Genomic DNA, 71,096 nt, shown 5'->3' with positions numbered 1-71,096 from the left:
TACTTGGCGGAGCTTCCATTTGTTGGGCACTATGGTTGAGTAGGAATGATATGGTTTTTGACAAATCACCATCTATTTTCTATATGCAGGCAATTTTCAGGGCAATTCATTGGCTCCGGTTTTGGGCACAATTACAAAGGTGTGATGAAGATGGAGAGTTTCTGAAAGTTGCATGTCGCAAGTTGGAGACAATGGTTACGCAACTTTATGCCAACTATGGATGGAGATTCACAAATAGGCCGGAATAAATGTGTTCTCCTTATTTTAGCTTTTTCTATTTAAGTGTGTTCTATTTTATTTGAACTATACTATTATCTCGAGTGGTACTTTATAATAATTAGCTGTAACTCTTCTTGAGCAAAGGCCGGGATATTATATTCCATTATATAAAAAAATATATATGGAGTTCAAGTCAAACTAACTTTTAAGAAGGGGAGCAAACTTTGCAGTAACTAAAAAGAAATATTAAAATAAAAAAACATAAGGATGTAGATGTTCACTTTAAAGTGTAATAAGAAAAGAAAATGAACCTGCATTATTGTGTGAATCAACACACAGACCATTATAAACTGCCATAGAGAAGCTCATTTGTGGACAGGCTAGCACAGAAGAATTCAAATTAAGAAATGCTATGTATCTCAAAATCAAATGTGAATGATAAAAAATGACGATACACTATAACAAAGTCACTTTTCTGTTTTCCTGATTAATGTTAGAATTCTATCATCTATATATCCTATATATAATTGAAACAAAAAAAATTGACATGCGTTGAGCCACATCAGTTAGAAGTTAGTAGTATTTGGATCATTCTCATGCTTATATTAATCAATCATATGTCATGTGTAATTTATAACTCACTTTTTCTAGTTATTACTTTGTAGTAGAAATCTAATTGTGCATTGAACCATGTCACCGAGAAAAGAAATAACTGTTGGATCCCCACATGTGTGATACATCACCATTCACTTATCATGTACAATTGTAATCCCACATCAACTACTACTGAATTTAAAATATTTTTCTTTTAGGTATTACGAGTACACAATTTATAAATTGGTTTTTTCTATGATTAATATGAAAAGTTTTACCCCCTAGAATTAAAAGGAGAGCTTCTAGCCTCCAATTAGCATGAAGAAAGATTTTAAAAAGTATGAACCATAGGATGAACAAATATAGATAACACTTACCTTTGCCTTGTAGAGCCGCTGCGTGTAATGCATTCTGTCCTTCTGGGCCAGAGTACGAAGGATTATTCCCTTTACTCATTTCATGCAATAACTTTGCGATGTCGACACGGCCAAGCAAGACAGCTATGTACATCGGTGAAGTTCCTGTTCCATCCATCGGTGAGCTGGCCAATTCTGGATCAAATTCAAGTATCTCGGTGATAATTTCCTTATTTCCACTGCGCACTGCATCCTGCAAGGCCGTCTCATGAAGGTAGTTCTCCTTTCTCAGGAGCTGCTTCAGGCTCGAGCCGCAACCAGAGTTGTCATCCTCGGTTTTAGCCAGACCAATCAGACGAGAAACCATTAACCTTGCCAGCCCTGGCTGGCAGCACAGTGCAAAGGCGTGTCACCCTTGTTGTTCTGTGCTGTCAGGAGACTTGGGGCCTTCCTGTAGATGATGCCTGCATTCCTCAGGTAGCTGGCGCCATCACCACAGGCGGCTACAACATGGAGTTCTGTGTCGCCTTGAATGGTGACCCCCTCCAGGTCCACACTATCGACGGGCTTTGAACAGGGTTGTACAGGATGACACAAGCACGCTCTTCTCCAGCAGCAGCAGCAGCAGAAGAAGAAGAAGAAGAAGCCTGCTGCGTCCCCATGGTTGTATTCAAACCGTTGTTGCTCGCAGGGCCACCCTTGAGGCCATCAGGAGATGGTGATAGAGTGGCAGGTACTGTAGGAGTAGCTACCAAGTTCAGAAAATCATCTAGCTGTAAAATCAAAGATGTTTTTATTATTATTCTGTGATGAACAATTGGCATTGGAGATTATTGGTTTTGATATTTGGAATTTATTTGCGAAGTGGTTTTGGAGATAATTGGACTTTTACAGGTGATCTACAGGTACTGCTGATTTGGGTCTGGTCGATCAGACCGGGCAGTGGTTGCCGGTCAGACCGGCGTATGTTGCGCGGTCAGACCGGCCAGCCCGTGGTCCGACTGGCCGATTCTGTGTCGGTTCGGTTTCGGGTTGTTTAGTTGGATATTCGTGATTGTTTTATGATTATGGCTTCTAGATGATAATATACGTATGTAATACTGTTGTTTGCTACTAATGAATTAGTTTGGTCTCAGAATATGGTTTCTTTGTTTGTTTCATGTGTAGGTGACTTGATGCCTCGGGATAGTATTGCAGGTGATGGATCGGGAGTCGGCTTGGGGATAAGACGATCTCCGTGACGGTCAGATATCATACGGGATACTTAGGCTAGAGTTCAATATACGTGGTTGGTGAAGATTCCATATGGCATACGATGGAGGTATTGTGTGCGTATGGGATACGGAGTCGAATTTGGAAAAGAGTCCAAATTTGGTATGATTGGTTATGTAAAGATTATTTCTTGTATGAGAAGGTTTCCTAGGAGGATTAGGACTTCTAGTATGAGTTTGGCTCGTGGCTTTAGGCTGCCTACCTCATGTACAAATAGAGAGGGAGCGTGAGGCTTCCCGGTATCGCTTTTAAGAGCAATTGAGTTGATAGTTTAGTTAGGGTTTCGAGTTTAGTCGAGATTTTTGTAAGGAGTGATGTTGTTGCATTTTGTAAATACAGAGAGAAGCAATAAAGTTGTCATCTACTTTGAGAGTTCTTCGATTTATGTTTTATCGGGTTCGGCAGTCTAATCGGCAACACACCGGCGGTCAGACCGGCGACGACTACAGGCGCACAGGCGATCTTCAGGCAGTTGGACCGACGGTATCGACCCGGTTAGACCGCCAGGTCAATCTCGGTCAGACCGATCTTCGTCGAATTTGAGGGTAACTTTTTATTCCGCAATAAGTTTGGGTTTTTGGGCATAGCAACCATTGACCCCTCCTCTGGTTGGCTTAGTTCTTGTGTTTTGATCCTACAAGTGGTATCAGAGCCTTGTTTCTTCTTTGGTTTTAAACGATCCAGAGTTTTTGCCATGGTTGCTAAGTTCACAACTAAGCCTCATGTTTTTGATGGAACAGATTTTTCTTATTGGTGTTGTCAGGGTTACAGATAAGGCATACCTCCTATCCTACGACTTATGGAATATACCGATAAGGTATACCTTCGCGTATACGGATTGTTCCCGTAAATGTCGCGTGGAAACCACTCCAAATTATGGAAAATATCTCTACGAGTCAAATTGTCGTAGTTTCCAGACCTTCCATTATATTTGAGGGATGAAGTGAATAATTCAAGTCATCAAACAAACATAATGAAACATCCGATGCTTCGAGAGAAGAATATTGGAGACATTGCTAGGCCTTTAGCCTGCCAGTCAACTTTAGCCTGAGATGTGCCCGTCAAACCACTCGAAGGCGGCGACCAAATGTGTTACATATTCAGGAGACTTGACAAAAATGGCTAAAGATCTACAACATCTCAAATATTCTTAACTCATACTCATGTGAATTTAGTTCCCAGGATGTGCACTAGATTCACACTTTCATCTCAAGCATGATTATACATAGCAAACACAAATAAGATGAAAGCGATTATAAACTACATCTACTTTAGTTACATTGGCCGACCGGCCAAATAAATATATAGAACAGCGGAAGCTTGTCTACCCAATCCACAAGCACACCGACTAGGGGTTTACCCCTATTAAGTTCAAGTCCTAGAAGAAGCAGCCGATTACCCGCATCACTCAAAGACTAAATCTAAAACCTGCAAGCAAAAGATTAATTCAACAGTAAGAGTCAGTACATTATTAGAAATAATGTACTGGCAAGTACCAAGATAAGCCTAACACCCTACTTGCAAGGCATATAATCAAGGAAGGCATAATATGGTTCTTTTTAGCATAAAGCAAGTTTTATTTGCATAAAACATTTCTAAATCAGGTTTACTTTCAAATAAATTTCAGCAAGCTAGTACTTTGACATATTGGGCATCAAGGTAGGCATTAATCATGTATAAATATGCACCTCATTGCCTTCCATGGCAGCAAGGAGATCATTCTCAAATCTCATCCCAATTTGAAGGTAAATTTCAGCATTTAGAAGAATAAACACAAGTCTATACTCAATACATATCCACACGTCGCTCTTGACCGCGAGCACGGCTAATCGATTAGTTTTTACTCTGTAGAGTTTGTACACTTTACCCACATGATGCGAAATAATAATCATGCAAGAGCATGGCATGCGATACATAAGTACCTGATTTATTATCCGCAACAAAGCTTTTCCAAAATTCATGATTTAGCCTTACACCAGCATGATACGTGTTACTCCATCCTAAGCCATACATGTTATATGACCTAGAACCGTTAAGTGGCGGGCTCACGCCTTAAACTTAACCCCGTGGTGGCGGACACAACGGGAACCCACCACGTGGCCCAATACCGTTGTATTGGACACGCTTAGTCACCTAAACTACCACTTCGGGGTAAATAGGAAGCTTCTCTGAATTATACGAACTCATACACACCGGCCTACTAGAATGTAAGGCTAAACCATAAATAATTTACTAAGCTTGGGCTATCCCATACTAGCACATGTGGTTGCACTGTATACGAAATGAACTGACATTGAGTGAAGTCCTTAGGTCGGTTTGGACACACTCTCCCCCTATCGGTACACAACTAATCACTATATGTGCACCATTTTATTTATCAAAATCACAAGTATTAAAGTTCTGTCCAGATTAATTAAAAATCAATTTTCATGTTTGTAATGAGCCCATAATGACAAGGAAGACCATTCTAAGCATGGCTAAGCTTTATAGTAACCTAGTGTCACCAAAACTCATATATAAAGTGGTATAGTCATATTGTTCCTAATGCAAACATTTTCAATAACCTCCAAAACATAGGTTCAAAGTGATCAAAGAGAGGGAGGTGGGACTTGCCTTGAATCAGGAAAATGTCAACACCTAAATCACTTCTTCACCGTTTAAGCAATCATCTATACAAAGTACACGTTATGCAATTAAACACCGAAATATGCGAAAAATCCAAAATGCTCTAAAATGGATGATTTTTGCACAGTGAATAGGTACTGGTATAATATGAATTTAGGTGAAAGAATTTCTATTTTATCTCTTTTTATTTGGGAGCTATGAATTTTAGAAGTTTCCTCAGTATAAGGTAGTATCACCTAGGTAGTGTTATAAAATATTTTTATAAAGTGATGTTTATTAGTTTTGACTTCACAGAGATGTAGAGGAGTGTTTTCTAAGACTAACACATTTGGTTTCACAATTTTTGGACTTAATATGAATTCTTTATGTATTTTACAAGTTACAACGTGTTATAGGTGTATAGTGTTCTATAGGTTCATGGCTTTAGAGGTTTAGGTCCAGAACTTGCCTCATCTAGCTATTGATGTATAAAATGAGTATTTTAGTTAACTAATCTAACCTTAGTTCATCGGCTTATGGTCTTTATTATCATGGTTCATATTTTATAAACTAGGGGAGCTCTAGTCCATGCTAGCAATTTATTATATCAACCTAGAAATTATTATATGAGCTAAGTGCCTTAAGTTTTGGTGGATGGGGATGGAACTATGCATTTACTGGTCTAACAAGTTTTATTTGGGTTTCATTATAGCTAGAGTGTATTTCTATATACATTTATATATATACATATTGCTCAATCGATACTATGTGATTAGCACCTATCCTATAAATTTAAAGTTTAGAGCTATAACCTGTACAGAAGGTTCCATATTTTATTGTACTATGTTGAAGCCCACTGTTTGCTGGTTCTATAGATATTTGGTTCACTTCATTTAGACTAAAGATGAATTTTCTACAAATTTTACAATTTAAGGTTGCTCTATGTTGGTTATTACTTACATAAGTATTTAGAGGCTTTTATCATACAGTAAGTATATAATTTTATTTTAGAACTTAGTATATGTTTTGGTGATTCTACAAAACTTGGGTTTACTCAAAAAGGATCTAAGATGAATTTTATATGAACTTCTAAAATTCAGCTTATCTAAAACTAGTCATTTAAAGGTAATAGTTTTAGAGGCATTTGATGTATAGTATGTATACTATTTCATTTTGTTTTATAGGAGAACATAAGTTGGTGGATCTGTAGAAACTGAGTTTGCTCCAAAATGAGTTGAGATGTACTTTATATGCATTTTATAAGTTTGTGTATGCTTTATGTATGATTTATCTTAGACCCATTTTAGAGACAAGGTCTGTGCTGAGGGTGCCAAGCTTAATGTTACCACATTAAAGTTCACAGTTTTGTGAACCTATAGAAATTTGAATCATGTCAAAATAAGTTATATTTGATTTTATATGGATTTTACAAGTTTAGGTGTTTTGCTGTTAAAAAGTAAAGGCTTTTAGTATTATCTTTTACATTTTCAGATTTTAAACTCATGGGGTCCACCTGTCAGTCTCAGGCCAATATGCAAAAAAGCCCCTAGGGTTTCAGGAAATCAAACCGCAGTCCTATGACTGTTCTGTGTGTCTTGAGCTTTTGCAGAAAAGACCCTACATTAACCTAAATTCTTGTGAGGAGGTCCCTGGTTCGAGCTGAAGCAGATCAAGCCATGGCTGAGCTCGATCTCAAGCTTGCCAGCGGCAAAATGTGGCTCGGTTGAGGGTGCGACCAAAAGACAAAATTAATATCATGCTATTGATTCCATTCCTCTACTTTTCTCGGTCAGTGGACATCGGAGTAACACCAGCGGCGAGTCCGAGCGGCGGCTGTGCTTAGGCTGCTACTGCATGTTGAGTTGGTGCTCGATTCTAAGTGAATGAAATGCATGAATGCAATCCTATGGGCTCAAGGGTGCTCACCGAACCTTGAACGAGGCGCGGGAAAGTCTAGACAGCGGCAGCGGTGAAGAAGATGGTCCGGCGACGGTGTAGAGCTCCGGGAAGACGGCAACGGCTCGATCCACTCATCGAATTGACATGCATGTCTTTTCATGGGGTTAGTGAGGTCCCAGGGATGGTGTATAAGCGAAGAATCGGACAATGGCTCACCGGAGGAGGCGGAATTGTGGATATTATGGGTACCCCATACCCATACGGCATGGTTATCCGACTAGTCATAGGGGATAACTTATATCTATGGAATATGTAATAGATCATGACTCGGGTATTACGTTTCCTTATATATTACGGAACAGCCTAAAGTCCTGGTTTGATAATATTGTAAAGTAGATTTAGGAAACCGATACCGTATTGGTTAAGGTTTCTATCTTGTAATCCTGCCCCCCACCCTATATAAGGTGGGCAGGAGGCCCTCTAGGGGGCATGAGACAACCTGATCGTCAGATCAATACTACACCCGGCGGATTCAAATCCCCAAACAGGAGTAGGGTATTACCTCTCATTGAGAGGGCCTGAACCTGTCTAAATCCTTTGTCTCTGCATCCATCCACTTTAGGTCTCGTACGCTACCCCCTTTTATTATTGCCGAATTCATGTTTCGACAGTTGGCGCGCCAGGTAGGGGTTGCGTCGAGTTTCCTATCAACGAGTGCGATGGAATCAACTTCATGAGTCGCCGACTTCGTTTTCGCTTTGGGAGTTTTCGCTTCCTCGTCGCCGACAACTTCAACAAGTTATCTCTGGCTCAGATTCAAATCAGTCGGGAAGGCTCAAGACGGCTTCGTTCTCATCCGGTCATCGCCATGTTCGTCGACACCATCCTGTGGTCAGATCAATCTTAAAAAAGAAATATCAGTCGAGATGTTGCATGAACACGCCCGAAGGTTTGCGTCGTTGCATGCCCTGCCATCTGAGATCAATCTCTGGGAGTTCGACGATTTAGTTTTCGACATCACCGGTTCAAGATCATCCATTAAATACATGCCCTGCCATCGGAGGAACCTGATCACTATCAAGCCAAGTCCCACGCGACCGTCGCGACGATTATTTCCAAAATCTTCTCCGACTTGGGATCTGATCAACCATGACTAATTAAAGCAACTCAGCCATCAGCACCGACTCGTGACTGGATTTGCATGTCCGACTGCCACTACACATTGCCATTATATTGATGCAAGCAGTCGGCATCTGTTGGATCTTGCCCAGATGGCTGGCGGACTCACGCACGCATAGCACGCAGCATGCAAGCACAAGCCATACTGCACATACAGATGGTTTTCAATTCGGTATAATCCAGCTTGTTCCACATACAGTGCATGTCTGTCACAAGCTGCCGATATGATCCCATGTCCATCCATTAACACATATACGGAGGAGGACATTGAGAACAAAGCTAAGTGTCTTTATTTTCCTTTTTATGTAATATTTTCCATTGAGCAATTTTTTATATCTGCTCATGCTAACTACTCGTCCAGCGCCGGACGCCTAGTTTTATCATTATTTATCATATTGATTTTTAATCTCAGATTAATCTCTTGTTATTTTTTGTTGTTGGTCGCATATAATTACGCGGCACTATTGAGACGATTAATGCTGGTCATGGAGTCGAGGCGTCTCAGCTTTCCGGTCGATCGGCCGCGAGTCCACTTTGCCGGCTTGTCTTCGCCACCGCCATTGCTGATAACAACAACGACTTCACCGCCGGCCTGCCTCCGTCGCCGCCGAGTGGTGCCTCCGCCTACACGGCTGGCCTATTATGCCGCCGCTGTTGGGCGTCAACGACTTCACCGCCGGCCTGCCTCCGTTGCCGCCGAGTGGTGCCTCCGCCTACACGGCTGGCCTATTATGCCGCCGCTGTTGGGCGTCTACGACTTCACCGCCGGCCCGCCTCCGTCGCCGCCGAGTGGTGCCTCCGCCTATACGGCTGGCCTATTATGCCGCCGCTGTTGGGCCTCTACGACTTCACCGCCGGCCCGCCTCCGTCGCCGCCGAGTGGTGCCTCCGCCTACACGGCTGGCCTATTATGCCGCCGCTGTTGGGTGTCTACGACTTCACCGCCGGCCTGCCTCCGTCGCCGCCGACTGGTGCCTCCGCCTACACGGCTGGCCTATTATGCCGCCGCTGTTGGGCGTCTACGACCTCACCGCCGGCCTACCTCCGTCGCCGCCGACTGGTGTCCTTGCCTATACGGTTGGTTGGTCATACCACCGTTCATGGGCGTCCACGTCTTCGCCGACCGGCTGGCCTTCGCCGCCGCCGAGTGGTGCCTCCGCCTACACGGCTGGCTTATTATGCCGCCGCTGTTGGGTGTCTACGACTTCACCGCCGGCCTGCCTCCGTCGCCGCCGACTGGTGCCTCCGCCTACACGGCTGGCCTATTATGCCGCCGCTGTTGGGCGTCTACGACCTCACCGCCGGCCTGCCTCCGTCGCCGCCGACTGGTGTCCTTGCCTATACGGTTGGTTGGTCATACCACCGTTCATGGGCGTCCACGTCTTCGCCGACCGGCTGGCCTTCGCCGCCGCCGACTGGTGTTTCTGCCTACACGGCTAGCCTATTATGCCGCCGATGTTGGGCGTCTACGACTTCACCGCCGGCCTGCCTCCGTCGCCGCCGACTGGTGTCCTCGCCTATACGGTTGGTTGGTCACACCACCGTTCATGGGCGTCCACGTCTTCGCCGACCGGCTGGCCTTCGCCGCCGCCGACTGGTGTTTTTGCCTATACGGTTGGCGGACTCCGCCGCTGTTAATGGGCTTCATCATCTACACCACTGGCTTGGTTCCACTGGCGCTGACTGGTGTTTTTGTCACCATTGATGGACTGCTTTATTCCCACATCGGCTACTTCTGCTGTCATCGAGGGAATACGACAAAGCTAAGTCATCATTTATTTCATTCTTTATATGATATTTTGTCTTTTCCTTTGCCTCACTACATCAACTGGTTCGCCGTTGACTAGTGAGTCGGGGGCTATAGATGTTATATCGTATTTTTTAAACAATTTTCATAATATTTATCTTGATTGCTTGCGACATAATCTGAGTACAAAAGTACCTATCGAGTTATGGAGTTCTATCTTCCTATGCTTTCCGTTTGGTTTGCCAATGGATGGTTGCCTTTGGGCCGATTCCTAGCACCCGGGGGCTCGTTGGATGGACCGAGTAATGCAAGGTGCCAAGTATTATTCGGAATAAATCAAAAGCATAGAGATGAGATAAATTTATTTTCTGCTCTTAATAATTGCAAAAGTACCCGAGTAGTAAACTCCGATCCGTGAAACTTTGTTCCATTAATGACGAACTCATGTCACTCATATGCATGTTTGGGAAATGCCTAGGCCGACTCCCGATGCTTAGGGGCTATGACTAGTCGGACAGAGTGTTTAAACGTACAGAGTCATCTGCTCGGGGAAATCAAAATTGACAAGAGGAGAAATACATATTTATCAATATTTTAAAATACTTGATTTTTTCTCGAGTATTATATTTATATCAGATACTACTCATCCTATATGTTTGTTCTGCAGGATCCATCCAGATATGCATAAAAGGGATTCATGGCTTTAAGCTTATCTCTTACGCTCCAGGAATGGATCAGTCAGAACATCACCAACCGGCCGCCTCGTCTGCCGCCGACTGGTGCTTCCGCCTGCACGGCTGACTTATTATGCCGCCGTTGTTGGGCGTCTACGTCTTCACCGACCGGCTTGCCTTCGCCGCCGCCGACTGGTGTTTCCGCCTGCACGGCTGGCCTTTAATGCCGCTGTTGTTGGGCGTCTACGTCTTCACCGACTGGCTTGCCTTCGCCGCCGCCGACTGGTGTTTCCGCCTGCACGGCTGGCCTATTATGCTGCCGTTGTTGGGCGTCTACGTCTTCACCGACCGGCCGCCTCGTCCGCCGCCGACTGGTGCTTCCGCCTGCACGGCTGGCCTATTATGCTGCCGTTGTTGGGCGTCTACGTCTTCACCGACCGGCCGCCTCGACCGCCGCCGACTGGTGGTTCCGCCTGCACGGCTGGCCTTTATGCCGCCGTTGTTGGGCGTCTACGTCTTCACCGACCGGTCGCCTCGTCCGCCGCCGACTGGTGCTTTCGCCTGCACGGCTGGCCTATTATGCCGCCGTTGTTGGGCGTCTACGTCTTCACCGACCGGTCGCCTCGTCCGCCGCCGACTGGTGCTTCCGCCTGCACGGCTGGCCTATTATGCTGCCGTTGTTGGGCGTCTACGTCTTCACCGACCGGCCGCCTCGTCCGCCGCCGACTGGTGCTTCCGCCTGCACGGCTGGCCTTTATGCCGCCGTTGTTGGGCGTCTACGTCTTCACCGACCGGCCGCCGCATCCGCCTCGTCCGCCGCCGACTGGTGCTTCCGCCTGCACGGCTGGCCTATTATGCCGCCGTTGTTGGGCGTCTACGTCTTCACCGACCGGTCGCCTCGTCCGCCGCCGACTGGTGCTTCCGCCTGCACGGCTGGCCTATTATGCTGCCGTTGTTGGGCGTCTACGTCTTCACCGACCGGCCGCCTCGTCCGCCGCCGACTGGTGCTTCCGCCTGCACGGCTGGCCTTTATGCCGCCGTTGTTGGGCGTCTACGTCTTCACCGACCGGCCGCCTCGACCGCCGCCGACTGGTGTTTCCGCCTGCACGGCTGGCCTATTATGCTGCCGTTGTTGGGCGTCTACGTCTTCACCGACCGGCCGCCGCATCCGCCGCTGACTGGTGTCACCGCCTGCACGGCTGGCCTGTTATAACGCCAACTGATGCTATCTTCTTCACGGCTGGCTACATCGCTGTCACTACTAATAGGCATCAGTATCTTCAACACAAGCTGCCTACGTTTGCCATGGCTGCCGACTGGTTTCTTCACTTCCATGGCTGCATGATTCTGCCAGTGTTGATTGGCCTTACCATCTTCATCACCGGTCGTCTCGTCTGCTGCTGACTAGTGCCCTCGCCTCTACATTTGGTTTATACAGCTACCACTACTGATGGACATCATCGTCTTCCGCCGCCGACTCGTGTTATGCCGCCGCCGACTAGTGCTTTTATCTTCACAACTGCGCATCTTCACTACCGCCGACTCGTGTTCACTTCATCACGGCAACACAACTTTGTCATCATGGTGGAGCGACTTCATCTTTATTATCTTCGGTACCAGCAAACTCTATTGCTGCTACTTCACAAGTTTTGCTACATCACCAACCATGACGTTGTTGTGAATCTCGACATCTCGGCATGCGATGCCGTGTTATTTTACTACAACAAGTGGCTCTCCAACATTCATGATTTCTACTTGGACATCTTCAACACATATCTTCAATCAAGCAATAACTATTCGACGACAAGAGGCTACAGTTCTCGACTCTATGTTCAGTTGTTTCCCAACTAATCAAAGAGTCGGGGGCTACACAAATACAAGGCTCAAAATTTGACAAATTTTATGTCAAGCTGAAGAAATCAATTCATCAACCCACGAGTCAACTCCAGGAGTCATTATCTTCATCTTTGCTTCGGAGCAGACATTCTACTTCAACAACTTCAAATATTTCGGTTTAGACGAGTTGGGCAACAACATCAACTCTCCTCCAAGTGAAGCATCTACAACAGTTATAACATTAATTTGATGGATTATTGTCACTGACATCATCACCAGCACCTCTGCTTCATCGACCCTGACATCTCTGCTGTTGCTAATGGATGATTATGTTTTCGCCGACTTATTATTTCACCTTCACGGTTGACCTACTATGCAAATGCTGATGAGCGTCTTTGTCATTATCATTGGTTGCTACACTGCTATTGGCTGGATCACCGACATCGTCATCTTCATCATGTCGGTTGCGTTTGTCGTCGTCAACTACACAACTTTATCGCTGAGCGCCTTCATATTCATTGCTGGCTGACCTGACTGCCGCCGACTGGTTTCTTCGCCTCCATGGCTATGCGACTTCAGTACTTTTGATTGGTATCACTATCTTCACTACCACCAATATTTTTGCCACCTCTGGTGGGCAATATTCTCTCTATATTGGTTGTCTTGTCTCTATGCCAACTGCGTCAGTTACCATCAATGAACATTTGTGACTACGTGCTCAGGGGCTTACTAGCTCAAATACAAGTATTATATCTTCAATTTGGACTTGCTCCGGATACATGCAACATGAATTCATGATCATGGGTCTATTTTATATGCTCAAAGACTGGACTATTTATTATTCCCCGTAAGGGTTATCAACTGAATACTTGCGCCAGTCGGGATTCAATTGTTACATCTATTTTGGAGTATCTCGTAAGGGATAACCACTCAGATCAGAAGCTATTCATACGAGCTACGCTTGGTCTATATTACCCGGAAGATTTATTACTCGGGAGCATGTTATATGCGTCATCCTTTAAAGGGTGTCGAAGGCATATGTTTTGGCCTAGGCCTAATATGTCTGCAGCCCATATTTTCAGGTGTGGCCTGTCACGTTCTTTTAGGGACTTAGGCACTTTTTGCTTAGGCCAAAGTGCGCGTGATCAAGTGCCCAATACCTTAAAATCCTTTTATACCGCAGTTACTTAACTTTTTAGGAGTTGGTACAATGCATCTTAAAAGGTGTCAAACAGTAAAGCTTTATATAGCTGTCCCGCTGACTTTTTTATATATAAGTCAAGGTGCTGTTTGGGTTTTTAAGCAATTGATTGGATACAATATCATTGCTTTTTGCCACGTAAGTGTGCATTTTTATTGACCAATATTATGGCTTAGGCTGATTATATATTGTGGTCATTTTCTAGGCGGTTGGTAAATCCTTTATGAGTTTATTTACTCGGATTTTACACCACATATGCCATATATTTCCAGGTGTGGTGAAACCATGTGTCTTCTAGGGACTTAAGCACATCTGTTAAAGCAGTGTGCGCATGGCGTATGCCCAATACTTTGGAAATTTCTTTATTCACAATATACAAGCTTCTTTATAGCTATTTTGCTATATCACTCATCATATTTTACAAAGCAGTTGGTATATCACTCGGATCATGTTATTTGGAGGATTCACACCGCATATGCTATATATTGATATCAAGTCACTTGGTTGATTACGATTATCAAAACCACTCGGTTGGTTGGATTATTTATTCCTTGACTATATGCTTGGTTTGTTCAATTAACCACATTGTCGGGGGCTACTCCTATTAGGTGCATCTAGTCGGTGCATCTGACTTTATTTTCCAGCCCTCCACAGTCTTCAGATTTGGTAAAAGTACTCGGGAGACCATGACAAAGATGATTGAAGCACTCGGCTTTGGAGTAATCTGGTTCGAGAGAAGATTATCTTTTCGACTGCGAAGGTCTCAGGGGCTACTGTGGATATTATGGGTACCCCATACCCATACGGCATGGTTATCCGACTAGTCATAGGGGATAACTTATATCTATGGAATATGTAATAGATCATGACTCGGGTATTACGTTTCCTTATATATTACGGAACAGCCTAAAGTCCTGGTTTGATAATATTGTAAAGTAGATTTAGGAAACCGATACCGTATTGGTTAAGGTTTCTATCTTGTAATCCTGCCCCCCACCCTATATAAGGTGGGCAGGAGGCCCTCTAGGGGGCATGAGACAACCTGATCGTCAGATCAATACTACACCCGGCGGATTCAAATCCCCAAACAGGAGTAGGGTATTACCTCTCATTGAGAGGGCCTGAACCTGTCTAAATCCGTTGTCTCTGCATCCATCCACTTTAGGTCTCGTACGCTACCCCCTTTTATTATTGCCGAATTCATGTTTCGATAGGAATCGACAATGGCGACGGCGACCGGAGGTGAAGAAGACGGTAGCCGATCTCCGCACTTGCTGCGCCATTGCCTAGGATTTGGTTTGGTCTACAGTGGTCGGAACGACGACGATGTCGGCTGCGGCGGCGCTTGGAGCGCGCTCCGGAGTGCCGTGGGCACGACGGCGTTCCCGTCGATCCGCTGCACGATAGAGGATGAAATTAAAAGGATAAATCCTCGGCATGGTGAGTAGAGTATGGAACGCGAAAGAGATGGGGATTACCCTGGCTTATTGACGAGTACAATAGTCGTCTTCTTCGCGGCCGGCGGCAAGGATGAGGGCGACGGAGAAGTTGAGGGCCTCCTCCCTCGGTTTCTTCGGCTTAGAGGTGGAGAATGTTGTGTGGAGATGCAGCTGGGAGGAGGAGAAGGCTAGAATAGGAGTTTGATGGCGTCGGCACGTTGTGGCCACGCGTCGTACACAGCCGGCGCCAATCTCTCTCTCGGCTGTCTCTGGTCGGCTGGAAGATTTGCACAGGGTGAGGATGAACCAGAGTGGCTGCCAAGTGGGTCCAGGTCATGGCAAATTAAGCTAGGGTGAGAGGGTTGGGCAGAAACGTGGGTGAACAAAAGGTTTGAATGATTTTCAGGATTATTTCTCTCTACCACTTTAGTAATTCAATTATTTAATTTGTGGGTAGAATAATTTAGTGTGGATTTTTCTGAAGGTAGATGAAGATACCTAGATTCCATTTTCTTTAGTTGCACTCAAAAATTATGGATAGATTACTCAAAGAAATTAGAGGAATATGGGTTCTTTGGAAACTATTTCGAAATTTTAGGAGACCTAAACAGAGAAGATAAATTCTGGAAAAAATATTTTTATTCATGATAAATGACCTAGTATTTGAATAAATTATTTTACTTATACTCTTTTATGCAGTTAAATGCACTTTTAGACAAAGTATGGTTTTAGCCGATTAAGAACTACAGTTAATCTAGTTTTTATTAGTTTGACTGATTTATTTGAGGTACCAAATTTAGTTATTAAATTATACCAAAATTACAGTGAGTTGTATGTGTTGAGTAGAGCCTACATGAATTTTTCCATGATTTTATCTTGCACGAATTATCATTTTAGATAATTCGCAAGACTTATGTCTTATATGTGTTTCCCTTTCCTAAATGCATGTAAATGTTTATAAAAGTTATATTTGGACTCTTATTAACCTGAGGTGATATTGATATGTTAGAATTACAGTTTACCTTACACATGTCATAAGCTCCTTACTTATTTATGCATAATTTTACTTTAGTATTAAATTAAGAGAATGCTTATAGAGATGATTAAGATAGAATATACCCTATATGATATAATTTATTTGTTCGCTTTCATGTTCATGACATGTCTTCAGATGGATGTCCAAATTAGTTTTGTGAGGCTTGACATTAGCCATGTTGATATATTTTAAGGTGTATGGTTTCTATTTTAACTTCCTCTAGCTAGCACTAGGCCCTAATGGTTTAGTTGTTTATCTAGATCTTAGTTAATATTCATGAGACCTATTATGAAATGAAAATCAAAGATTCAAATGCACATGAAGGACTCAAGTCAAAACATGTTTTATGCAAGTATGCATGCTTTTACTCGTGTTTGCATTTATGTCCTAGGTTATAAATGAAAAAGTTTTAATTTGTTCTCAAATTTTACTTAGGTTCAAGTTAGATTGACCACACTTAGGTTAAAAATGGAAATTTTTAGCTCTCAAAAATGGAAAAGTTAGCTTCCAACTATTTTGATAGGAAATTTTTAAGGTCTAGAATTTGGGTATGTTACACAAATGATTTCCAAAGTCCTACTCGGAAGGGATAGAATTTCTGTTATACCGTACTAGGTCCGATATCCTCAAACCTTTCTTGGGGATCAAGATGATCCACGGTATAAAAGGGACCCCCTGGGAGGGATTCAAGGCATCCAATTCAATCACCAACATATCCGCCAAAGTTTACGAAGCCGGAGTAGGCGGAGTCAACTCGCCGGGAGATCTCATCGAATCCCTCGACTACGATCTCGTCGGTACCATCTGTTTCGACTACTCTCTTTGTAATATGTTCTCATCATCATCAATCTCATATAAACTGGACTAGGGCTATTACCTGGTAAGGGGCCTGAATCAGTATAATCCTTATCTTTTGTCTACTTGATGTCATACTACATAGACCCTCGTTCCAACGTACCTGAATACTCTACTCATCCGGTCCACGAGTATCACTTGTCGACAGGTGTAGTAAGATGCAATCTTACATTATGGCTGAGGATTATGATGTTTGTAGAAAAGTTTCTAATCCTTATGTGATTCCTGAACAAATTAATACTTCTGCTTTAAAAACTGAGTTTGAACAAAATTGCAAAGCTCGCAATATTCTTTTGAGTGGGATTTCTCGTTTGGATTATGATCGTGTTTCTCATCTTCAAACCACCAATGAGATTTGGAATGCTTTGAGTAATTTTAGTCGGAATCTTTTGAAAAAGGATTACATAAAATTTGAGATGAAACCTAGAGAAACTTTGGATGGCTATCTTTCTAGGTTTAACAAAATTTTGAGTGATCTTAGATCTGTTGATTCTTCTTATGATGTTAATTACACACAATCTGAGGTTTCTAGTCACTTTTTGAATGGTCTTGACATGTCTATTTGGGAGATGAAAGTTACATCTATTTAGGAGTCTGTTGATATGTCTACTTTGACTTTAGATTCGCTTTACACGAAACTTAAAACACATGAGATGAATGTTCTTTCTTGTAAAGTTGATTTTAAGTCGAGTGCTTTGGTTTCTTCTTCGACTTCTCTGGATGTTGGTGTTTCTAGATCGAAGTCCTCTATTCTTGCTTTGATTAATGCCACATCCGATGATCAACTCGAACAGTTCGAGGAGGAGGATTTGACTTTGGTTGCTAATAGGATTTCTCGAGCTATGAACAATGTCATGTACAGGAAAAGAGGTGGTCCAAATCGTTGTTTTGAATGTAGAATGTAGTGTTGTTGATCATCTTCAATCGCAAACTTGGGAGAGGCAAAAAGGAAGACAATGGTGGAGAGAAGACCAATGATAACAAGCCAAAATGCACATTCAAAGGGAAGAAGATCAAGGAGACTCTCAAGAAGGCTTTTGATTAAATCTATGCCGTTTTTGAGCCACTAAGCGATGTAGATGGTGATAGTGGAGATGAAGATAAGGGAAAGAACATCTTCGGTGTTTGCTTCATGGCACGTGGTGAATCGGATTCAGAGTGTGAAGACAATAAGGTAAGTTCTTTTGAGGAAGCTATTCTTATTTTGAGTGCAAAAAATAAGAAGTGTGAGAAGATGTATAGAAAACAGGAGTTTATTATTGAATCTCTTAATGCTGAAATTGCTAGATTAAAGTCTCTTATTCCCAATGATGATGATTGCAAAAGTTGTGAGGTTTTAGTGAAATTTCTAAAATTAGAGATGTCAATGCTGCACATGATTTGAAAAATAGATCTTCTCTAGCTCTTGAATTTGCTTTGCACGCACGCACTTTGGATGAGTTGTTTTTGACTAAAACTTTGTTGAAAAAATATCAAATTTCTTTTTATGCTAGTTTGATGTTTAACATGATTTGTGCTAAAAAGTTAAAACAACCAAATGGTGTTTTGTATTGCTCAACATGCACTTTAAACAAGATGAAACTAAAAGATGATTTAGGTCATGTTGAGTACATGGAAGATATTGTGAAAACCAACGAAGTGCTTTCTTGCCCCAAATGTCGTAAAAGCAAAGGTGTCATGATAGATTGTGAAAAATGTGCTAATTTGGAAAAGGAGGTTTCTGATTTGAAAAATTCCTTGCAAAGATTTTCTGATGGTAAGAAACAACTTAACATGATTTTGGATCAATCTAAAGTGACTAGCTACAATAGGGGTGTTGGTTTTGATGTTCATGATTATTTCACCAAAAATCAACCTAATGTTTTAAGTGTAACTGAACATGGTGAAATTTTGATGAAACCAAGTGCTAAGAAAACAGTTTTCAAATATGCTGGAATTTTGCCTTCTCTTTCTGCAACAATAAAAGAAACAAAAACAAATCTTTCAAAACCATCTTCTTCTAAAGAAAAGTATACTTATTCTTTTTTGGTAAAGATGGACATCTTGTTGGTTTTTGATTCAGATTAGTTTGTAAATAGAAAAAGGAGAGAGAGATTGCTTTTGCAAAATCAAAGTGGCAAAAATCTGGTTTTCCCTCGAGGAAACCGGTCAGACCACAGTGGGTCCCGCGGTCGGACCGTCAACCGGTCAGACTGACAGTAGTGCCTCGGTCAGACCGGACACCGGTGTGACGCCCTGAAGTTCTCCCTAGCCAAAAATTCAATTAATAAATTGTTGCAAGAAATTATTTGTTTAAAGGCAAGAGAGAAACCCCAAATTAATAAATGCAAAAAAATAATCGGAATCAGCATGTGGAATTTTTCTTGGATTCTACGTGTCAAAATGTGCTACAGAATTTTTAGTGGAATTTTCAGAGCCTTGGAAATAATTTTAACTAATTAAAATAAGCAAAGTGCAATATTTAATCCCTGGGAAAATCTTTTTTTCCCTTTTCTCAGATGAAGAAGAGCATGACATGTTTGTCCCATCTCCATTGGGCGGTGAAATGGTTGATGTGGACCCTGATATGCTGCAAGACATGTTACGTGACGTTGATGACCCAGCTATGAACGAGAGAGATTCCATGAAGTTCAGCAGGTTGGTCAGTGACTCGGAGACTCCTCTATACGCAGGATGCAAGCCAAAGCACACCAAATTATCAGTAACATTAGACCTAATGAAGTTGAAGGCTAGTAGTAGATGGTCACACAAGAGTTTTACAGAACTTTTCGGAATACTGAAGGACATGCTTCCTCAGGAGAACACATTGCCCGAGACGACATATGAAGCAAAACAGGTTCTGTGTCTCCTAGGGTTAGAGGTCTGGAGAATTTACGCATGTCCAAACGATTGCATATTGTTCCACAAGCAATACGTGGACTTAGATGCTTGTCCTGCCAAGCGAAAGAAGAGCGCGGGGGAGGGAAAGAAGTCAAAGCGGGGTGGTCCAGCGAAGGTTGTGTGGTATCTACCAATCATTGATCGTTTCAAGAGAATATTTGCCAACCCCAATGAAGCAAAGTTAGTACGTTGGCATGCCATGGAGAGAAGGAATGACGGTTTGCTAAGACACCCTGCGGATTCGATTCAATGGATGAATATTGATCGAAAGCACAAAGACTTTACTGCCGACCCCAGAAACATGAGGATATGTTTGTGTACGGATGGCATGAATCCTTTCGGAGACATGAGCAGTTCTCACAGCACTTGGCTAGTTCTTATTACGAACTATAACCTCCCGCCATGCTTGTGCTTCAAAAGGAAATATATTATGTTATGCTTGTTAATCCAAGGTCCGAGACAACCCGGCAATGACATCGATGTGTTCTTGGAGCCTGTTATTGATGACCTTGAGATTCTGTGGAAAGAGGGTGTGGAAACTTGGGATGCATATGGTCAGGAGAACTTCACGCTACGAGTTCTATTGTTCTGCACCATTAATGATTATCCCGCGCTGGGTAATCTTTCTGGACAAACCGTGAAAGGAAAGAAGGAATGCTCTGACTGTATGGAACATACACGCAGTAGGTGGCTGAAGAAATCAAGAAAGATGGTTTACATGGGTCATAGGAGATGGCTCCCCCTACGGCACGCCTTTAGAAGAAAGAAGAAAATTTTCAATGGTTTAAATGAACTTGGGTCTGCCCCTACGGATTTGTCCGGAGATCAGGTATACAACATGGTGAAGGACATTACTAATTAGTTTGGGAAGAAAAGAAAATGTAGCAAGGAGGACAAGAAGAGGATGTGGAAGAAAAAATCCATATTTTGGCGGCTATCTTACTGGGAAGATCTTGAGGTCCGTCATTGCATTGATCTGATGTACGTAGAGAAGAATGTGTGTGATAGCTTGCTGGGGCTATTGTTGAATATGCCTAGCAAGACAAAGGATGGGTTGAATGCGCGTCTCAATCTACAGGAGATGAACATTCGCAGTGAACTTCAGCCTGTTACAAATGAGAAGACAGGAAGAGTGTACCTCCCACCAACTTGCCACACATTGTTGAAGGATGAGAAGATCGCAATGCTATCATGTCTGGCAGATATTAAAGTTCCTTCGGGCTATTGCGTGAGAATAAGTAAGTACGTTAAATTGGAGGATCTAAAGCTGGTTGGAATGAAGTCTCACGATTGCCACGTGCTAATCACACAGATCTTGCCAGTTGCTATCAGAGGCATTCTACCACCACAAGTCTGTCACACGATCCAACGGCTTTGTGCCTTCTTCAATGCAATTGGTCAGAGGATTATAGATCCAGAAGACCTAGATGGGTTGCAGGCCGATATTGTCAGTACCCTGTGTCACTTGGAGATGTATTTTCCACTGGCTTTCTTCGATATCATGGTTCATCTCACTGTTCACCTAGTGAAGCAAACAAAAATATGTGGGCCAGCTTTTATGAGAGAAATGTGGCCATTCGAGAGGTACTGAAGACCTACGTTCGGAACAGAGCAAAACCAGAGGGGAGCATCATTGAAGGTTACACGACCGAGGAAGCCATTGAGTTTTGTATCGATTACATGGCCGAGACTGATCCTATCGGAGTTCCTGCATCTCGCCACGAAGGAAGGTTGGCAGGTGTCGGCACAACTGGCAGAAAAAGAATTGTTCCCGATTAAGCTTCCTACGCACAGGCTCATTTCGCAGTGCTGCAACATATGGCTGAAGTAACCCCATACTTTAAGGAGCATTTAGCGAAGGTCCGATAGGACAATATTGGTTGATCAGATATTTGGATCAACAGAGAACATGGTGCTCGCTTCAACGAATGGTTCAAGGATCGTGTAGCACGGTCGACCGATGGCCCAAGTGAGATATTACAAAGGTTGGCAAGGGGTCCATCTTGGGATGTTGACACATGGCAAGGGTATGATATCAATGGATACATATTTTACACCATCACACAAGATGAGAAAAGGACAGTACAAAACAGTAGAGTCCGTATAGATGCGGTATCCAAAGATGGTTGTTGTATCTATGGGAATAAGGGTTCCGTAACGAAATGATCTTGGACACAATCTAGGAGTTTGCTGATGATAACGTTAGGGATCTTGGATAGGAAGGGTTTTGGTTGCTTGTGTGTTCTATCTGCGTCCGCCTCGTCAGCTGATATGTAGCATCCATGTTCCTTAGGGCCGGAGCAGACGGGATCTCTACCTCGACATCCATATCCCACTAGATTTTGCTACCGTTGCCACTATCTTATGGTAGTGACATTGATAGCAAGTTCGAGTGGGATACTGATGTTGAGGTCGAGTTCCCGACTGCTTCGGCCCTATTGAGCATGGATGCTATGGTTCCGTCGACGAGGCAAACGCAGGTAGGAGATAGAGGTATATAAAACCATCAGAGAATGTGTGTAGATGCAATTTTGTGTTTAAAAAGTACTTTCTCCCCGTACAACAGTGACATAGGACATGTCGCAGCAAGGCGAACCAATGTCGACGACCACTACTGGGACTACTTCGAGCCAGAATCCTAGGACCCAGGATAAGATTCCTTAGGAAGTCTACACCATAACAGAGGTGGACGATGTTGAATATCCGACGGCTCCGATGAAAGCTATCAAAAAGTTCCCTATGATATGCAAAGTCCTAGGGAGGCGGAACTTCACTATTCTGAAGGACCACATCGATCTGGTCCCTCGAGAAGAAAAAGAAGAGGCCTAGAGGCAGTTCAAGGAAAGCTTCCGATACCCTACAGAGGCCGAGGCAGGACTCAAGCGGCAGGCTATCCGCAAGATGAGAAATTGTTGGAAAAATTTCAAGACAACGCTGGTTACTGACTACGTCCTCAACCCCGCGCAGCCAGAACCATTTGGGAAATACCCATTCATCACCCGACCCGTGTGGGATGAGTTCCATGCCGCCAAATCAACGAAAGAGTCTCGGGCAAGGAACCTTCACCCGCACCGGCTTGGCACCGGAGGCTACGCGGGGAAACAGACAGAATGGGACAAGGAGGATGAAGTTGCAGCGGAATCTAACACCCCGCACGTGCTTGTTGATATCCCGATCCAGCGGGCAAGGAACTGGGCAAGGGCAAGGGTGAAGAAGAATAATGACGAAACTCTTTCGTTCCTAGATCCCGAAGATCAAGTAGTGTACCAGAAAATCGTAAGTTGAACACATAGAATAAGTTTCATTATGTTGTATCGTATTCTTCGTCTAACGCGTCCTAACTGTACCTCAGGTCGAACTGAATGCTGAGAGACAGGCCTCCCAAGAGGTCTGCTCACAAAAACGCGAGGATGACATCCTCACGAAAGCGTTGGGAAACGAAGAACACCGTGGACGAACAAGGGGCATTGGATCCAATGTTCCATGGAAGTTTGGGTTTCCCCAATACGCGTGGTAGTACAAGAAGCACAAGCTTTGCAAGGCGCAGAAAGCTGCACGCATTAAGGCCCAACTTCGGGAGGAGCTTAAAGAAGAGCTTAGAGAAGAGCTCACTGCCGAGCTGTTAGGTATGGAGGCTCGGATGGAGGCACGCATTAGGGATAGGTCGACCGATGCCACTCTCGGTCCCATAGTACAAGTGAGCCCCACGCAGAGGTGTAGCAGCTGCGCATCAACTGAGGCTTCGGCAGAACAGCCTGAAGGCTCCACCGCGGTGGACCACATAACAGTAAAAACAACTTAATAACACATATATTGTATTAGCACCACAATACATTGCAACATATACTAAGGACACTAATGAATCTATCGCAGGAACCCACATCGTGTACCCTAGTCATTAGGGTGACACCGGGATTTGCAATTCCTGCCGCAGAGGGTCAAGCATTCAAGCCTACCCCGGAGACCCGAGTGCAGCCGGCAATGCCAAAGTCCAGGTGGACTTAGTGAAGCCCGATTGGGTTGGCTACACTATCCCACACCCACCTAATGACGAGATTCTGATCCTTGGGGCTGCACGTGGGACCTTTATTCAATGGCCCAAGCACAGCATTGAGATCAATATAACTCCAAGGCCAGCGCCAAGTTCTCGTCCGCCGCCAACGTGTCCCCATCAAACTGTTGTATCTCTCCCTCCTGCTGTTGAACAAAGAGATGAAGATCTCCAATTACAGTATGATACTGATTTTGCCGACGACGGTATGGAGGTCGACAGTAGGCCGCACCTCCCCCCTCCTGCCAAAAGGAGCAAGAGGGCGAAATCTTCTCCATCCAAGCTTGACAAACACAGAAAAGTTGCTGGAACGGGGAGAGGAAATGTAAAGGTGCCATTAGCCCCAAAGAAGCTTGATCTTGGCAAGGCGCCAGTAGCTCCTCCAAAGCCTCCAGCCAAATTCACATTGGGCATGCCATTGGTCAGAGACGATGCCTTGTTCAAGATGGGCCCTGCATGCAAGGAGTTGCACGGGTACTACATGGAGAAGTCCAACGCGAGGAAGAAGAATAGAGAGACCTCCATGTTGGGCCAGCACGATGGTTAGCCGTTCCTCGGGCCTACTGCCTTCATCGCCGTAGACTTCAAAGATCAATGGGACCTCTACAGGGTGCGAGCGATCGACACCAACCTCCTTAAGTGCTACTCCTTGTAAGTATTTCTTGGTACGTGATATGGTAGTGACTGTCCACAAATTACGCTTACCCTGACTCTTGTCTTGCTCGTAGGTTAACCTGGAAGCATGTCCATCATAACGCACCCCATGGTGCCTTACTCGATCCAGCTGTCGTCAATGAGACAACGCTGAAAAACGATCGAGCAAACATGGTGGGCTATATCAAGGATTGCTTATTTGCCTGTCAAGACAAGGACTTCATTATGTGTGCCTACAATCAACAATATGCGTGTACCGTACTTATACTCAAATACTCGACGCGTATAACTGTAGTATGTAACTGGCAATTTAATAATTTCACAGGCGACATTGGATTCTTCTGGTAATAACGCCGAAGTGGAGTCGGGTACACTATCTTAACTCCAATATCAAGCCAGCAATATACGATTGGTCGGCCATCGAATCTGCCTTGAACGAGGCATGGGACCAATACGTGGCAAGAGGAAGGAGGCATAAGGATGGGCATCCCAAACTCGGTCACAAGAAAGACTTCCCAATACGTCAACAAGTTGGCGACCAGTGTGGGTTCCATGTCTGCCATAACATGAGGAGCTTCGTAGAAAAGGTGACATTGCTCGACCCTGAGGTGTGCAATTCAATTGTTTATACACACATAGGACGACAAATTTACAAGTATGTAGACTAACTTGGCGCCGAACATGCCGGAATTTTTTTCAAGGATTCCGTAAATCAACTTCGAAATCATTAGAGAGGAGATAGCACAGTTCATACTAGATGATATCTTGTCACCAAATGGGATGTTTAGAGTGAAGTCCTAGGTATCTCGTCTCGGAATGGCAGAACATTTGCAATGCATATGCGACAAACATTTAATTTTTGTAAATATTCTTTGTAATACAATTATATTCTTTAGAGTAAAGTCCTAGGTAGCTCGTCTCTGTATATACTTGCATTTCTAGTTACATATAAAATTGTTCCATTTATAACTTAGTTTTGCAGGTTTTGATGCATGTCGGCAGTTTTGGAGAGAAGAAAGGATGTGAATGACATATACTTCCTCCTTTTCACAATGTAAGACTTTCTAGCATTGACACATTCATTTAGATGTTAATGAATCTAGACATATGTATGTGTCTAGATTCATTAACATCTATATGTATGTGGCCAATGCTAGAAAGGCTTAGATTGTGAAACGGAGGGAGTATATGTGATGTGAATGCATGTGTTGTGATAGAAACAAATGTGAATGAGTTGTGAATTGGCTGTGAATGCATGTTTTGTGATGGAATGTAAATGCTGTGATGCTGGGAATATAAATATTGTGAATTGGCTGTGAATGCTGTGATGCTGGGAATGGGACTATATATATGTGCTTCTGTCAATTTTTGCAGCGGGCATAGCTAGCAAAGGCCTGAGGCTAGCCAAATTATAAAATTTTATTTTTTTTTGTTCCAAACTCATCCCTGACGGGCATATTAATAATGCCTGAAAGAGATAAGTCATCCATGATGGGCTTTTAGAATAAGCCCGATAGAGCTAAGTCATCCGTGACGGGCTTTTAGAGTAAGCCCGATAGAGATAAGTCATCTGAGCTGGGACTCGTTTGACTCAACACGTGGGGTCAAACCAATCGGTGACGGGCTCTATCTAAATACCCGATTGAGATGACTAGTCATCCGTGACGGGCTTAGTGGTGTGCCCGATTGAGATTATTCATCCGTGACGGGCTCCTAACTATGCTGGTTTGACTGGTCATACTCATTTGTGAAGGGGCTTTGTTTTCGGCCCGATTGAGATAACATCCAGCGCCATCGGCATCTCCTTCCCCTCCAGCGCCATCGGCATCTCCTTCCTCTCCAGCGTCGTCGCCTCCCCCGGCCTCGCCACCTTCTCCACCTCCTCCGTCGCCATCCGTCTTCCCCGCCCGCGTCGCCTTCTCCACCCCCTCCGTCGCTGTCCGCCTCCCCCGCCCTCGCCTCCTCCGTCGCCGTCCGTCTCCCCTGGCCGCGTCACCTTCTCCGCGCCCCTCCGTCGCTGTCGTTTCCCCTGCCCTCGCCGCCTTCTCCGCTCCCTCCATCGCTGTCCGTCTTCTGGCTTATTTATGCTCAAGTGTATGGAGCACTGGAATGGGGATCGGCTGGAAAAAGGTTTTACACAGGAACGAATTGATGGGTTTAGAAGGAAGCGATAGTGGCAGTCCGATAGTTCACTCTTGTCAATGATATAAGATGACAGATGAGTAGTTAGACATTTAGATGATTTTAATCAAACTCTGGTATGGGATATTTTTAATGAGTAGTTAGACTTACTTTTTTTTTATTGTTCTTATTTATAACAATTGCAATCAACATACTGTTGCACATAAAGCTCTGATGCCCATCCAACCTGATCTGGTCCTGTGATATGTGTAGGCAGAAAAGATGTTCTTGAGATATGTCAGAATATTTGTCCAAGGCAATCAGGCCAAACAGAACTGAGGGCAGCAATAATCTTCTGTCATTTGTCAAACAGCAGAGTTCTGGAGATAGGACGGAATCAGAAATCATCATGGATATATTTTCCTGGTCCATAAAGCAAAGCTACAGAATGGGGATTTCAGACCTTCAATGATCATCATGTCAGTGTCATCTGACTCAGGAATTGGCAAATAGCCATTCATGGATGGAGCAACACAGGAGTAGCTATGGTGTCACACTCGCGACAGGAACAGATCGATCACACGAGTTAATTTAAAAGGAGAGGTTACATCGTTTTAAAATTATTCGCAACAATTCGTTGACAAAAAGAATTTTGTAGAACCAAGGCTAATCACTAGCAGGCTATTACTTTGTAGGACCCCCAAGCCATGTACAAAAAGAATCTGGAAAAGAATAGTTCATTAGCTAGGTCTTTTGTTGTCTTGTCGGCAATTGAATCTGTACATGCTGTTGTATAGGTTATTGACTTGAGAGATTCAAGTGCCCCATATGTTGAATATGTAGGAAGATCTAGACTTGGCAAAACATCCCGAAAAAATATTTGATGTATTGCAGCTGTATCTTGATCATTCTCGTGTGTAGAACAACACATAAGCAGCAGGTGTCGTTATACTGTCTTCAGTTATAGGTCTCACGCACTCATCATCAAACTTGTACCATCCCTTCCCTTCATGCTGCAGAAACCAACCAGCCTTGCTCGTTATCAAGACATTGAAAAAGATAGTCTCAAGCTTATTTCTTGTGAATTGGGTGTACGAGAACCTTTTGAGATGAATGACCAGAACTTCCGGTAGCCTCCACAGATCTAATTTCTTCATCGCTTGTTGATGCTTTTTGCAGCATGGGCAGTACCTGAATGCAAAGCAGAGAAAAAAGTGGTTATTAGTTATGCAACAACAGTACAACAGTAACTTCCAATTCAGAATCCAAAGCAAGCCACTTATTGAGGTAATATTTCCACATCATACATACGCACATCAACCTAATTTGGTTAACAAAAGAAATGAAGATTGCAAAGAAGGCTATTCAATAAGCAGTGAAGCCATAATATCCAAAGGAACATTACATACTTCAGGCTTATTGAGAAGAATTTAACCATGCATACACACAGCACCATAGCACAAGGTTAAGGCTAAATCAGAGAATACAACAACCAGATGCGATGATGCGGTGCCTGCGAGTCGGGAGCTTTTGCATCGGACCTGATGCTGGCAGCGCCGCCGCCTGCGCCGACGGCAATTTTCGCCGCGCCGCCGCCTGCAATGACTAATGCGGTGCTTGTGTTGGGGGCTTTGGGGGTGGGGGCGGGGGGTTCGGGTTGGCAAGCCGCCGGTGGAGTAGATGGGCGGGCGGAGCGGCGGCAGAGGTCCGCCGGTGATCCGGATCCAGAGCCGACGGCGATTTTCGCCGCGCTGCCGCCTGCTATGACTGAAGCGGTGCCTGCGTCGGGGTCGCGGGCAATATGCCTTTTGTCGGACCTAAGGCGAAAAGATGAGAAAAAGAAATTATCCCATGCCAAAATTACCTCTGAGCTGTATTAAGAGATTATTAATCTATCCTTTAAAATAAAGGGTCGAAATTAATTCTACTATTCTACTGCAAGTAGAATGCACCGGAGTGTTACATTACTAAATAATAAGGGGCAGAGTCCATTAGATATTTCACAGAGTAAGATTCCTGCAGGGTTTTTCTATGGATGGGAATACACTTCTGGCTCCTTTCTTATTAAGGCTTGTTTTCGGTAGAAGTCAAGAAAAATTAACAGCACTGACTTATCGATCCGTATGTTTGCTTTTGCAGAACCCTGAAAAATTGATATTGCGTGCACTAAAACTTTGCAATGCAAGCAGGGGTGGTCAGGTAGGTCACTTTCACGACCGATATATTCCTCAACAAAAACAAGCAGGTGAAGAGAAGGAATCAGAGAAAATGACAAATTCAACACAAACCTGGGGATTGGATCAGTGCTGGTTGCAACTGTCACATTTGGCGTAATTTTAGCCATACCTGGAGGATATAAAGCCGACGACCACTACAATGGCGGTACACCAACACTTGCTGGAAGGTATATATTCGATGCGTTCATCATGGCTAACACAACAGCATTCATTTGCTCGAGCTTAATTAGCTACCATCATGCAACCTCATGTACTCTGGAATTCCTATGGTTAGTCTACCACTTCGCCGTCGGCACTTCAACATATCTCTATTCCTGGCCTTCAGTTCAGTGACAAGCTTGGGTACTGCCTTTGCGCTAGGTATGTATTTGGTGCTGGCCCCGGTGGTGCGGTGGACTGCAATTGCAATCTGTGCAATGATGATGATTGCGTCTCTGTTCTTATATACGGAGCCTTTAAATGGCGTTCATGTTATAATAGCGCTATATGATAGGAGGGGGAATCGGGTATTGCCATGTATAGCACGGGTTCTCCTTATTCGAACACTGCTTATATATTGGCCATGTGTGATAATCTTTGGCTGGGCAGCGATTTCAACAAAATATGGGCACACAAGGCATGGATGAGTCATCAGATGCAAGTTTGAAATTATTGCCCATATATATGTAGCCGGGTGAGATGTCTGACCTGCATTTGATAGGTGTGGGGACACCCAATTTAGGCTTAGTGCCCAAAAATCCACTCGTGATCGTCCAGGATTTCGATCACGCACAAATTGATATACAGAACAGCTTTCGATTATTTACACATATTTGTTCATACTTCCTCCGTTTCACAATGTAAGACTTTCTGGCATTGTCCACATAAATATAGATGTTAATGGATCTAAACACATACATATATCTAGATTCATTACCATCTAAATGAATGTGGGCAATGCTAGGAAGTCTTACATTGTGAAACAGAGGAAGTACAAAATAATTATACAACTGTTAAAGGGTGAAAAGATCCAAACGAAAATATCCTTATTTGAAAATACAAGAAAAATCCAAACCTCTAAATTATTAAACTACAACCAATAAACTCCGAAGAACTCCACAGGCAAAAGCTCGAGTGTAGACTAGCCTAGACAAACTTGTTGTTGCCGTAGATCTTGCTTCCTTCCAGTCTTCGTGTTAGCTTTACTATATGTCAAATTATGCAAGGGTGAGTACTTATGTACTCAGCAAAACATATTATAAATAATTAAGTGTAAATAGATATGAATAGATAAAACAATGATAAAGTAAAGAAGTAATAAAAAATCATAAGTCATCTTTATCTTCAACATTTAATTTTTAAAACTACTTATACTTCAGGAGTAGGAATCACCCTGATGACACAACTCCAGAACCGGGAGTACGGCACATTCGAATGATTTAATTCACCTCTGCAGAGACTGTTCAGCTTTACCCACACGATGCCCACAGCTAGCTAGCCTGAGAACAACAGAGCTGTTCGAAGGTCCCACTTACTACTAGTTACTGCACGAGTGGGATATTGATCCGTCCTAGCAGTCGGACACTTGCCAGGCCTAGGCAAGGCTACATGGTCGCTGCTTTCATGGGTTCTACCGTTGTGAACCATGCCCCCAACCTCCTTACACATGCATTCACGCCAATCCTGCTTCTAGTGAGCCAACCAACAGTCTTTCATATAGTGGGACAATGTACTAGGCTAAGTCCAATTCCTTGATCGTGTGGATGGACGCAAATTATGTCATTTCCATGGTATAAGGGGGTAATTATATCCAGTTAAACCACCTAAAACTTTCCAACCTCCCCACACAAACAAACTTCATCATATATCAACATTCATAATCCTCAATATTCACAATCTCTACTCATAAATTCCCATTTTAACCAGATTCCTTAGATTATAAAATTGTTTGTAATAGTAAATCACATAAAATGATAACCAATGCTTCTTTCTATAGTCTCATGCAATAATGCTTGAAAGCATTAATAATTACCATAATGTTATTCTGAAGTATAACATCTACCCATGATATGTTAAAAGAGTAAATATCATGCATCAAATTTAAATATGAAGATTATATCAAGGTTTCTATATGATCAAAATTTTAGTTATGTCTTGCCTTGCGCCTTAAGATTTCCTGCAGCTTCAGCGTAGCCATCTGGGTCCACATCAGCTCCATGGATGCTGATAAAACTTGCTGTACAGTCTAACGTACGAATTAGATCGATTTAGGTCAAATTTTTTCTGGAATTGGATCTATGGTTAAAGAGATATGGGCTCCTGAAGATTGAAATTGAGAATAAAGGAAAAATGTTTACTTTATGAAAGGTGGGGCCCACTGTCAGTGTCTCCATTTACCTCCTCTTCTACCTCCCCTTCTTGCTTCGACTGGCACAGAGGAGAGGGAGGGAGAGCGCGGCAAGGGAGGCACGGCAAGGGTGGCCGGAGCTCGACGGCGATGACGGCCGGAGACGGCACTAGGAGTAGAACTGCGGTCGGCGGTGGAGGGCAAAGGCGACGGTGGCCGGGAGGATTGGAGAGAGGGGGAGAAAGAGAGAGAGAGGGAGCTCATTGAGCTTAGATGGGGAGAGGAGGGTGCTCGTCGGCTTTTATAGGCGACGAGGTCGGTTGCAAAAGGGAAGACGACGACGGCATGAGGCGGCGTCGGGGATGGGATGGAGAGAGGCGGCGCCGGGCGTCGGCTTCTGATTTGCGGCAAAGGGGCGGCTCGGTAATCGGCGTCGGCTTACGGCAGCGCGTGGCTGGTGACACGGCACGGCGTCGTGCGGCGGCGGCGAATCGGCGGGCGACGGCGGCAAAGCGGCAGGCGATGGCGGCTGAGCAGCGGCGGCCGCGGAATGGCGCTGGCGGCGGTGGCTGTGGAGGCGACACGAGGGCCCCCGGTTTCGGCAGTGGCGGCGACGTGTAGCAGCGTTGTGGTGGCGTGGCGGCAATCGACGGCGTGGGCAGCGCGGCAAGGTGGCGGCGTCGGACTGGCTGGGCGGCGGCGGCGGCGGCAGCATGCCCACAGGAAGGAGGAGGGAGAAAATATAGACTTATGCTGACTGGGCCAGATGAAGGAACCTCGGCCCAAAATGAGTAGGAAGCTTTGATAATTTGTGTGGAGGGTTTTGAATAGAATTCAAAGGAGATGAAATTTAGAGAATGAATGTTTGTGGACTTTTTGAACTTGGACAAGGAATTTAAATGGGATTCAAGGAAATGTAAACTAAGGGAAATTGGATGGAAATATTTGGAGGAATTTATTTGTGGAGTTAAGGGAGATGAAATCTATTGGAAGTTCTTTGTGGGCCTTTTGTATTTCGATAAAGAATTTGAATATAGAATTTTTAAAGTAAAATAGGTTTGAAATATTTTTAAAATAAAACTAAATAAGCTTATTTTGAAATATAAATTTGAAAAAAAATAAAAATATAAATGCTCCAATCTTATAGAATTCAATAAGAACCAAATATAAAACTTGTCAAAAAGATTTTCTCTAATATTTTTAAAATTAAAATAGTCAAATGAGAAGGAAAGAGAATACAAATAATTTGTACTAACTTTGGATAAATTTTGGGATGGTGGCAAAAATGGATGGAGGTAAATAAATTGGACTTTAGCCTGAGATTATGCCACACCCTGATTTTCGTTTCAGGATTTATAAATTATTTAATAAATTATTATTAGAATTTATATTAAATGTTCATTAATTTACAAGTAAAGTTAAATGTGGGAAATAAAATTTCCTAAATATAAAGCATGGATGTATTTAATTTTTATTAAATTCTCCATTGTTAATTATACTCTCTGGAATATTCTCGGATTTTTCGGAGCTCAATTCTCAATTTTAATCATACAAAGAACATTTCAGTAATTATCCACATATTAAATTAATCATTAAATAGTCTTATTATAATTTTGTTAAGTACTTTGAGTGTCCAAGTATTTTCAGGATTTTTCTTGAAATTATTTGAGCATTGGAAGTATTTTTAACAATTCAAAGATCATTTCAGTGATTATTTTAATTGGAAAAAGTTTTTAAATCTTCTCCTAAGCCGTTGGGCTGATTTCAGCCCAACATCTCTCTCCCTCGCGCGCGTGCTGTGCAGCCCAAGCCGGCCCAAGTCGACTTGCTCTGTTCTGTTCTCAGCCAGCCGGAAAAGTCTAATTTGCCTATCTCGACACTGTTCATCTTGTACCTCTAGCAGCCGAACTGAGGCCGAGTGGGCTCGGTTTTTCTCCTCCAAATCCGACCTTTTCCCTTGTGTTTTCCTAAAATTAGTTGAGGGGAAATATTTCCTTTATCTTCCTCTTTTGTTTTCCCCAAGAATCGGAACTTAATTCCTTGTATTTTATCCGAATCAAATTCGTTTTGAGTTTATCTCTCCAAACTAACCCGAAGATTTTCCGGCTTCGATTCCTCTCGGTTGGAGTCCGATCTCTTCAATACAAGCCTATAAATAGCATCCCCTAGTCGTCCTCTTTCGTTTGCCTCAACTCCTGAGCTCCCTCGTCGCCCGTAGAGCCGCCGCCGCCTTGTTCTAGCCGCCGCCGTCGCCGGCGATCCTCCGGTCGCGTCGCGCCGCCGCTAGCATCGTCGCCGCTGCCGTCCGTCGCCACCGTCAGGTGCGCACGGAGGAGAGGAACCCCGTCCACCCCTTAGCAGCCGCCGAAAACCATCGGAGCGCCGTCGCCGTCGGGGACCCGAGCCATTGGTGTCCTCGGTTAGCCCAACCGAGCCCTCTTTTGCCGGTGGTCGCGTGGAGCCGTGCCATGGCCGGGGATGACGTCAGCGATGATGTCATATTTCCTTTTTTCTCGGTTTTCTTTTTGGATGCAAATCGATTAAACTTCGGAAATTCATAACAAAATCATCGTAACTCGGATTTGAGTGGTTCAAGTTGCTAAATTTTTCTAAAATCAAAATCTACATATTAAAAATATCCACATGTATTGTTTATGCTTGTTTTTGTACTGTTTTGTTGATTTTTTTCTTTTGCTTTAGTTTCCGACGTTCCGGAGGAGAGCGTTTTCGTTGAGGGAGGTTCGGAAGCGTATGCGGAAGCTCAAGGCAAGTCACAAAGATCCCAAATAACCCTTTGAGCATGTTGAACCCGTTTAAAGCTAATGTTTTATTTCAACTTATGCATTATTTTAGAATGTCATCAGGTGGTGAGTCTTTCCCAATTAATTAATGGCCGAAGATGACTTTATTTTCCTATGGGTTATAATTTGATTAGCTTGGACCTTATATATTGGTTTGGTTCAGCTAAATGCTACATATATATAATTGCTTAGCCATGCTTAGAAACATTAGCTCATTAATGGGATAAAGTATATTACATTATTAATTATGATTATATTTAATGGTAGCTCACGATGGTCAATGTGTAATGTTAATTAATTGATAATTAAAACCTGATTAAAGGTGGGTTGTGAGCATATGGTTTTGATGGTTGTGCTCATGACAATTAAGGACCGGTTCGCGAGCTACTGTTGTGAAACATTAACCGTGCCAACCACAAGCCAGCGTGGGCAACGGCTTTACCTTTTGTATAGCATGATTCATTATGGTGTGCCAGACTGTGAAGCGGCGAGAAGTCCGTGGGGGTCGCTGGGGTGTCCATTGCCTCTAGTTTTGAGGGGGAGATTATGATCCAGGAACGGTGCACTGTGGTGAGTTGTGTTGTGCAGGGGGTATTGTCACAGTCTCTATTCGGGTACTTTCCAGTATCGCGACGCATGGTAGACATGATGTTGAGGCTGTGTCTTGTGGATACAGTGGTACACCTCTGGCCAGAGTAAAACTATTCGAATAGCCGTGCCCGTAGTTATGGGCGAGTTGAGCAATGTTTTTCGTGATTAGTCCCACACTACTCATTAATGATAATAATGTGATAATTAATTTGACTCCTGGTTTGGATTGGATAATTCCTGGTATGGAGGTTTGATTTGTACAACCGGGGTTGGTTGTTCAGATGAGGTTGGGCCTATGCAACACAGGTGTGTTGTGTAGTGTTTATTTAATACTGCTTAATTATTCAACTGTTTTACAATTCTCTTAAATATTTATTAAATGCTGTTTATGCAAATGAACTTTATTATGCCGTCCTTTGTTATCCTGTGCACTCGCATATTTGCTGTGTGGCTTGCGGAATATGTCATATGCTCACCTTGCAATAATCATCAAACCTCCTTTGAAGAAAAAGGATACAGAAGGAGAAGACGTTTGGCTTATACCCCAGTTGAGCTGCCTGTGGGAGTGGAGCTTGTCGGTGACATGGGGCCGGGGGTATCGTGACTAGAGGCTTGGGTAGCCGCGGTCACCCACGTGGCCTGACCCCCTCCGGGGGGGGGGGGGGGGTCGGGCCCGAGGGTGACGTGGCCACCCCTCCCTCTGTCTCCCCGAGGGGTCGGGCCGCTCCCGTTTCGGCCCCGAGGGCTGGGGCGCCCCCGTTTCGGCCCCGAGGGCTGGGGCGCCCCGACCCCCTGTGGTTTTGGCGCCACATGTGTGGGTTAGGTGAGCACAGCGGGGCTCACCTAACCGCATTTATAGCGGGTTGGACGAGCGCGCCACGCCGCATTTAATGCGGCGCAGCGCACGCTTATCCGGTCCGTGACCAGTCGCGGTGTGTGACCGGTCACAGACCGGTCAGATCGCGGGTTAGGTGGCAACAGGCGGCCTGTCACACGCCTCGCCCCATCCCGTCGGAATGATGAGAGCTTCCTGGCTCTCGTCCCTAGCCGGAGCCGGCGTGCTGACTCCTGGAGTTGGTATGTCAGTCCCGGTCAGATTCATTCCAGGCTTCAGCGCAAGTATGGCAAGGAAGTCGCTGGCCATTAAATAAAGGTTGAAATGGGCGTCCACGGGAAAAGCGGGCGAGCGGGGCAGGAGGCGTGTGCTCTGCTTGTCAGAAGTCATTTCCGGCTGTAGACTAGCCCTCATTGTAAAAAGCATGTTTCCTTTCTTAGGCAGCGAGAGGCCCATGTGGTGACCCCTGACCAGATAAAAAGGAGGCCCAGGCCTAGAGGGAGGAAAAAAGAAGAGGAGGGAAAAAGGAGCAGGAAGGGGGGTTGTGGGACTCTGGCGAACGGGTTCTAGAGCCTGAACTCTCTCTCGCTCTCCGGCTCTCTGTATTCCTTCAGACACAGATCCACCAGAACACAGGAGTAGGGTGTTACGCTTCTCAGCGGCCCGAACCTGTCTACGTCGCCCGTGTCTTGTGCGCTTCCTCTCTCGCTGACGTTCCTCAGATCGAGGGCGAAGAACCTCACTTAGCGCCCCCGGCCGAACCGGCAAAGGGGGGCCTGCGCGGTCTCCCGGTGAGGAGCCCCACGCTCCGTCAGAGCTGAAGCCATTGCTAGACCATTATTCCGCTGCTGTTTTTTTTTCTTTTGTAAGTATGTAACGTTATTATTATGATGGATTTGTATATTAAATTGTTAGTTTGTGTACCTCGGCTGATTCCTGGACGAGGATTTTATGCACAAATAAGTTCGGAAATTACTAGTGAATTTCCGGGCGTGACAGATTATGTGGTACAGATTTCTGGGGATTCGGTTATGGCTAAAGGGAATTTGGATTTTTGAATAGAAGGGATTGAAATGGTTTCTTAGCACAAGAGAAATTATTCTGGAAATATTATTCTTGTGCCAGAAAGAATCAAACCTTGGGTATCAAACTGGCGGTTTGATTTATAGATAGAAGAATTTGGATAATGGAATATCTAGAGGAATTTGTGGAAGGTGTTGTATGAAAGAGAACAAGGATTTCTAAAGATAGGTCTAGATCAAGGGTTTGATCCAGAATAAATTTCAGCAAAAAGGAAATTATACTGGTTTAGCCCCAAGGATAAAATGGTTAATGGAATATAACAAAGAGTCGGGTCAATCAGGGAATTATTGGCCCAAGCTAAATAGTAGACTTTGAAATCTTGAGTGGATAATTTAGATGAACGAGATTTTAAAGGGAAATATTTGTGGGAGTATAGAACTGGATTCAGAAGTATATATGGATGGGAATTTCTACAGATGGAATTGGTGGTAGATTGATAAACTCTAAGGGATGGGTATGTTAACTTAAAGGGGGATTGAAGAGTATATTTTATGGACTCTGGGAATATTGAGATGAAAAGGAAAGGTATTAACTCTGAGGAAATTGGAAATTGTCTATGTACTCTAGGGAGGTTAGAGAATGACATTTCATATACTCTGGAGATAGTTGAGTGAAGATCAAAAGGAAAGTATTGGTTCTGGAGAAAATAAGAATTGATATTTCGTGTGTTTGGGTAGAGATCAAAGGGGAAGTATTTTGTGGAAGATAAAACTGGATTTGGTGGTAGTGGTAATCTCTAAATGAAAAGGTATTAACTCTAGAGAGATTGATATCTCATATGCTCTAGAGATGGTTGAACGGCAATTGAAAGGGTATTTGTTGGAGGTGTTCGGGAATGGATTCAAAGGAAATATAATTTTGAGTCAAAGTTAAAGATTAAAGAAAATAAATAAATAGGTTTTTATAAAATTAAAAAGGGATTTAAAAGAGAGCTTTTAATTTAGTAAATAAAATCTAGATCCAAGTTAAAGAAAAGGTTAAAAGCAAGATTATTCCAATGGAAGAATCGAGAAGAGCATAACTTAAAATATTTCGCAAAAATTTTTCCATGAAAATTTGAGTCCGTTACAATAGGCCCGCATAGAAACTTGCATATCAATTTGCACTCGATTTAAATACGCGATATCCGTCTTGGAGTTGAGCTAATTATATGATGCATGGCTACATATCACCAATAATTTAGCTCAGGTTGCCAAGACGGATATCGCGTATTTAAATCGAGTGCAAATTGATATGCAAGTTTCTATGCGGGCCTATCAAATGCAGGGTTAGCCATCTCATCCGGCTACTTATGGGCAATAATGTGGCTTAATTTGTCGAGACAAATAATGTGTATTTAATCAGTGTGCAAATTGATATGTAAGTTTTTCTATAAATGTAGGGTCAGGCGTCTCATCTGTACTCGGTAGTTTGATTTTGGAGTGTATTTTTTACATTTTGGACTTTTTCAAATTTATTTTACAAATATACCCTTAAAAATGTCATATTTCGAAAATGGATCATTTTCGCAACGCCAACATCATTGACGCCGTTTCTCTTGACTTATCTTCGCTGGAGAGACTAGAGGGACAACACTAATGTTTAGTACCGTCATGTTAGACCATGGTATCAATGACATTGACGACATGAAAATGATTTATTTTTAGAATAAGCTTTTTGAAAAATTTATTTGTAAAATAAGTTTTCACAGTAGACCAAAAAGTGAAAAATCGAGATATTTTGGAGTGGTCATCATCACTCCCTCGTCGCTGTCGTTGTTGTCATCGTTCTTTAATTTCCTGTCCTTTCACGACCATGTCAGAGAAGATAAGAATACAATACATGCATATCCAGTTACTGATATGTACTTGGTTCGATTTTGGAGTGGTCATCATCACTCCATTGCCGCTGTATTTGTTGTCATCGTTTTCTTCGTGTCCTTTCATGATCATGTAAAAAAGATAAGACTTCCTTTGTTAAGGGCTTGTTTAGTCTAAAAACTTTTCCCAAAAACATCCCATCAAATCTTTAGACACATATATAAAACCTTAAATATAGATTAAAAGAAAAAAATAATTACACAATAATTATATGTAAATTGCGAGACGAATCTTTTGAGCCTAATTAGGCCATCCATGATTACCCATAAAGTGCTGCAGTAATCCACATGTGCTAATGACGGATTAATTAGGCTCAAAAGATTCGTTTCGCGGTTTGCAGACGAGTTATAAAATTAGTTTTTTTCATTCGTGTCTGAAAACCCCTTCTGATATCCGGTCAAACATCTGATGTGACATCCAAAAATTTTTATTTCACCGAGTCCTAAAATGTACCCCTTCATAGTATCCTACTAGGTACTTCCTCTGTCAAAAAATCAGTGTCAACTTCATCATCGGCCCAGTTTCTCGAGGGATATATAGCCATTATAGGACATATTGTATAGTCAAAACTGCATTATTGGTGATATGTGACGCATGACGCATGGCTACATATCACTAATAATTTAGCTCAGTTTGACAAGACGGATATCGCGTATTTAAATCGAGTGTAACTTGATATGCAATTCTAGCTATGCAGGCCTCTCAAATGTTTGCCAAGAAGTAGTAAAGATTAATTTACTATCAGAATACTCTTACAATATTAGAGTACACGGCCATAGAAAACGGCCACATCAACCAATGTACCCATGCCATCGCTGCCGCTATCAGCTCTACATATAGGATTCTCCCCCCTCTTTCTGGTGGAGAAATGATCTTTGCTAGGTCGATCCAAAACCATAATAGTCTCGATTCCAAAAAAAACCAGGATTAAAAATGATCTTTAGTCCCGGTTAAAGATCCTACTAAAAATGTCAGATGTATGTCGGGGGCCGAGGATCTTTAGTCCTGGTTGGTGTCACGCCAACTGGGACTAAAGATCACCACTTTAGTCTTGGTTGGTAATACCAACCGGGACTAAAGATCATCTAGACTCTCGGTTGGTATTACCAACCAGAACTAAAATTAAACGCGTAATATATAATCCCTATCACTTATCCTCTCCTCTACAATCGCAACTCACACAGATCAAATCTCTCCCCCTCTTCCCTTTCCTCCTCCTCTCCTCTCCTACAGTCTATCCTCTCTTCCTCATCCCCTCTCCTCCACCTCCTGCCCTTCCTCCTCTCCTCCCCCTCCTCCCCTTCCCATCCGGCGGGCCGGCGGCCGTGGCGAGCAGTGGCAGCGGCTTTGTTTGTCTTTTTTTATATAATCTGTGATTCACTAAGATGTTTAAATTTGTGATTCAATGCATGGATCTGAGATGTATAATCTGTAATGTATTTGATTTGTGCGTAATGCCGGGGGCTACTGTCGGTGACATGGGGCCGGGGGTATCGTGACTAGAGGCTTGGGTAGCCGCGGTCACCCACGTGGCCTGACCCCCTAGGGGGTGGGGGGGGGGTCGGGCCCGAGGGTGACGTGGCCACCCCTCCCTCTGTCTCCCCGAGGGGTCGGGCCGCTCCCGTTTCGGCCCCGAGGGCTGGGGCGCCCCCGTTTCGGCCCCGAGGGCTGGGGCGCCCCGATCCCCTGTGGTTTTGGCGCCATATGTGTGGGTTAGGTGAGCCCAGCGGGCTGAGCTAACCGTATTTATAGCGGGTTGGACGAGCGCGCCACGCCGCATTTAATGCGGCGCAGCGCACGCTTATCCGGTCCGTGACCAGTCACGGTGTGTGACCGGTCACAGACCGGTCAGATCGCGGGTTAGGTGGCAACAGGCGGCCTGTCACACGCCTCGCCCCGTCCCGTCGGAATGATGAGAGCTTCCTGGCTCTCGTCCCTAGCCGGAGCCGGCGTGCTGACTCCTGGAGTTGGTATGTCAGTCCCGGTCAGATTCATTCCAGGCTTCAGCGCAAGTATGGCAAGGAAGTCACTGGCCATTAAATGAAGGTTGAAATGGACGTCCACGGGAAAAGCGGGCGAGCGGGGCAGGAGGCGTGTGCTCTGCTTGTCAGAAGTCATTTCCGGCTGTAGACTAGCCCTCATTGTAAAAAGCATGTTTCCTTTCTTAGGCAGCGAGAGGCCCATGTGGTGACCCCTGACCAGATAAAAAGGAGGCCCAGGCCTAGAGGGAGGAAAAAAGAAGAGAAGGGAAAAAGGAGCAGGAAGGGGGGTTGTGGGACTCTGGCGAACGGGTTCTAGAGCCTGAACTCTCTCTCGCTCTCCGGCTCTCTGTATTCCTTCAGACACAGATCCACCAGAACACAGGAGTAGGGTGTTACGCTTCTCAGCGGCCCGAACCTGTCTACGTCGCTCGTGTCTTGTGCGCTTCCTCTCTCGCTGACGTTCCTCAGATCGAGGGCGAAGAACCTCACTTAGCGCCCCCGGCCGAACCGGCAAAGGGGGGCCTGCGCGGTCTCCCGGTGAGGAGCCCCACGCTCCGTCATCTGGCGCGCCAGGTAGGGGGCGCGCGTGTCTTTCTAAGCCCTCGTCCTCTTTCGTGTGCGCCAAGCTTCTCCCGCTCAGCCCAATGGCCGAACGGGCAGTGGCGCACAGCCTCTCTCCGAACGCTAGCGGTGACGACGGGGAGCAGAACCCGCGCCGTCGGGCTCGCACCCCACCGTCCCCCTCTCGCCGAAATCTTGGGCGGGGGGAGGCGCTCGGGGAGGTCGGAGGATCTGCGACATCGCCGCCCGCGGGCGACGGGGGAGGACGGCGAGACGGGGCGCGTCGCCGCCTCGTCTACGGCGATGGCGGCACGCCCCAGGGCGCGCTCCAGGCTGCGGGCGCGCTCGTGCGTCACCCGCCCGTCGTCCCCGATCCAGAGACTCTAGCCCGACGTTGCCTGGATGACGTGGCCGACTTGGTCATGACGGCGCAGCAGCGCCTAGGCGCCGGCGGGCGGTCCTCCGCCACCGAGACCTCTGGCGCTGCCGCCGCCGGCTCCATGTCGTCGAGGCGGAGGGCGCGGCGAGCAGCGGCCGTTACCCGCCGTTCGTCCGCCATTCCATCGTCAACGCCTCCGACCCAAGAAGATGTGCGTGGGGGGCTGGATGCCCGCCTCGATATCGAGCGCCGGCGCGACGCTCGTCGCGCCGCCCACGCAACGGAGGGCGCTTCCTCGTCCGGAGCGCCACTTCGGTCCGGGCACGGGGGCCGGCCCCCCGTGTCCCCGATTGGCGGTGCCGGCTGTCGAGCCTTTGTGGCGAGCCTTCGGAACGTCCGTTGGCCCCCAAGGTTCCGGCTCACCATCACCGAAAAATACGACGGAAGCGTCAATCCCGCCGAGTTTCTCCAGATCTACACGACCGGGATCGAGGCCACCGGGGGTGACGACAAGATCATGGCGAATTTCTTCCCCATGGCCCTGAAGGGTCAGGCGCGGGGTTGGCTAATGAACTTGCCACCCACGTCGGTCCACTCTTGGGAGGATTTGTGCCAGCAGTTCACCACGAACTTCCAGGGCACATATCCGCGCCCAGGCGAAGAAGCGGACTTGCATGCGGTACAGTGAAGGGACGATGAGTCTCTTCCCTCGTACATTCAGCGGTTCTGTTAAGTCCGCAACACCATACCGTGCATCCCCGCACACGCGGTGATCTACTGTCACGCCCAGAAATTCCCGAATAGAATTCCAAGCAGAATGTGCATTAAAATCCCCGTCCAGGACCAGCCGGGGTACACAAACGACAATGTTGACATTCAGATCCACGTCTTACAAACATCATAAAAGTCTTACAGAAATGCAGCGGAAAACAAAAGAAACTGGAGCTAAGCCTCGACTAAACTGCAGCGGGAACACCACTCCACAGGCATCCTCGACGGCACGGACGAAGCCTACTCCTCGGGGAAACCTTCATCTGACACATACCCGTCCTCTGGGGTTGGGAAAATGTAACGCCCCGATTTTCGTTCGGGATTAAAAATCATTAAATAATGCATTTTCTAGAAATTAAATAAAAAGTTAAGCAATTTAATCAAGTGAATTATTGGGAGAATTAAAATTTTCCCTTAAAAATCATTGGCCGGGAATATTTTGCAATATTCTTTGTGCCCTAAAATACTCTCCGGAATTTTCCGTGAATTTTCGGAGCTCGAGAAATAGTTTTAAAGTCACAAAGTTCATTTAACCAATTAAAATAAAAAGAAAAGAAAATAATTTTCCCCTTCCTTGCTTTCGGGCTCGGCCCAAATTCCTCCCCCTCTCGGGCCCTCTCTCTCCCTCGGCCCAGCTCGCCGCTCGGCCCTCTCCTCCCCGAAGTCTACTTTGCCTCCCCAGCCGGCCTCCCTCTCCTCTTTGGCCGACAGGTGGGACCCGCGGCCCCACCTGTCGGGGTCATCCCCAACCTCAGGCCGGCAGCTGCCGTTGCCGCCATGGCCGCCGAAAACCGCCCACGTCGCCGCCGTTTCCGCCCACCTCCTCCACCCCCCGCGCGCGCGTTTGTCCGTGGGACCTCGCCGCCCACGACCCCGCTCTCCTCCCCCACTTTCCCCCTCCAAAACCGGCGCCGAACCACCCCACTCGCCCACGTCGCCGGCGCCTCTTCCCCCTTCAAATCCGCCTCTCCCGGCCACGTTCTCCCCCTCCGGGACCTATATAAACGACTCACGTGCCTCCCTTCATCCGTTTTCCCCTCTCCCCGAGCACCCTGCGCTCCCTAGACACCTCCCCACCGTGCTCCCGTGCACCACCGCTTTCCGGCGAGCTCCGGCCGGCCGATTCCGCCGCTCCACCCACCGCCGCGCCAATCCGCCACCACTGTCGGCTTCGTGGCGCCGTGCCGCAGCCCGGCCTCTACTCCATTTCCCCTCTCCGCCTCTGGAACACCGCCGCCTCGTGCACCACCTCTTCCCCGCCGCCGCCGTCTTCAGCCGGCCGCTGCTGCCGCGTTAGTCGTCGCCGCACCTCGTCGTTTGCGTCGTCGGCAACGCTGTGCCAAGCTCTACCTCGGCCTCTGCTCTGTTTCCCCATTTCATCGCCGCAACCACCTTTCCGCCGTCGACCCGAGCTCCGCTACCGCCGTTGTCGTCTCAAACCACCGCTCCTCACCGCTCCGGTCGCCTATTTCTCTCCCTAACCGCTCCAATATTTTCCCTAGGTCTTGCCGGCCCTCGGCCGCGGCTCCACCGTGGTCGGGCGTCGTCGGAACGCCGTTCCCGTCGCCTCCCGTGCCGGTCGCCGCCATCTTTTCCGCCGCCGGCCACCTCCCCGTGGTCGTCTCGCCGTCGCCGTCCTCGGTGAGAATCCCCACCGCCCCCTCTCCTTTTTCCCCATCCGCCGCTCCCCATGCCCGCCACCGCGACGCGCTGCCGTCGCCGGTGGTCGTCTGGCCGCGTGCGCGTAGCCGCCGTGCCATGGCCGGCCGGGTCGGTCTCGGCCGCGCCCGTGCCCCAGCCGCGCCGCCTCGTGGCCGTCCGATCGGCTTTGGGCCGATCCGGGCCGTCGGTTCCCGTGGACCGACGGTGGACCGCCTCGGTGGTCTCGGTCCACGGTGGACCGGCGCCCTTGAGCCGCTGCCGGTGGGGCCCGCCTGCCAGCCGCCCCCTCTCCCTTTCTTAGTGCCGCTGACGTGTGGGGCCCGCGTGTCGGCGCCGGCTGCCCCTTGCTGACGTCAGCGAGATCCTTTTCCTTTGTAAAAATAATTAATAATTGCGCAATAATTCGATAATAATTATAGAAATTCATTTAAATGGCTCAAAACTTCTAAAATTCATATCTAATTCATTCGAACTCCGAATTGAGCCATTCAACTTGCAAAATTCATCTAAAATTGAGCTCTACATGTTTGTTTAGTTTTTATGTACTGTTTCCTTGGTTTTTATTAGAGTTTTTTCTCGTTTTGCGTGCCAGCGTGTAGTTTCCGTCGTTTCGGAAGTCCGCGGTCGCGAGGAAAAGAGTTCGGAAGATCAAAGTGAAGAAGCAAGGCAAGTCACACATTCCCCTTGAGCATTTTGATCCTAATTTACAAATGTTTTACTGTTTGCAAATAAATATGCATGTTTTGCTAATTACACGGGATCAGGGTTTACCTATCTGCTCGCTTGTGCCATGTTTACTTGATATCTATCCTTTGTCAACATTGGGTAATAAATCGACTAGCTCATGTTACTTATGTGACCTAGCTAGAACTATATGCTTAGCCATGCTTAATTACTACTAGCTCAGTTGATGGGATAATTACAATATTAGACCTTTTTAGTATCAGAGTGAGCTGCGTGCTCGAGACACCTGGCCATGCTTCATGGTCGTAATTATCCAACTAAAATGCAACTGAATGGTGGGCTGTGGGTGCATGGTTTTGCTAGTCGCACCCATGGCAGTTAAGGACCGGTTCGCGGGATGCCCTGGAAGAACTTATCGTACTTACCACAAGCCAGCGTGGGCAACGGCTGGACTTGTAGTGTATCTTTCCTCTAGTCGACGCATCCAGGCAAGGGTGGGCGTGATGGAGCGGGGCGGGCCCTGCGACGGCCTCTGTCGCTTCCGGATTCACCTAGGCACGAGAGGGGACTGCCCGTTGCCCGCTGGGAACGGGGGTGAAACCTGAGGTGTGGTGTGCTTGGCTAGAGGGGGTTATGCGAAGGGTCCTGTCACGGCCTCTTTCCGGTATGTCGTGGTGGCATGTCGGCGCACGGAAACGTGTCGTGGGGCTGTGTCTTGTGGGTACAGTTGTACACCTCTGATCAGAGTAAAACTATTCGAATAGCCGCGCCCGCGGTTATGGGCGGTCAACCAGATTCACCGTGATTAGTCCCATCTTAATAAATCGACCCAATGCACTGTAGTTCAGGTGGGTTGGTTCGGCCTGTTCAACGTGGTGTAGCGTTGATCAGTGGAGATTTAATGTTACTTTAATTACTCAATAGTTTTACTGTTTTGCTCAATAAAATGTTTTACAACCGCCTTTATGCAAATAGCCACAAACCGTCCTTGTGTTCCCCTTGCACGTCTGCATCGTTGGTGTGGCTTGCTGAGTACGGTGGTTGTACTCAGTCTTGCTATTATTCCCCCTTTTCAGAAGTGTAGTGCTTCTGAGCTGAAGACGAAGTTAGAGGACCAAGGCTCAGACCCCAGTTGAGTTTTGCCTGTGGAGTGGAGCTGAAGCCCCGCTAGGATCGCCTTTTTCCGCTGCTGCTGTTTTTGTTTCGGTGTGAGGACTAAGTGCCTTTTCTGTAAGTATTTTACGCTTTATTTACGTTTGGAACTGTATATTACTTGTCGTTTTGTGTACCCTGGCTGGTCCTGGACAGGGATTTAATACACAAAATAGTCTGGAAATTTGGGCTAAATTTCTGGGCGTGACAAAGTGGTATCAGAGCCAACTTGACTGTAGGTTGAGCCAAATGGTCAAACCCTAAGGACAAGTTTTCTGAAAACCCTATTTGCAAATTGTCTCCTCTCGCCCTTCGGCATTTCTTTGTCAAACGGTTTTTCAAAATTCTCCTCCCAGTCTCTCCAATTCTTGTAGTTGTCACACCTAGAGGACCAGCTGTCAGCTTCATGTCTGTTCGGAAGTCAAGTCAATTCGAGCCTCAAGCTTCGTGCAAGGAGCGAGAAGATCAGTTCAGAGTCGTCGTTCTGCGAAGATCAAGTGAAGTTTTCTCGGAGATGACCTAAACCCAATCTTTCCCAGAAGAGTAGTTCCGTTAGCTTTCTAGATCGTGTGTTGTTTGCTTGTGTGTAGGGGTATGGTTTGCATCATTGGTGGGGATGCGACCATACTAGGTTGTTTGCTTAAGCAACTTAAACCATAAAAATCTACTCACAACAGATCAGTAGACAAGTGGTTTAGTACCTTATCTTTAGCAACCCCTCTCTTCCACCTCTCTTCCGTTCTGGCAGCAGATGGTCAGTGTTAGAGAGAAGAGCAACGACGGTGTACTAAAGCCACGGATCAATGGTTTAGTTGAAAGCTGCAAGGTGCCCCAATGCCAGATGAACCCTGCTCATGATCAACTTTTGGTGTCCAAGATCAGGAGATGGGTGTATTCGATGTGGGAGAAGCAGGTTCGATACCTAGTCAAATGTAGCGGAAATAACTCCAGCAGTAGTGTGTTGCAGTCAGAGTCAGTGGATCAGTTCAAGACAACAAGCTACCAGCTAAGACAGAGCACCTCGCTCTGGTTAACCAAGATTGGAAGATGGATGTGCCAGATATTGATATAGCAACCGCAGAGTCCAAAGCGGCAGATGCAACGACAATGTCTCCAACAACAAGTACAAACTCAGATGCAAGCCGGAATCAGGATCGGAGCCAAAGCCAGTTTGTTTTCAAAGAGGAAGCACCTGCAACCTCAGACAGTACGCCACCAAGTCTTCAGCAGACCAGCACAGCTAAGTCACCACCAATCCCAGAGGCAACAAATGCTACCTACAGTGGTTATGGTTTTCAAGAGCAGTTTTTGCAAAGTGTCCAACTATCCATGGAAGATGTACGACAGGGCACCTCTCAGAGGGTTGTTCCACAGTAAGGCGTCAGCGTCATCACATCAAGAGCTTTGTTAGCGACACCCCAACTCCTCGAGTTGTGTCAGTTCCAATGCAGAGTCGGTTAGTTCAGTTTTTGCAACTCGACACCGAAGTCAAGATAGAAGCAGGACAGTCATGCCAGTAGTTAGAACTTATGGGAAAGTTAGTCAAGAGTCAGTGTGTTCATGAGCTAAATGAGAGTCACTTTTATGTGGAATCTCCCATCAGCAACTGAGGATTAAGTTCCAAATCTTGCTGGGATGAAAGTGCGCCGTCATTACTCTATTTTGATGAATCGGTGAAGTTTCAGTTTTCAAAGTGAGGGCCTTTGTAAGCAAGAGAAGTGTTGGTTATTTTTCAAGGACAATAGTCCAATTGTTCCTAGTCAGGAGAAAGTAAGACTACTCCCTGTAAGGGGGGTAGGTCTCGGAGATGAGTTTTGGCTCACTTCGTCGCTGTTTTAGTTGAAGGTTCAACCCAGTGCAACAATCCGGGTAGTACTTGAAGAAGCCAGTTGCAAGGTGTCAGCAGAGTTACACCAATCTCAAGTTATCTGATTGAATTCTGAGGTACACCGGTGAGGCCAGGTCAATAGCTCAGCTTTGAGAAGCAGCATCAGGGACGGTTGCAGTTCAGACAAAAGACAGGTCAAGCAGGTTTCCTGGAATTACGTGTCATTCGAGCCAGGACCCGTTCAAGCGGACGTAGGATTAATGAGTTACAAATGCCAGATGCAAGTCTTAGGAACAACTTCACCCTTCTCTAGCCAGCTTGGTGAATCGTCAGGTTATCAAACTGCCAGTATCAACAGTTCAGATCAAGATAAGTAAGTTTCGTGAGCAGCCACAGTTCTGGTCTGGGTCAGTTCAAGCAGAACTAGCCGGCCTAGTTTTGGCAAAGCAAAGGAATAGAAAGGTCGAATCCAGCCATTTCAATGGTGCAGGTTGGATCAATCAGTCAATCAGTCAGTTCAAGATAGAAAGGGGCAGTGCAGTGTGCAGACCCGTCAGATCAGTCAAACCGACAGCCTACACCAGCTTTCTTTCTAGCCATCCCAGAATCTCGGGACGAGATTCCTGTAAGGGGGGTAGATTTGTAACGCCCCGATTTTCGTTCGGGATTAAAAATCATTAAATAATGCATTTTCTAGAAATTAAATAAAAAGTTAAGCAATTTAATCAAGTGAATTATTGGGAGAATTAAAATTTTCCCTTAAAAATCATTGGCCGGGAATATTTTGCAATATTCTTTGTGCCCTAAAATACTCTCCGGAATTTTCCGTGAATTTTCGGAGCTCGAGAAATAGTTTTAAAGTCACAAAGTTCATTTAACCAATTAAAATAAAAAGAAAAGAAAATATTTTTCCCCTTCCTTGCTTTCGGGCTCGGCCCAAATTCCTCCCCCTCTCGGGCCCTCTCTCTCCCTCGGCCCAGCTCGCCGCTCGGCCCTCTCCTCCCCGAAGTCTACTTTGCCTCCCCAGCCGGCCTCCCTCTCCTCTTTGGCCGACAGGTGGGACCCGCGGCCCCACCTGTCGGGGTCATCCCCAACCTCAGGCCGGCAGCTGCCGTTGCCGCCATGGCCGCCGAAAACCGCCCACGTCGCCGCCGTTTCCGCCCACCTCCTCCACCCCGCGCGCGCGCGTTTGTCCGTGGGACCTCGCCGCCCACGACCCCGCTCTCCTCCCCCACTTTCCCCCTCCAAAACCGGCGCCGAACCACCCCACTCGCCCACATCGCCGGCGCCTCTTCCCCCTTCAAATCCGCCTCTCCCGGCCACGTTCTCCCCCTCCGGGACCTATATAAACGACTCACGTGCCTCCCTTCATCCGTTTTCCCCTCTCCCCGAGCACCCCGCGCTCCCTAGACACCTCCCCACCGTGCTCCCGTGCACCACCGCTTTCCGGCGAGCTCCGGCCGGCCGATTCCGCCGCTCCACCCACCGCCGCGCCAATCCGCCACCACTGTCGGCTTCGCGGCGCCGTGCCGCAGCCCGGCCTCTACTCCATTTCCCCTCTCCGCCTCTGGAACACCGCCGCCTCGTGCACCACCTCTCTTCCCCGCCGCCGCCGTCTTCAGCCGGCCGCTGCTGCCGCGTTAGTCGTCGCCGCACCTCGTCGTTTGCGTCGTCGGCAACGCTGTGCCAAGCTCTACCTCGGCCTCTGCTCTGTTTCCCCATTTCATCGCCGCAACCACCTTTCCGCCGTCGACCCGAGCTCCGCTACCGCCGTTGTCGTCTCAAACCACCGCTCCTCACCGCTCCGGTCGCCTATTTCTCTCCCTAACCGCTCCAATATTTTCCCTAGGTCTTGCCGGCCCTCGGCCGCGGCTCCACCGTGGTCGGGCGTCGTCGGAACGCCGTTCCCGTCGCCTCCCGTGCCGGTCGCCGCCATCTTTTCCGCCGCCGGCCACCTCCCCGTGGTCGTCTCGCCGTCGCCGTCCTCGGTGAGAATCCCCACCGCCCCCTCTCCTTTTTCCCCATCCGCCGCTCCCCATGCCCGCCACCGCGACGCGCTGCCGTCGCCGGTGGTCGTCTGGCCGCGTGCGCGTAGCCGCCGTGCCATGGCCGGCCGGGTCGGTCTCGGCCGCGCCGCCTCGTGGCCGTCCGATCGGCTTTGGGCCGATCCGGGCCGTCGGTTCCCGTGGACCGACGGTGGACCGCCTCGGTGGTCTCGGTCCACGGTGGACCGGCGCCCTTGAGCCGCTGCCGGTGGGGCCCGCCTGCCAGCCGCCCCCTCTCCCTTTCTTAGTGCCGCTGACGTGTGGGGCCCGCGTGTCGGCGCCGGCTGCCCCTTGCTGACGTCAGCGAGATCCTTTTCCTTTGTAAAAATAATTAATAATTGCGCAATAATTCGATAATAATTATAGAAATTCATTTAAATGGCTCAAAACTTCTAAAATTCATATCTAATTCATTCGAACTCCGAATTGAGCCATTCAACTTGCAAAATTCATCTAAAATTGAGCTCTACATGTTTGTTTAGTTTTTATGTACTGTTTCCTTGGTTTTTATTAGAGTTTTTTCTCGTTTTGCGTGCCAGCGTGTAGTTTCCGTCGTTTCGGAAGTCCGCGGTCGCGAGGAAAAGAGTTCGGAAGATCAAAGTGAAGAAGCAAGGCAAGTCACACATTCCCCTTGAGCATTTTGATCCTAATTTATAAATGTTTTACTGTTTGCAAATAAATATGCATGTTTTGCTAATTACACGGGATCAGGGTTTACCTATCTGCTCGCTTGTGCCATGTTTACTTGATATCTATCCTTTGTCAACATTGGGTAATAAATCGACTAGCTCATGTTACTTATGTGACCTAGCTAGAACTATATGCTTAGCCATGCTTAATTACTACTAGCTCAGTTGATGGGATAATTACAATATTAGACCTTTTTAGTATCAGAGTGAGCTGCGTGCTCGAGACACCTGGCCATGCTTCATGGTCGTAATTATCCAACTAAAATGCAACTGAATGGTGGGCTGTGGGTGCATGGTTTTGCTAGTCGCACCCATGGCAGTTAAGGACCGGTTCGCGGGATGCCCTGGAAGAACTTATCGTACTTACCACAAGCCAGCGTGGGCAACGGCTGGACTTGTAGTGTATCTTTCCTCTAGTCGACGCATCCAGGCAAGGGTGGGCGTGATGGAGCGGGGCGGGCCCTGCGACGGCCTCTGTCGCTTCCGGATTCACCTAGGCACGAGAGGGGACTGCCCGTTGCCCGCTGGGAACGGGGGTGAAACCTGAGGTGTGGTGTGCTTGGCTAGAGGGGGTTATGCGAAGGGTCCTGTCACGGCCTCTTTCCGGTATGTCGTGGTGGCATGTCGGCGCACGGAAACGTGTCGTGGGGCTGTGTCTTGTGGGTACAGTTGTACACCTCTGATCAGAGTAAAACTATTCGAATAGCCGCGCCCGCGGTTATGGGCGGTCAACCAGATTCACCGTGATTAGTCCCATCTTAATAAATCGACCCAATGCACTGTAGTTCAGGTGGGTTGGTTGGGCCTGTTCAACGTGGTGTAGCGTTGATCAGTGGAGATTTAATGTTACTTTAATTACTCAACAGTTTTACTGTTTTGCTCAATAAAATGTTTTACAACCGCCTTTATGCAAATAGCCACAAACCGTCCTTGTGTTCCCCTTGCACGTCTGCATCGTTGGTGTGGCTTGCTGAGTACGGTGGTTGTACTCAGTCTTGCTATTATTCCCCCTTTTCAGAAGTGTAGTGCTTCTGAGCTGAAGACGAAGTTAGAGGACCAAGGCTCAGACCCCAGTTGAGTTTTGCCTGTGGAGTGGAGCAGAAGCCCCGCTAGGATCGCCTTTTTCCGCTGCTGCTGTTTTTGTTTCGGTGTGAGGACTAAGTGCCTTTTCTGTAAGTATTTTACGCTTTATTTACGTTTGGAACTGTATATTACTTGTCGTTTTGTGTACCCTGGCTGGTCCTGGACAGGGATTTAATACACAAAATAGTCTGGAAATTTGGGCTAAATTTCTGGGCGTGACAGAAAAGTAGAGCAAGACTGAGTACTACCCACTGTACTCAGCAAGTCATACCGGAATAGGGGTATGATGCAGGGAATTAACAAAGAAGAGCTAAAGTGGTTCATTTGCATAAATATTGGCATTTAAAAACAGGAATTGAATGCGAAAACGGTTGTAATAATTAAGCAGTATTAAACATCCGCCGTCCAACGCTAACCCACGTTGCGACAGGCCCAACCATCCACCTAAACTATCCACATTCAAAAGATTACACTAGGGTGAGACTAATCACGGTGAATCTGGTTGACCGCCCATAACCGCGGGCACGGCTATTCGAATAGTTTTACTCTGATCAGAGGTGTACAACTGTACCCACAAGACACAGCCCCACGACACGTTTCCGTGCGCCGACATGCCACCACGACATACCGGAAAGAGGCCGTGACAGGACCCTTCGCATAACCCCCTCTAACCAAGCACACCACACCTCAGGTTTCACCCCCACTCCTCGCAAGGCAGCGGGCAGTCCCCTCTCGTGCCTAGGTGAATCCGGAAGCCGCATAGGCCGTCGCAGGGCCCATCCAAACTCCATCACGCCCACCCTTGCCTGGATGCGTCGGCTAGAGGAAAGCTACACTACAAGCCCAGCCGTTGCCCACGCTGGCTTGTGGTAAGTACGATAAGTTCTTCCAGGGCATCCTGCGAACCGGTCCTTAACTGCCATGGGTGCGACCAGCAAAACCATGCACCCACAGCCCACCATGTGATTCATTTTAATTAACCAACACCAGAGCGGTGGTACTAATCCAACATTATCATTAGAACCAACAGTCTAAACATTAATATGATTTTCCCCATTGTGAACTAGTTGAACTAAGCATGGCTAAGCAATTCCTAGTCCAAACTCTAATCATGTTATAACCCCAAGCTAACAAAGGAGCATGATATCCAAAAACATGGCTGTAACAATAGGTAACCATCCCATAGTAATATTATAAAACAATGCAACATTTGAAAGAAAACAATAGAGCATTTGCAATATAGGATCAATATGATCAAGTGACAAGCATGACTTGCCTTGCTCTGCTGCTGGAGGAACCTCGGCGACTATCTCGAAGTACACCGGAGCGTCGAAAGAACCGGAATCTAGCGACATACAAAGCAAACATTGCAAACAGGCTATAAGACTACTGAAACAGAGAACAAAACCATTTTTAATGGATTCTACACATTTTTCTTGATTTACTGAGACTTGAATGGGATTAAACGGAGCTCGGATGAATTAGTTATGATTTTTAGAAGATTCACTGTGTTTATTACTATAAAAGAAAAACCTTAAATCATTTATTGCGCAATATTAACCAGGGCTGACGTCAGCACAGGGGAGTGCGGCGCCGACATGCGGGACCCACCGGTCAGCGGCACGGGGAGGAGAGAGGAGGCGTCGGCCCGCGGGCCCACTGTCAGCGGCACGGGAGATGGAAGGGGCGGCGGCGCCACGTGGCGGCCGAACCGACGGCCCCGATCTACCCAAGGGTAGATCGGACGGCGGTGGGAGCTCGCGGCCGGGCGCGCGGGCACGGCGCAAGCCGAACCGGCGACCATGGCGCCGGCGGCGCAGCGCTCACGCGGCGGCGGTGCGCATGCGGCAGCGGCGCAAGGCGACGGCCGACGGCGACCGACCGGCGGCGGAGAGCGGCGGCTAGAGGAGGAGCGGCGGCTACGCAGCTAGGCGGCGACGCGGCGGCTAAACGGTGCGGGAGAGAGAGAAAACGAGGAGGAGGGCCTCACCGACAACGGTCGACGACGGCGGCGACGGAGGACGATGGCGACGGCGGGACGAGCTCCGGAACCTCCTAATGAACAAAAGGAGAGGGATTAGAGGGAGAGGGAAGAGCGCGAGAGAGCGAGAGCGCCGGCCGAAGGCGGCGGCCATGGCGTCACTCACTGGCGCACGACGGGGATGGGTCTCCGGCGGCGAACCTCAACGGGGAAGGGGCGGCCGAGGTAGATCTCGACCCCGCGAATCTAACGGCGGCGACGGCGCAAGACGGCGGCGAGCCTAGCGGCGGCTAGCGGCGGCCGAAGTAGCAAAAACGGCGGCGGCGGGTGGTTGCACGGCGCGAGGACGATTGGGAGCTCGGGAGGGGTCGGCGAAATGGGGAAAAAGCGAGAGGGGGTGCCGGCGATGCTTAAATAGGGGGAGAGAGGACCGGACGTGGCCGGAAGAGGCGGGATTCGCCGGCCGACGTGGGGGAGTGGGGAGGAGAGAGAGGCGGGATTCGGTTTTCGAATCCCGGCCATCTCGGGCGCGGGCGCGAGCGGGAGAGAGAGGGGAACGGGCGCGGGGGATGCGGCGCACGCGCGGGCGTGGTCGACGTGGCCCGGGGAAGGCGGAGACGTGGGCGCGGCGGCGGTTGCGGGCGCGGCGGCGCGCCGGGATCGGCGGGAGGTGGGAGACGGGCCCGACAGGTGGGCCCCACCTGTCGGCGACCCCGAGAGAGGAGGGAGGCGGGCGGCCGGCTGCCGGGCTGGGCCTCGGCCTGCGGCCGGCCCAACAAAGAGGAGGGGGAGGAAAAGGGAAATGGGCCGACGGCCCATTTGACAAGAAGGAGGAAAAAGAGAGGAAAAAGAAAAAGAAAAAGAAAAAGGATTTTCCCTGGAATTAACAATATTGCTTGCTCAATTTTAATTGGTTAAAATTATTTCTAGAGCTCTGAAAATTCCACTAAAAATCCTGTTAATGAATTTTGACATGTAGAACTCAAGAAAAATTCCACATGTCCAATCCGATTATTATTTGCATTACTTTATTAGGGTTTTTTTCCTGATTTCACCTGCATTTTCTTGGGGTCATTTGTAAATTCAATTTTTGGCTTGGGAGGAAAACTTCGGGGTGTGACAAACCTACCCCCCTTAAACGGAATCTCGGCCCCGAGATTCGGAGGAGCTGGTGAAGAGGTGCGGATGGGCGGCCTTCAACTCATCTTCCCTTTCCCAGGTTGCTTCCTCTTCTGAATGATGACTCCACTGAACACGGCAAAACCTGGTGACCTTATTTCTGGTTCTCCTTTCGCTAGTATCAAGTATACGAACCGGCTTCTCCACATATGTTAGGTCCTCTTGGATATCAATGTGCTCCGAATCAGCCTGTTCTTCAGGTACCCTTAAGCACTTCTTTAATTGGGACACATGGAACACGTCATGGATGCCGATCATGTTGGATGGAAGTTCTAGCTGATAAGCAACTTCTCCTCTTCGTTCCAAAATTTTGTATGGTCCCACGAAGCGTGGTGCCAACTTGCCTTTCGTCTGAAAACGGTGTACTCCCCGGAGCGGAGTGACACGAAGATACACGTAATCTCCGGCCTCAAAAGTGAGCTCCCTTCGGCGGTTATCCGCGTAGCTCTTCTGTCGAGACTGAGCAATCCTCAACCTTTCCCTGATGGTTCTGACTTTCTCTTCTGCTTCCGCTAATACTTCTGTTCCGAACAGTTGACGTTCGCCTGTCTGATCCCAGAAGAGAGGTGTGCGGCACTTCCGGCCGTATAAAGCTTCAAACGGTGCCATCTGTAGACTGGCCTGGTAGCTGTTGTTGTACGAGAATTCCGCATATGGCAAGCTTTTGTCCCAAGCTCCACCAAAATCAAGAGCGCAAGCTCTCAACATATCTTCCAAGATTTGATTGACTCGCTCGGTCTGACCATCAGTTTGCGGGTGATAGGCCGTGCTGAAATTTAAACGGGTCCCCAATTCTTCCTGCAGTTTCTGCCAAAACTTTGAGGTGAACTGACTACCTCGGTCGGATACTATCTTCTTGGGTACCCCATGCAAACACATGATCCTTGCGAGATACAATTCTGCCAATCTCTTTCCCGTATAGGTGGTATGTACTGGTATAAAGTGAGCCACCTTGGTGAGTCGATCCACGACTACCCAGATTGAATCATGTCCCGATGATGTCCGGGGCAGTCCCGTTATAAAGTCCATTCCAATCTCCTCCCATTTCCATTCCGGGATTTGAAGAGGTTGGAGTAAACCTGCGGGTCTTTGGTGCTCTGCCTTCACTCGTTGGCAAACATCGCAGAGTGCGACGAATTCAGCTATTTCTCTCCTCATGCTGACCCACCAAAACTTTTCTTTGAGGTCTTGATACATTTTGGTGCTGCCTGGATGAATGGAGTACTGGGTCTGATGAGCCTCGGTGAGTATCAGATCCTTCAATTCCTTGTCGTCAGGTACACACAATCTTTCTCCCATCCAGATTGTGCCATGCTCATCCTCAAAGAAGTCCCGAGCCTTTCCGACTCTCATGTTCTTTTTCAGCTCTGCTATTTCCGGATCATTTACTTGAGCGGCTCTAACTTGATCCACGAGCGTAGGCCGTGCCTCCAGAGCGGCTACGAACCCGTGTTCAACAATTCCCACGTTGAGATGCTCAAACTCCTGCCGCAATTCCTCACACATGCCCTCGATGCATAGGGCAGTGCAGTAACTTTTCCGGCTTAATGCGTCTGCCACCACATTGGCTTTACCCGGGTGGTAGTGAATACTCATGTCATAGTCTTTGATTAGTTCCAACCATCTTCGTTGCCGAAGGTTTAGATCCGGTTGGGTGAAGATGTATTTCAGACTCTTATGGTCCGTATATACTTCGCAGCGGTTTCCAATCAGATAGTGCCTCCAGATCTTCAAAGCATGAACCACTGCTGCCAATTCCAAGTCATGAGTGGGATAATTTCCTTCGTGTGGACGCAACTGCCGCGAGGCATACGCAACCACTCTGCCTTCCTGCATTAGGACACATCCAAGTCCGTGACGGGATGCATCACAATAGACTTGGAAGTCCTTAGTCGGGTCGGGCAGAATCAAAACTGGTGCGGATACTAATTTCTTCTTGAGCTCCTCAAAGCTCTTATCGCACTCAGCTGTCCATTTAAACTTCTCATCCTTCTTAAGCAACTGAGTCATGGGTCGGGCGATTCTGGAGAAATTTTCGATGAATCGGCGGTAATAACCCGCCAGTCCTAGAAAACTTCGAATCTGCGACACGGTCTTAGGTGGGGTCCATTTGGTAACTGACTCCACGTTCGACGGATCAACTGCCACACCCTGAGCTGTAATGACATGACCCAGAAATTTGACTTCCGTCAACCAGAAGTCACACTTGCTGAACTTGGCGTATAGCTGGTGCTCCTTCAACTTTTCGAGTACCAGACGGAGATGTTGTTCATGTTCTTCTCCGGACTTTGAATAGATAAGAATGTCGTCGATAAACACCACAACAAACTTGTCCAGAAATTCCATGAACACTTTGTTCATCAGATTCATGAAGAATGCGGGTGCGTTGGTAAGTCTGAAAGACATAACCGTGCACTCATATAGCCCGTACCGAGTGGTGAAGGCCGTCTTCGGAATATCCTCTTCCCGAATTCTCAACTGGTGGTAGCCTGATCGCAGGTCTATCTTAGAGAACACTTTAGCTCCTTTCAGTTGATCAAATAAATCGTCGATTCGCGGTAAAGGATATTTATTCTTGATTGTGACCTCGTTAAGTGCGCGATAATCGACGCACATCCTCTTCGTCTTATCCTTTTTCTCCACAAATATGACCGGAGCGCCCCAAGGCGAAGTGCTCGGTCGTACGTACCCTTTCTGCAGCTGCTCATCAACTTGCTTCTTGACCTCTGCTAATTCGTTGGCCGCCATCCTGTATGGTCTCTTGTAAATTGGAGCGGTTCCCGGTGCCAAGTCAATCCGGAATTCAATCTCTCTCTTGGGTGGCATGGTAGTGAGGTCTTCGGGGAACACTTCCGGATACTCGCAGACTATGGGTATATCTTCCAATTTTCTCAAGTTCTTCTCCACGGTGTCCACTGGGATTTCCGTTTCAATTTGATTCAAGGAGACTCCTTGCTTTGGTGAGTCTGGTGATTTGTACACTACGGTTTCTCCCTTCTCGTTGGTCAAGGTGACTGTGCGATTCGCACAATCAATGACCCCCTTAAACTTGGTCAGCCAATCCATCCCAAGAATGACATCTAGGTCTTTGGATTCGAGAAGAATGAGGTTGGCTAGAAATGGTGATCTTTGGATTTCTATTAGCACTGAAGGGCTAAAACTGACTGAGGTTGAACTATTTCCCGGGGTATGAACCCTCATTGGTGTGCTAAGCTCTTCTTTCCTTAACCCATACTTCCCCACAAATTTCTTTGAAATGAAAGAATGCGTTGCACCAGAATCAAAAAGTACTGTTGCAGGGATTGAGTTAACAGGGAACGTACCCAGTACGACCTCTGGTGCTGCTTGTGCCTCCTCCGCAGACGCGTGGTTGACACGAGCCTGGATAAACCTTGGCCCGGCACGCCTGGGCTTCGGGCATTTGTCAGCGAAGTGGCCAAGCTCGCCACAGTTGAAGCAGGACCCTGGTTTTGCTCCCGTCTCCTTCTTGGCTTGCGCGGGCTGGCCTGACTGTGCCGGTGCCATTGGTGGGCGTGGAGCTGCACCGCGGTTGGGCTGGCCTCCCTGGTGGTTCTGACTGCCACTAGTGCCCTGGTGGAAGTTGCTGGAGTTGAACGGGCGGTGCTGACGGACGATCATGGTGGTAGGTCCACCCTGCTGTCCGGGAGTGAAGCGCGGTCGGTGCTGACTACCTTGGTTGGACCGGAACTGCGCCGCCTTTCTTTTCCTGTCCATTTTGTTGCGCTGATCCTCCTGACGGATTGCCTTGTCAACCAGCCTTTCAAAGTCAGCGTAGTCCCCGGATATCAGTTGGTTGGTCAACTCGTCATCCAAACCCGCCATGAACTTCTCCTGCTTCTCGGCGTCGGTGCGGACATCCTCTGGTGCATATCGCGCGAGGCGATTGAACTCGTGGAGGTACTCTGTCACAGTCCGGTTGCCCTGATGGAGTGCACGAAATTCCCTCTTCTTTTGTGCCACGACCCCATCTGGCACCTGTGCCTTCCTGAAGCTACGGCAGAACTCTGCCCATGTGACTTCAGTACCCGGTGGGCGGGTGGCCATGTGGTTGTCCCACCAAGCTGACGCGGGACCCTGAAGCTGGTGTGTGGCGAAAGCGACCTTCTCCTGATCATTGCACTGCAGGAGATTCAGCTTCTTCTCTATTGCATGGAGCCAGTCGTTCGCCTCCATAGGGTTGGTGGTGCTGGAGAAGGTGGGTGGCCTGACGCGTAGAAATTCTGGCAACTTGGACTGAGGGGGAGGGGGACCAAACTGTTGATGCTGCTGTTCGGCGTGCTGCATCATCCTTTGGTGCATTTGCTGGTGCTGCTGCTGCATCTGCTGCATCATGGCTGCCATCATCTGAGTCTGATGTGCCATAACTTGGGCAAGCGTCGGATTCTCGGGAAGTGGTGGCGGACCATTGCCAGAATCACTGTTGGGGTGCACACCATCGGCGCGTTCTTCGCCGTTGCTGCCCTCGCCTGTCGTGCGGTTGCCAGTCCTGGTGTAGACCATCTGGAGGGAAAAGCAGACGGGGGAAAAGGAGAAAAACAGATGCTCAAGAACTAAGCTTTATTACAAAGGAATTAAAACTGCAATTGTTCTGATCTGAATTAAAACACTCAAAAGAGCAAGCAAAAATCCTTATTAAGACAGCCATATCATAGGCACATGATATCGACCGTCGACTGACCCCAAACAAGCAACCTAAACACACAAACTAACAAACAGAAGCTAGACAATCGATAAACTAATGGGAAAACGAGCCTAATGCTCGGAACGGCTCCTGCGGTCGGTGGAGTCGAAGGCGTCCTCCTGCTCGTCACCCGGTCCCTCTGAGCGACTCCTGGAGCCTGACAGATCAGTCTCGCCGCTGCCACTGGGAGTAGCAGACAACCAACCTCCGGTACCACTGGCTGGACCTCTGGCGGCTGATGCTGGAGCGAAGGAGAGAGTGAACGCGGGAGCTGGAGCTGGAGCTGCAGGAACTGCGGGCGGAACTGGAGGTGCTGCGGGAGCTGCTGCTGGAGGTGGGTTCCTGGGCGCAAGCTGGATGCGCACAGGTGCAGTCGTCCTCTTACGGGGCGTAGTGCGGATCCGGACTCCTCCTGGCGCTGGAAGACCCTTCAACTGAGCATTCTCCTTCTTCAGGCGCGCTATCTCGTCCTTCAGAGCGACGATCCTCATGAGCTTCCCATCGTTCAAGGCCTTGGTCGCCTTGTGCAGGTCCGAGTGCATCCTATCCAATCCCCTCATCACAGCACACATGTGACCAAAGGTGGTGTCGTTCTCGCCAGCTGTCGGACGGAAGGAGCTGACGCCATCACCATGGGCTCGACGAGGGTGGTAGCGGTACGCCGTGTCGTGGAAGATGTAGTCGTGGCGCTCCCATAACCTGGCCATCATCAAGTAGGCCGCCTCCTGACAGGCGTGATCTACTGTGCCTCCAGATGCCTCGACCGCCATGTTAGCGAGGCAAGTCCCCACGTAGCCATGGACCTCCAAGCGGACACGGTGAGGAAGCTCGCCACTGAGCGGTGGGATGGTCGTGTACTCTGGCGCGTTGGGATAGCCCACCACCAGTGTCATGCGTGCCAGCTCTGCCACGAAGTCGATCATGCCTTCTCCGCGGTGGTTGGGTGGGTGACCGGCCATCTAGAGAAGACAAAGGAGTAGGATCAATGCATGCTCAAATCCAAATTTAAATAAAGCAATAAAAGACTCAAATAAGGGAAACGAATAAAAGCGAAATTTTCGTGCATAGATCATTTTGCATGAGAGCGAATAAATAAGACAGACTCACATAACGATAAAATAATGAGAAATTAGATACATATTAATAATAACAAACGAAGCATAAACACCTTGCAACCCATGTTATAGAGCTAGGACCTAATGCATTTCACCCATCAAACCCCAACTGACTGACGAATAAATCCCAATAATTTTACTAAAACCCTAGACTGACTTGTTTTGAAAAACCCCGCTTAAACGAGCGACCAAGATTTTTCCCTCGAACCACAAGAACAGATCCCCATTTTCCGGAACAAATCCAATTGCAAAGAACATATGCAATGAAAAGGATTCAGAGGGCTCTTAGGTTTTTCCATTTGGCTTGTCCTACGGTCAAGGTCGGCTCTGATACCAACTTGTCACGCCCAGAAATTCCCGAATAGAATTCCAAGCAGAATGTGCATTAAAATCCCCGTCCAGGACCAGCCGGGGTACACAAACGACAATGTTGACATTCAGATCCACGTCTTACAAACATCATAAAAGTCTTACAGAAATGCAGCGGAAAACAAAAGAAACTGGAGCTAAGCCTTGACTAAACTGCAGCGGGAACACCACTCCACAGGCATCCTCGACGGCACGGACGAAGCCTACTCCTCGGGGAAACCTTCATCTGACACATACCCGTCCTCTGGGGTTGGGAAAAGTAGAGCAAGACTGAGTACTACCCACTGTACTCAGCAAGTCATACCGGAATAGGGGTATGATGCAGGGAATTAACAAAGAAGAGCTAAAGTGGTTCATTTGCATAAATATTGGCATTTAAAAACAGGAATTGAATGCGAAAACGGTTGTAATAATTAAGCAGTATTAAACATCCGCCGTCCAACGCTAACCCACGTTGCGACAGGCCCAACCATCCACCTAAACTATCCACATTCAAAAGATTACACTAGGGTGAGACTAATCACGGTGAATCTGGTTGACCGCCCATAACCGCGGGCACGGCTATTCGAATAGTTTTACTCTGATCAGAGGTGTACAACTGTACCCACAAGACACAGCCCCACGACACGTTTCCGTGCGCCGACATGCCACCACGACATACCGGAAAGAGGCCGTGACAGGACCCTTCGCATAACCCCCTCTAACCAAGCACACCACACCTCAGGTTTCACCCCCACTCCTCGCAAGGCAGCGGGCAGTCCCCTCTCGTGCCTAGGTGAATCCGGAAGCCGCATAGGCCGTCGCAGGGCCCATCCAAACTCCATCACGCCCACCCTTGCCTGGATGCGTCGGCTAGAGGAAAGCTACACTACAAGCCCAGCCGTTGCCCACGCTGGCTTGTGGTAAGTACGATAAGTTCTTCCAGGGCATCCCGCGAACCGGTCCTTAACTGCCATGGGTGCGACCAGCAAAACCATGCACCCACAGCCCACCATGTGATTCATTTTAATTAACCAACACCAGAGCGGTGGTACTAATCCAACATTATCATTAGAACCAACAGTCTAAACATTAATATGATTTTCCCCATTGTGAACTAGTTGAACTAAGCATGGCTAAGCAATTCCTAGTCCAAACTCTAATCATGTTATAACCCCAAGCTAACAAAGGAGCATGATATCCAAAAACATGGCTGTAACAATAGGTAACCATCCCATAGTAATATTATAAAACAATGCAACATTTGAAAGAAAACAATAGAGCATTTGCAATATAGGATCAATATGATCAAGTGACAAGCATGACTTGCCTTGCTCTGCTGCTGGAGGAACCTCGGCGACTATCTCGAAGTACACCGGAGCGTCGAAAGAACCGGAATCTAGCGACATACAAAGCAAACATTGCAAACAGGCTATAAGACTACTGAAACAGAGAACAAAACCATTTTTAATGGATTCTACACATTTTTCTTGATTTACTGAGACTTGAATGGGATTAAACGGAGCTCGGATGAATTAGTTATGATTTTTAGAAGATTCACTGTGTTTATTACTATAAAAGAAAAACCTTAAATCATTTATTGCGCAATATTAACCAGGGCTGACGTCAGCACGGGGGAGTGCGGCGCCGACATGCGGGACCCACCGGTCAGCGGCACGGGGAGGAGAGAGGAGGCGTCGGCCCGCGGGCCCACTGTCAGCGGCACGGGAGATGGAAGGGGCGGCGGCGCCACGTGGCGGCCGAACCGACGGCCCCGATCTACCCAAGGGTAGATCGGACGGCGGTGGGAGCTCGCGGCCGGGCGCGCGGGCACGGCGCAAGCCGAACCGGCGACCATGGCGCCGGCGGCGCAGCGCTCACGCGGCGGCGGTGCGCATGCGGCAGCGGCGCAAGGCGACGGCCGACGGCGACCGACCGGCGGCGGAGAGCGGCGGCTAGAGGAGGAGCGGCGGCTACGCAGCTAGGCGGCGACGCGGCGGCTAAACGGTGCGGGAGAGAGAGAAAACGAGGAGGAGGGCCTCACCAACAACGGTCGACGACGGCGGCGACGGAGGACGATGGCGACGGCGGGACGAGCTCCGGAACCTCCTAATGAACAAAAGGAGAGGGATTAGAGGGAGAGGGAAGAGCGCGAGAGAGCGAGAGCGCCGGCCGAAGGCGGCGGCCATGGCGTCACTCACTGGCGCACGACGGGGATTGGTCTCCGGCGGCGAACCTCAACGGGGAAGGGGCGGCCGAGGTAGATCTCGACCCCGCGAATCTAACGGCGGCGACGGCGCAAGACGGCGGCGAGCCTAGCGGCGGCTAGCGGCGGCCGAAGTAGCAAAAACGGCGGCGGCGGGTGGTTGCACGGCGCGAGGACGATTGGGAGCTCGGGAGGGGTCGGCGAAATGGGGAAAAAGCGAGAGGGGGTGCCGGCGATGCTTAAATAGGGGGAGAGAGGACCGGACGTGGCCGGAAGAGGCGGGATTCGCCGGCCGACGTGGGGGAGTGGGGAGGAGAGAGAGGCGGGATTCGGTTTTCGAATCCCGGCCATCTCGGGCGCGGGCGCGAGCGGGAGAGAGAGGGGAACGGGCGCGGGGGATGCGGCGCACGCGCGGGCGTGGTCGACGTGGCCCGGGGAAGGCGGAGACGTGGGCGCGGCGGCGGTTGCGGGCGCGGCGGCGCGCCGGGATCGGCGGGAGGTGGGAGACGGGCCCGACAGGTGGGCCCCACCTGTCGGCGACCCCGAGAGAGGAGGGAGGCGGGCGGCCGGCTGCCGGGCTGGGCCTCGGCCTGCGGCCGGCCCAACAAAGAGGAGGGGGAGGAAAAGGGAAATGGGCCGACGGCCCATTTGACAAGAAGGAGGAAAAAGAGAGGAAAAAGAAAAAGAAAAAGAAAAAGGATTTTCCCTGGAATTAACAATATTGCTTGCTCAATTTTAATTGGTTAAAATTATTTCTAGAGCTCTGAAAATTCCACTAAAAATCCTGTTAATGAATTTTGACATGTAGAACTCAAGAAAAATTCCACATGTCCAATCCGATTATTATTTGCATTACTTTATTAGGGTTTTTTTCCTGATTTCACCTGCATTTTCTTGGGGTCATTTGTAAATTCAATTTTTGGCTTGGGAGGAAAACTTCGGGGTGTGACATCTACGTGTTCAGGGGGGGCGTGCGGCACAACCGCATGCTCGAGAAGATCGCCTCCAAGGAGCCCCAGACCACCGCGCAGCTTTTTGAGCTCGCGGACCGTGTGGCTCGCAAGGAGGAGGCCTGGACCTGGAACTCCTTCGGTTCTGGTGTGGCAGCTCCGGCCGCCCCCGGGTCCGCCGCTCGGTCAGGGCGGCGGGACAGGAGGAGGAAGAAGGGGTCGGCCCGTTCCGACGACGAGGGTCATGTCCTCGCCGTCGAGGGCGCTTCGCGGGCCCCCCGAAAGGGAGGCCTGCGAGCGACAAAAAGAAGGAGGCCGGCGCTCCTAGCAGGGAGCGCCCGACCGGCAAGTGGTGTACCGTGCACAACACCTCCCTCCACGACCTCGCGGACTGCCGCGCGGTCAAAAGTTTGGCTGAACGGACGAGGAAGTGGGAGGAGGAGAAGAGGCAGGAGCGCCGTGAGGGCAAGGCCCCGGCGGCTCCCGCCGGCAACCGGCGAGGTGAGGCCAAGCAGAAGGCCACCGCCGAGGACATCGACGATGGCGACGAGGACCTGGGGTTCCAGGAGCCTGAGGCCACCGTCGCCACCGTCGATGGGGGAGCGTGCGCTCACGCTTCTCGCCGGAGCCTCAAGGCCATGAAGCGCGAGCTTCTGGCCGCGGCCCCTACCCATGAGGCGATGCGGCGGGCGCGGTGGTCGGAGGTTGCCCTCACCTTCGACCAGACTGTCACGTCCTGATAAATTCATCCCGAATTAAAAATCATTCGCTAAAAGGAATAATAGAATTAATTAAAATTCGAAAAGAAATTGGCAAACACTAAAATACGTACAAGAAAAATTCGAATGTGGCCCGGAGAATTTTTGTTAAATTCTCCTTGGTCTAAAAGGAGCCCTCAAATTTTACTTGAATTTTCAGAGTACCGGAAATAATTATTAAGCAACAAAAACAATTATTAGAGTTTATTAAAAAGAAAAACCTAAAAATAAATCCTCTTCCTCCTTTGGGCCAAGCCCAGCCCAAAGTCTCCCTCTCCTCCCTCTCTTTCTCTCCCTCTCCTTCTCTCCCTCCTCCTCTTGGGCCTCCTCCCCTCCCCTCTCTCTCCCGGGCTGCCCCTCCCTCCTCTCTTTCCCGGCCCACCTTCTCCCGCCTCCTCCCGCCTGGGCCGCCGCCCGGCCCAAGCCGCCCCACCCAGCCTCCCGAGCCGCTCCCCCTCCCGCGTGCGCACGCGCGCCGCACGCGCGCTGACGCCGCGCGCCCGACCGGTGGGTCCCACTCACCCGGTCGTCTCCTTCCTTCCGCCCGGCTTCTCTCTCTCCCGTGCGAACCCTAGCTCGCTCTCTCCTCCAAATCCGCTTGATTCAATTGGCCAATTCCAAAATTGGTTAGGGGGTTTTAATCCCCATTGATTCCTCTTCAATCCCGCCCAATTTCCCCCTTGAATGGCGCCCCCAATCGTCGGGAATGGACGCGTCTTTCCCGGCCGCCTTCCATGGCCGCCGGCCGTGTTTCCCGTCGCCGTTCCGCCCTCTCCCGTGCCCGGCTCCCTCCCCCATCTTATAAAATGGAACCACCTCGGTACGTTCTCCAGTTTTAGCCCCCTCCCGCGCTCTCTCGTGGCCGCCCCGCCTCTCCCCGCCGTCGTCCTCTCTCTCCCGTGCCGCCGGCCGCCTCCAGCCGCCTCTCCCTCCTCGCCGGAGCGTCGTCCGGTCGCGCCGTCGCCGCCAGCAGCGTCGCAGCTGCTTCCCCTCCACCGGCGTCGCCTCCGTTTCATGCGGAGACCACCGGAGACGCGTTCCCGCCGGCAACCAGTGGCATTGGTGCCACTGTACTCCCTCCAGCCGGCTGCTGTCCCTCGTCGGAGCGTCGGCCGACGTCGCCATCTCCTTCGTCGACGCCGTGGCAACGTCTCCTTCCCCGGCCACACCTCGGTTTCGCCGGAACACCGCCGTGTCGCCACCAACCCCTCCACCCGCCTCGCCGGAGTCCTCCGGCCGCCCGTTCCTCCTCGCTTGTTTACCAGTCAGCCGCGGCACCACCACCTCCGGCATCGCAGCGGCAAGGTCGCCCTTGGCCTCGCCTCCCCTTCGACCGAACCCCTCCGCGGTCCATCGTCGTTGTCTCCGTTCGTTCTCGTCGTCGACGTCCCGTCGGTCGCCCGGCTCGTCGTCTCGCGGCGCCGCCTCCGTCATCGTCATCGCAGCGGCGTGTTCCACGTCGTCCCCGTCTCCGTGCAGCCACTGCCGGCTGCCCTCGTCGCTTCCTCGCCGGCCCCGGTCGTCGTCGTCGTCGTCCTCTCGTCGTTCCCGGTCGTCGTGGCGTTCGTCCCTCCGTCGAGCCGTTCTCGTCCGTCGTCCGCGTTCGTCAAGCGAGCCGCTGCAGCCCCGTCGTCGTCTTCGTCCTCGGCTCCGCGTCGTCAAGCCTTGTGCCGGCCACGTCTCGCCTTCGTCCAAGGATCGCCGCCGAAGCCGTCCCCTCGCCGTTCGTCTCCGTTGTGCCCGTCTGTCTCCGCCGCGCCCGTTCGTCGTTGTCGTTCCCACGCCTCGTCGCGTGGTGGTAAGGATCCGTCCTCTCGCTGCCCCGTCCTCGTCCTTTCGGTGTCGCCCCGTACCCGTTGTGCGGTTGTCGACCCCGGTACCCGTGTACCGGTGTCGGTAGTCGTTCGCTTGTGCGTGTGGTGACTGTGTTAGTGTGTCCGCTCGGTAGCCGCGTGGTTTCCACGTGTGCAGCCCGTGTGGTGTCTAGTGGAGTCCGTTTGTCGGCTACTCGCCTCGGTTGACACACGGAGTCCGCTTCCGTCGACCCGTGGACCGTCTCTGTGTACCCGGTCTACCGCGGTCCTTTAGGTTGACATGTGGGGTCCGCATGTCAACGGCGCAGCCTTCCTGTCTTTTCCAGGCTAGCGCTTACACATGTTTTATGGTTGCAAAGCCTAATTATAATAATCCGCAAATCTCCATATAACAGCATTAAACTTCGGATGATCATATCTTGGTCATACGAACTCTGAATCGACCCGTTCAAGTCTCCTAATGTTTGTTATAACCTAAAGAACCCTGTGTTTTCTCTTTATGTATTGTTATTGCTTCTTTATAGGCTTGTAGCTTTGCTTGTGTGCTTCGCGTAGCTTCTGTCGTTCCGGAGGTTCCCGAAGCGTGGTTCGTGGTCGTCGCCGAAGGTTCGGAAGGCCGTTCTCTCTGAGCAAGGCAAGTCATATCATCCTTGAGCATATTGAATCCCAGTTTATAAAATTATTTTGATTTAAATTAATGCATTATCGCTTTATTTAAATTCCTGCTTTAGCACTGTTTTATTTAGCCATGCCTATTTACCTTTGTTATGACCTTATTATTATTGCTATTGTTATTATTACCTTGTTCACCCTAGAATAAACAAAACCCCAGCTAGTGGGTACTCTATTCATGGTTCCACTAGTATGAATTTAGGTAGATGCTTCGCTGATTAACTAGGTAACATTAGGTGATTTTACAGCTCTAGACTTTGGGATATTCATATCACCTGGACACTTTGGAATTGTTTGTTTATTGTGGAATTGGATTCACACGGCCCCCTCTATTCAAAATCCCCAAAATGGTTTTAGGCTGGGCTCGGGGTGCATGGTTTTGATAGTAGCACCTCGGCCATATAAGGACCGGTCTTCGGGCCTCTGTTGCAAAGCATTACCGTACTTCCACATGTCTAGTGGGTAAGGCTTAGTTTGTGGCTCAGTCTGGTTATAAACAAAAGTACACGGATGGAGATGGACGAAGTCGGGGGTCGATGGACATCTCTAGGACAAATGAAGGCTACACGAGTTGCGGCCCGGTAGTCGAGATGTCATGGCACAGGGCTGGTGTCCTGCTGCTAGGGGCTCAATCCTGCCTACCTGTCCCGGAGGTTCCGGCCGTAGGTGGGGTTGGGTCAGTACTCTTGTCTATGGCTAGGATGGGTTGGGAACTATGTCACGTCTTCCGTCCGTATACCGTGGTGGTATGTGGCACGTGGTTACACGTGAGGAAGACGTGTCTTGTGGGTAAAGATGTACACCTCTGATCAGAGTATAATCTATTCGAATAGCCGCGCCCTCGGTTATGGGCAAGCCGAGCAATGTACCCAAGTTAGTGTTTTAATTCTTAAAATTTGCTCAACAACTAAAATGTGGAATGGTTGGCCTGGGTTGGCTTGGGACGAGCTGGGACCCAGGGTCGGGTTGCCAGTTCGGTCTGAATCATCGTAGGCCTTGGGTTAAGGCAGGTTCGTGCGGGTTCACGACCTTGATTAACAATACTGTGTAGCTCTAGGATCGTCTTTTTAAAATGGCTTTGGGCAACTAAGTGACTTTTAAATGCTGTTTACTGCAAAACTTAACCCCTATTATTATCCCCTTGTACCCCCTTGCATTAATCGTGCATCCGCCGGTGTGGCTTGCTGAGTACTGTGGTTGTACTCATTCTTGCTCTATCTTTCTCCCCCCTTCAGTAAGAGAAGCTTTGGAGAAGAAGTCTTAGGTGGAGTCCTGGCTTATACCCCAGTTGAGCGCCTGTGAAGATGGAGCCGTAGGCCCGCTAGTCCGCTGCTATTTATTTTTGATCGCCAGGCCTGAAGCGCCTCTGTAATAATGTAAATACTATCGATATAATAAAGATGTGTCTTTTATATCATGTTTGTGTGGTGTACCCCGGCTTTTCCTGAGACGGGGATTAATACACTAGCGTTCGGGAAAAGGCAATTTTCTCGGTCGCGACACAGACCGACCACCCGCCGTGCGTTGCCCGGGGAGGACAGATCGCGATGGTGGTTTCCCCCACCATTTGCAATGTGAAGTTGGGGCGTGTCCTCATAGACGGGGGTGCAGCCCTCAACATCCTTTCCCCCGCAGCCTTTGACGCCATCAAGGCCCCAGGGATGGTGCTCCGGCCGTCCCAGCCGATCATCGGTGTGACGCCGGGGCACACCTGGCCGCTGGGTCATATCGACCTCCCGGTCACCATCGGTGATTCCGCCAACTTCCGCACGGAGCGGGTGGACTTCGATGTGGCGGACCTCAGTCTGCCCTACAACGCGGTCCTGGGGAGGCCCGCGTTGGTGAAGTTCATGTCGGCGGTCCACTACGCCTATCTTCAGATGAAGATGCCGGGACCCGGTGGCCCCATCACCGACCATGGCGACCTCAAAGTCGCGCTTGCTTGTATGGAGCAGCGCGCGGACCATCTCGCCGCGGCGTCCAAGCCCGCGGGTGGCGACGAGAGGCTCAGCACCTCCGTCCCGGCCGCCCCAAGGCAGCGGATGGTCACGTGCGACGAGGTCCCAGTCAAGGAGGTTGCCCTGGGCGACGGCCCGTCCAAGACCACACGAATCGGTGGTCTTCTGGACAACAAATAGGAAGACGCGCTCGTCTCCTTCCTGCGGGCAAACGCCAACGTCTTCGCCTGGAGACCGGCGGACATGCCCGGGGTCCCTAGGGAGGTGATTGAGCATCGTCTCGCCGTGCGGCCGGTGTCGCGTCCCAAAACGACTCTAAAATACATCCTCAAAATTATGCCGAGAATAATTAAAATTCATGTGAAAGCCTCCAAAAATTAAAATGTGCAAATTTAAAAGTCAAATAAGGCTTGGAGGATTTTTGTATATTTCCTAAAAGCCTAAAATGCGTAAATAAATTTTAGTGGAATTTTCAGAGCACAAATAATAATTGAGAAGAAATAAACAAAGTTAAAATGGTTTTATAAAAAGAAAAACCCTAAAAAGTCTTCTTTCCCCCCCTTCCCTTCTTGGGCCGGCTCGGCCCAGCTCCCTCCCTCTCTCTCCTCTCCCCCGCAGCCCATCGGCCTTCCCCCGCGCGCGCGCCGCTGACGGGCGGGCCCCCCCGCCACCCTCGCTGACGGGTGGGGCCCACCCGTCATCCCCTACCTTCCGCCGCTCCCGCCGCCCGCCCGTGCCCTAGCGCCGCCGCCGCCGCCGAATCCGCCGCATCCCGCCGTCCCCGCGCGCCATAAAGAGGGGGAAATCACTCCCCGTGATTCCCTCCCTCTTTTCCCCCTCTTTCCCCTCTCTCTCTCCCTCGGATTCGTTCGGATTTGCTCCCGCAAACCTCGCCGGCGCCATTGATGGAGCCCGAGATTTCCGCGGCCGATTCCTTCCCCTCCGGCCGCCCTCTCTCACTCCCGACGCTATTTAAACGCTCCCCGTGCCTCTCTCCTCCGTTTCCGCCACTCGCCGCACTCTCTCCCCGTCGGATTCGAGTTCGCGCCGTCGTCCTCTCTCTCCGCCGTCGCCGCCGAGCTCCGGTTCGCCGCCGTCGTCGCCCCGTACCTCCTCCCGCTTCGGCATCGCCTCCTTCGGCTTCGCCGCGTTCTCGTCGACCTCGTCCACTCCTCCGTTTCGCCCGCCGACCGCCGGAGCACCGCCGTCCTCGTCGACCCGAGCCGCGCCGCCGCCTCTCTCCGCTTCGGTCGCCGTTCCCGTCGTCGCCGTCGCCCGGGGTGAGCCGAGGACCGCCATTTCGTTTCCCCCTTCCCTCCCCTCTCTCGGCGGCCGCTCCGCCGTGCCTATGGCCGCCGCCGGCGACCATAGGGGCGCGGGCGCGCCGCCTCCCGGCGACCGTAGGGGCGTCAGCCGCGTGCGCCCGGTCCACCGTGGACCGTGAGGCTGACGCGTGGGCCCCACTCCCGTGGACCCGGTCCGCGCGCCCCTCCCTCGGCTGACGCAATAAATCCGATTTTTAATTAAAATTTAAATGAAGAAATTCGCAAATATCCATTTAAAGAGCATATAAACTTCAAATGGCCATAACTTGGCCATTTGAACTCGGAATTGGACCGTTCAAGTCTCTAATTTTTCCTTAAGAAGTCAAGAACCCATTTTTGTGCTTTGTTTCTGCTGTTATATGGAGTTTATTAGAGTAAAAGCCTTTTCTTTTCCGTTGGTCGTGTAGACGCTGCAGCTTCGGAAGATCCGCTCTTCGTGGAAGTTGAAGCCGACGTTTGGGAAAGCGAGCAAGGCAAGTCACATCATCTTTGAACATATTGAATCCCAGTTTGTAAAATTATGTTGATTTAAATTATTGCATTATCGCTTTATTTAAATTCCCGCGTTATCACTGTTTTATTTAGCCATGCCTATTTACCTTTGTTATGACCTTATTATTGTTATTGTTATTATTACCTTGTTCACCCTAGAATAAACAAAACCTCAACTAGTGGACACTCTACTCATGGCACCACTAGTTTAATTTTAGGTAGATGCTTCGCAATTTAATTAGGTAACATTAGGTGGTTTTTCAACTATAGACTTTGGGAAATATTCATATCACCTGGACACTTTGGAATGGTTTGGTTATTGTGGAATTGGCTTCACACCGCTCCTTCTATTCAAAATCCCCAAAATGGTTTTAGGCTGGGCTCGGGGTGTATGGTTTTGATAGTAGCACCT

General features: G+C 48.4%; 1 protein-coding gene and 2 long non-coding RNA genes across 3 annotated transcripts; 2 read left to right on the top strand and 1 right to left on the bottom strand.

Annotated features, from left to right (window-relative positions):
* Positions 1 to 19,455: 19,455 nt before the first annotated feature.
* Positions 19,456 to 21,569, top strand: LOC136351699 (uncharacterized). The gene is made up of 3 exons (XM_066303964.1): positions 19,456 to 20,619; positions 20,869 to 21,263; positions 21,344 to 21,569. Exons 1-3 carry the CDS (start codon positions 19,456 to 19,458, stop codon positions 21,567 to 21,569), a joined length of 1,785 nt encoding a protein of 594 aa, XP_066160061.1.
* An 8,212-nt stretch (positions 21,570 to 29,781) lies between these two features.
* On the bottom strand, positions 29,782 to 31,774 carry LOC112936400 (uncharacterized). Its single transcript, XR_010735130.1, has 3 exons — positions 31,190 to 31,774; positions 30,991 to 31,077; positions 29,782 to 30,037 (listed from the first exon to the last, which is right to left on the bottom strand). It is a non-coding gene; the product is annotated as an uncharacterized lncRNA (long non-coding RNA).
* A 1,230-nt stretch (positions 31,775 to 33,004) lies between these two features.
* Positions 33,005 to 33,945, top strand: LOC136351732 (uncharacterized). The gene is made up of 2 exons (XR_010734860.1): positions 33,005 to 33,500; positions 33,880 to 33,945. It is a non-coding gene; the product is annotated as an uncharacterized lncRNA (long non-coding RNA).
* Positions 33,946 to 71,096: the final 37,151 nt, after the last annotated feature.

This window comes from Oryza sativa, chromosome 9 (assembly GCF_034140825.1).
Source record: "Oryza sativa Japonica Group chromosome 9, ASM3414082v1".
Lineage (NCBI taxonomy): Eukaryota > Viridiplantae > Streptophyta > Magnoliopsida > Poales > Poaceae > Oryza > Oryza sativa.
The sequence above is the reverse complement of the archived record's forward strand: the minus strand, read 5'-3'. Positions and strand labels throughout refer to the sequence as shown.

Coding starts and splice junctions, on each gene's coding strand:
- LOC136351699 (XM_066303964.1), top strand. CDS start 19,456: ATGGTTGATGTGGACCCTGATATGCTGCAAGACATGTTACGTGACGTT. Junction 20,620..20,868: donor CGGATTTGTCCGGAGATCAG/GTATACAACATG, acceptor CTCAATCTACAG/GAGATGAACATTCGCAGTGA. Junction 21,264..21,343: donor ACCCTGTGTCACTTGGAGAT/GTATTTTCCACT, acceptor TATGTGGGCCAG/CTTTTATGAGAGAAATGTGG.